The sequence below is a fragment of the Equus caballus genome, chromosome 15, assembly GCF_041296265.1.
Source record: "Equus caballus isolate H_3958 breed thoroughbred chromosome 15, TB-T2T, whole genome shotgun sequence".
NCBI lineage: Eukaryota > Metazoa > Chordata > Mammalia > Perissodactyla > Equidae > Equus > Equus caballus.
The window spans coordinates 18,841,643-18,902,207 of NC_091698.1; the positions used below are offsets into that span (position 1 = coordinate 18,841,643).

Sequence of the window (60,565 nt, forward strand, 5' to 3'; positions counted from 1 at the left end):
TTTTTCCCTTAGCTCTCTGTGTCTCTTTCCCTCTCTTTCCTATTTCTGCTTATCTCTCTGTGCTGTGTTCTGTGTCCGTATTCCATTTTACCACTTTTCTCCTTAGCTGTGCTCAATCTGTGGTTTAACCTCTCCATTGAGTTTTTAATTTTAAAACATTTTTTTATTTCTGGAATTCTCTTTCAAAACTACTTGGTGTTTTTAAAAACAAAAGTCTGTTCTTACTCCCTGTTTTCACTTACACCTTTAGTCGTGTTAACACAGCTGTTTTAGCCTGTGGGTCAGGTGATTCCACTGTCTGAAGGGCTGGTGAATGGGGCTGCTGCTTCTCACAGGGGCTCGTGGTGGCGCTCTCGTGTGCTCTGTGATTTTTCGTCGTGCGTTGTGCTCAGGGCGGCTTTGCCTGTGGGTTCCTGTGGGAAAGATGACCCTCTGGAGCTGTCTTTGTTGTTTCTGCCAGGATTCGAGGGAAACCAACAGCGAGGGGTCCTTCATGCTGACTTTGACCTGGAGAATCGCTGGACCTTTCAGGAGAGACACATCCTGAGGCCCAGGCCCGTGTGCAAGCAGGCTTGGAGCTCCGCGTCCTCATGGGGGGCTTGTCCCTCCACCTCCCCAGGCCCAGGCTGTCTCCACGCTCCTGAGCCGGTTCTCGTCTAGCTCGCCCTCACTGAAGCTGTGGGCCTGTAAAGGCTCCGACTCTCTGCAGGGGTCTCGATTCCAACCCTGGCCCTACTGAGGTCCAAGGCTCTGTCTCCTGCCTCCACGTGGCCACCAGAACCTAAGCACCTCACTAGGGAAATGACCAAGCCACCGTGGCACAGCCTCAGAGCTGCTGAACTCCACGTCCGCTAAATGCTCTGGTGTGGACCCCTAGGAGTTTCTTCAGTTACTCGCAAACTCAGCTGTACATTTAACAGGCTGATGGTTTTTAATCCTTATTTCTAAGTGTGTCGCCCTGTGGGAGGGCCTGCAGGTGATTTTGGCCCCCATATTACTGGAAATGGACCCCAAAGATTATTTTTAAGGGAAAATAGTCTTAGGTGTCAGACAACATTGACCTAGATGTTGTTTTCTTTTAGAAGGCCATCCTGTTTCTTTCACAGGAGCATGTCAGTGGATTTTTTTCTGCTCTATTTCTTCATCTTTAAATAGTTTTTCTTGCCTAAAAATGAAAACAAAACTGTTATCCTTCCAGTTACCTGTGCTCCGCTGTGTGCTGTGTTTTATTTTTATCGTTTTCACGCACATTTGGCAGGAAACCAGGTTTCTTGCCAGCTTCTTGCAAAGAACTCTAGTGAGGGTGAGGACAGGGATCCATCTCATATATGTGCTTGTAGATACACTATGAATGGGTCTTTTTTTTCTTTCCTGTTTGCCAAGGAAGAGTCACCCTAATCTAACATCTGTTGCCAATCTTCCTCTTTTTGCTTGAGGAATATTAGCCCTGAGCTAACATCTGTGCCAGTCTTCCTCTATTTCGTGTGTGGGTCGCCACCACAGCATGGCTGACGAGTGGTGTGGGTCTACACCCAGCATCCAAACCCCTGAACCTGGGCTGCTGAAGCAGAGCACGTGGAACTTCAACCACTCGGCCATGGGTGTGGCCCCTGTGAGTCATTTATAAAATGAGGAAAATGACCAGAGTAATGATTCCGAACTTTTTTTTTATTAAGATTATGATAGTTGACAACCTTGTGAAATTTCAGTTGTGCATTATTGTTAGTCATGTTGTAGGTACACCACTTCACCCTCAGTGCCCTCCCACACCCCCCTTTCCCCTGGTAACCACCGATCAGTTCTCTTTGTCTTTATGTTAACTACCACCTCTGAGTGGAGTCATACAGAGTTCGTCCTTCTCTGTCTGGCTTATTTCACTCCACATAATACCCTCAAGGTCTATCCATGTTGTTGTGAATGGGACGACTTTGTTCTTTTTTATGGCTGAGTAGCATTCCATTGTATATATATCTATCATATCTTCTTTATCCAACCATCAGTTGCTTGGCACTTAGGTTGGTTCCATGACTTGGCTATTGTGAATAATGCTGCGGTGAACATAGGGGTGAATGGGACTTTTGGAATTGCTGATTTCAGGTTCTTAGGCTAGATACCCAGTAGTGGGGTGGCTGGGTCATAAGGTATTTCTGTTCTTAACTTTTTGAGAAATCTCCATACTGTTTTCCATAGTGGCTGCACCAGTTTGCATTCCCACCAAAAGTATATGAGGGTTCCTTTTTCTCCACAGTCTCTCCAACATTTGTCACTCTTGGTTTTGGATATTCTAACAGGTGTAAGGTGATATCTTAGTGTAGTTTTGATTTTCATTTCCCTGATCTTCCTGCCTTTACAACAGAAGTAAATATTTAAAGGATGGTTATTTCTTGCTATTAACCCGTGACCTATGCTAATTACCCATGCTTTACAAATGCTCCTTGTTTATAGATTGTTTCATTAGGTTAGTTAAAAAGTAACTAGGGAGAAAATAATGAAAGGTGAACTGAAGTCAAATGCAGACTTTCAACTTTAGGATATCACCTCCACTAAAACGCCTTGCTCATCCCAGCAGGGGTACCTCAGAATCCCATTAACTCTGAATCTTTCTGAAAAGATTGTAGCTTCTATTTAACTGTCTTTTAATATCAGACAGGTTTTAAAAAATTAAAACCAGATTAATCTGGTATTCCTGATATTAAATGATTTTTCCAAATTTTTCTTCTCCTCTTTTGCTTATACATTACTTTCACAAAGTACTGGAATAACTTTTGATTTCACTTTATTAATGAGTAGAAACTGTTTAGTGTTGAGAATAAGTAGTAAAAGTTCCCTATCATATACTGAGGGATTATCCAAATTTGGATCTCTACCTTCAGAGAATAGATTTCCTCAATGCAGTACTTATTAGAATTTTTATTTTTTAAAGAGAAATTTTAAGAAAAGAACTCAAATTTCTTGCTAAAAGTAGGTATATTTAATAATGCAAAGAAAATTGGTTAGTATATTCCTCTATAAATGTGTATGCATGCACAAAAATGGAAAGTTATTATATTTTCAAAAATAACTTTTTATCTTTATCAAAAGTAGAAGTTTATTCTAGAAAATATACAAAACAGAGGGAAAAGTAAAGGGGAAAAATCCTACACGTATAGAGCATGTTCATTTCTTAGTTTATGGTTACTTCTATAAACATAAGATATTACAAACTGTTTTAAATCAAGCTTTTCCCCTTCAGCAATATCTGGGGAAGATCTCTAAACATTATCTGGTGTAGAGCTAATTTCTCATTTTCAAATATTTGAAACGCAAAAATTTGTGCTATTCCTTATGGATTAGTAGTCACTTTGATTCTAGTCACTTTGACTCCAATATTTCAAAAATATACTTATCATCTATCTTTATATATACTCGTTTTATTTCCAGCAGACAGTTCTTAAGAAAAGAATTGATGGAATGAAAGATGTATAAATATTTAATTTTCATAGAAGCTGCTCCTCTATTTTTCTTGGAACACTGTGCATTTTCGACTTTTTAATTCAGGCTTCTTAGATTTTTATATCTGGTTATATTTTTGGTTTAATTATTACAGTTCTTTCCTTAAAAGGTGCCAGTAATGTGCATGCTGATATCCCTTTGCCAGTTTACCATTTTCTTTCTACTCATGTTAATATTTTGTTCATTTCAACTTTTTCCTTGGCTCTACTATTCAAGCACTTGCCTTATTTTCATTAGTGATTATTCTGTTACTTATACTTCTGATTTGACCTTCCTTTCTGTGATGGCCTTATTTTACTCTTCAACATTTGTTCTTGAATTATTCTATTTCATTTTGTTATTCCTTTCCTAGATTTTTTCTGTGAGCCACTCATTCACTTCTGTAAAGATAATTCCTTCATTATGATTTTTTTTTAAATTCACAATAATATGCAGCCATACTTCCTTTGTGGCAAGATCTTTAAGGCAGTGTTCTCTCTTTGACATAGATTAATGGTTTATTCATCCTTTTCGTATCTAATTTATATGTACATATATATAATATATATTAACACACATATATATATTAATTTGATTTATTTTTAGCTATTCTTCTTTCTAAAAGTTTCTGTCTTCCTGGAATATTCAGAAAGTTCATAAGGGAGTAGCAAGATAAATATTCCTAATTCCCATGACACAGATTTGTCTTTATGAATTAGAGTCTATTTAACATTTTATGGACAAACATAACCCAACACGGACAGCAGCTCCATGAGACTCTATTCTACTCCTTGTGGGACAGTCGCCTAAGTCTCTGCCAAATGATTTTAGGAAGCCACCTGGCCTCAGACTACCTATACTGGCCAAGGAAGGAGGGGTCGGGGCCCTCCCATGGTCTACCACCTGCATGTACATCAACAACTGACAAGTTCAAACCTACCTACACCAGAGAGTCCAAGAGGTGAGAATACTGCCGAGTATTACTGAGATCTCTGAACAGATTCCCAGGGCCCCCAAGACCACTGAGCTATTTTCATGGCTGGTCTTTTCAAGGTGGTGACCATGACTATGGACTGGATCTCAGATGGTTGCTTGTGAGATTATAGTACTTGCCTCTCTTTTTACTGTTTACTCTCAGGGCTACACCATGCCTTACCCCTAATAGCTGCATGAATTACCCTAATTTCAAATTTTCACTGAAGAAAATCTGCTCAACATAAAATACACCATTTTAAGTATTTGAAAGTACACAAGTCAGTGAGGTTTAGGACAATGATAATGTTGTGTGGCTATCACTACTATCTAATTCCAGAACATGTTTAATACCTTGAAAAGAAACCCAGCCTTGCTGTCTCTGTGCTTTGCCCTAACCCAAGTCCACGGAAAGACCTTATCTGTTTCCTCTCCCTGCAGATTTGCTATTCTGGGCATTTCATTCAAATGGAATCATAGAATCTGTGGCTTTGTGTACCACTTCAATTAGCACACTTTTTTGAGGATCATCCAGGGCCTAGCACGTGGCAGTGCTTTCTTCCTTTTTAGGGCTGTGTTATATCCCATAGTATCAATATGCCACATTTGCCTTATGTGTTCATAATTTGGTGGGAAATTGGGTTTATTTCATTTTTGTACTACTGTGAAAAATGCTGCTTTGAATGTCCATGGACAGGTTTTCCTGCGAACATATGTTTTCCATGTTCTTTTGGAGATGCCTCACAATGGACTGTCCAACTCAAAGTCAATGATTGCTTGAAGATGTTAAGAAATGCAAAGCTGTTCTCTACAGTGGCTGCATCATTTTACGTTCCCACCAGCAATGTATGAGGGCTCCCCTTGTTCCTCATCTTTACCAACACTTGTGATTTTCCTTTATGTTGAATACAGCCTACACATTGAGTTCGAAACAGTAGCACATTGTGGTTTAAATTTCCCTTTCCCTAATCATGAATGACATCGAGCATCTCTCTTGTGCTTATTGGCCATCTGCATATCTTCTGGAGAAATGTCTATGTCAACCGTTTGCCTATTTTAATTGTATTATTTGTCTTTTATTATTGACTTCTAAGAGATATTTATGTATTCTGATGACTAGATTATAGAAGTTGAAAGTCGGAGAATTCAACACCCCACTTTCAACAATGGATAGAACATCCAGACGGAAAATAAGGACACGGCAGAAATAAATGACATTAAATACTAAGAACATTTTATTGAAGAGCAGCAGAATACACCTTCTTCTCAAGAGCAAACAGAGTATTTTCCAGAAGAGAGCACGTTTGAGGTCACAAAACAAATCTTAGCAAAATTAAGACGATTGAAATCATACCAAGCATCTGTCCTGAACACAATGGCGTGAGACTAGAAATCAACATGGGGAGGAAACCTGGATCATTCCTGAGAGATGCAAATTAAACAGCAGCCTCTTACACAGACATTAGGTCAAAGAGGAAATCAAAAGGGAAATTAAAAAATAGCTCAAGACAAACAAAAAGAATTAAAAACACACCAAAATTATGGGATGCAGCAAAAATAATACTGAGGGAAGTTTACAGTGATCAACTTGTAACGTCTTAAAGAAGAAGGACCTCAAATTGACAACCTAAGTGACAACATACAGAACTAGGAAAAGGGAAAACTGAATCCAAAGCTAACAGAAGGATGGAAGTCACAAAGGTGAGAACAGAAGAAAGCAAATAGAGGAGAAAGACAAAAGATCAAAAGGATGAGTCAATTTTTTGAAAAAATAAAATTGACCAGCCCTCAGAAGACAGAACGCCTGACAGAAGAAAAGAGAGAACAATCAAGTAAAGTAAATCAGAAGTGAAAGAGGAGGCCCCACAATCGATGCTTCAGAAATAAGATCATAGAGACGCTTCTGAGCTCTTGCTCACTAACACACCGGGTGACCCAGCAGACTAAGTTCCTAGCAACAACCTACCCAGTCTCACTCATGAGGAAACAGACAACTGAACAGACCAGTGACAGATACGGAGGCTAAGTCAGTGATCACAAATCTATCATTTAAAGAAAAAGACCTTTCTAATTTCCACTAGACACACTTAAAACCGGTTACACGCCAAGCCAATCTTTATTTGAGTTATTTACTTAATGTTAAAATACAGATGATAAAAATATTCATAATGCTCTTTTATGTAGAGAGTTTGAAGGTAAAGTTTCTTGAGAAAACTACAGGTTCTTGTACTTGGTACACAGGGAATGAAATTCTAAAGCACGGAGAATGCGCATTTCTTCACATGATTAGCGCCCCAGTTTTAGTGAATACCTCTGAGAGATGAGCAAATACAATAAAGTGTATGACTAAAGCATCACACTTAACTCAAGACTCATTCTATATAGCCACCCTATCTGCAAATATTTAGTATGTTATTTCTAATACTTCACAGTATCACTGCCATCGCTGATACTAATACTAAATTTCCCTTTGAAAGCATCCTAACTTGCCAATTTCTTTGACTTTCTAATACTAGAACACTTATACAGGTAAACTGAATATGTTAAAAATGAAATGGAAAACAAGGTAAAATTAAGCTAGCATAACAAAATTATTTGACGTACTTAAATATTTGAAGAAGATAAAGTTAGATAAAATTTATTGGAAAAAGTAAAATGTCAACAATTTTAAAATTAAATAACGTGTTTGAAACATGGTTATATGCATTTAAATATAATGTATTTAATATTTATAATTAATTTTATATTTGTATGATTTATTGATGCTGCAAGTATACATTTTTACCAAATGAAATGGGCGTATATTAAAATTAATTCCCTGTCAAAGCCCAGATCAATGGCAAACATTGCTAAGAAGAATAAGCTTCTGAGATTAAGAATTAAATCTAAAAGCAGAAAATTTTTATTATCAAATATAAATTTAAAAAGTTGTTTTTAGTCAGATTTTTTAAAGGAAAATTATTTCTCAGCATTGGCGCATCTCACAGCATGCACAAGATGGCAACATTCTACATAACACCCACTTTCTCCAGAGGGGTGTGGAGAACCACATTAGATTTTGGTCAGCTCTGAAGTGGTTGCCACCTGGTTGTTTGTCCTAATTCTCTAATAGTAAATGAACTTGACAAAGATTTCTCTTTTTTTCCACACTTGGACTTGAAACATTTCATTGTTTGTGGTCAAGTAGATTGATTCAAATAATCTCACAAAGTAAAAGGGTTCGTAGCTCAGGGAAGATGCTTTCCGAACATTTCCTGAATTGAGTTTGGATTGTTATCCTCATTAGATCTTTTACTTCTGGTGTTTCTCATACGCCTGCTGCCTGATTAAAGCTCATGCTTATAATATGAATCAAGAAATGTGGCCAAAGAAGGAAGTGATTGGTTTCAAAATAGACAGATAATCTCTGAATTTTTAACTACGAAGACATGCCTTTTATTTTACACACATTGAATAATGCACCTTTCCTGATACAAAATGTTAAGGGCTCTTTAGAGCAAGTAGCAAATTAGAATCCCCTTGACTGTCAACGAGTGGTTCCAGCAACATATCGATTATGACTGCTTGTAAAATAAAATTTGTCCCCAGTTTGTGTTATTATTTACAAAGTACAGTATTTGCTTTTTGCGTGTGTGAGTAGAAATTTAAACTTACTTTTTGGATATTGTTGAAATTATGCTGTTGATTTTCCCTCAATTTTTATTATCAAAACACTTAAGTATATAAAATAGTTAAATAAATAATTTTACTCCTTCTGCACAGATTTCACGGTTGACCTCGAGCCTTATTTGCTGACTCTCCCCCTCTCTCTTTTTCTCTGTCTCTCTTTTATTTATTTTAAATCACTTGCAATTCACGTATAGATTCCATGATACTTCATGCCTAGATAGTATATTTATACTCTGAGTTTTTCCAACAATGACTTCATAAATATTTTTAGATATATGATACAATTTAATTTCACTCGTTGAATTTGGTTGTTATATCTCTTAGTCACTTTTCGACTCTCAGCTTGCTTCAACTTTTGTATTTTGTGACATCAATTTCTTATGAACTAATGACAGTTGTCTTATAGATTGTCCTGCTTATGGATTTACTTAATGATTTCTTCTTAATTCCATTTATTTCCTATAATTTAGAAACAAGGTTTAAGGAATTAATTATATTTAGATTAAATATTTTAGCACATATACTTCATGATGTATCATATCAGAAACACCATCAGTAGTTGCTTTTTCATTTTCTTTCAACATCATGTACAAGTTTGTGACAAGGCAAAATTTTTTTTCTGCTTTATTGAGATATAATTGCTAAGGTAGATCTTAAAAGGTCTCATCACCAGAAAAAAAATTGTAACTACATGAAAGTGTGCTTTTAATATCATTTTTAACTAGTGTCTTGTCTTTGTGGAAAGATAATGAAAATGGGCTTCTTTCTTCCCCACATTCAGTAATTCTGTAACATTAGGCTATGTGATAGTCACAAATAAAGGGTTAAAATGTATTAAATTTTTGCAATTCCTACCTCACTCATGGACTTCATCATGCTTGTTTCATGAGCTTTAACATTTGTGTGACTCAAATATTTCACCAATATCTGAAAGTCAATATATAGCTATTAGCATCATTTTATCAACAAGCTTTGCCCATGGTATTGGTGTTTTATTCAAATTTGAAATGAAGGTAACCTAAAAGATTTCACAGTTATTAGTCAAGAATATGCTCGATCAGCAATAGCAGTGTGAAAATCAATAAACAGAAACCTCACTTAAAATAGAGTTGAGAGGCCAGAAAGGAGGGCTCTCACATGTACTAACCATTGCAGAGCCCAACAGGAAGAAGACTTCCTCTTCCTGCCCAGTAATAGCCAATGAGAGACTGTCACAACACAGCCAATGAAAAGCCGCCACGCTTTGATCTCCCAGTCTCCTCCAATGGACTTTTTGCTTACAATAGCTCTCCCAACTTTCTTTGCCCCTCTATAAGAGGGTTTCTCCTCCCCTTGTTGCTCAAGACTTGCATGTGGCTCGCCATAGTTGCAGACTCCAAATTGCAGTTCTTGGCTGATCCCAGGTGAAGCCATTTTTGCTGGAGAAATAATTGGCTGTCTGTTTCTTTAAGGTCAAGACCAGAAACAATGTTGAAGTCACCATGTAACAGAACCTTCTAAATACTGACACTGAAATCAAATTGTAAATTAAAGCTCTTGTTTAGTTTATCCCTAACATGTGAATGCGTATACAAATGCAAAAATGAACAGTTTCTTAGAGAAAAATGAAATCTAAAATAAAAGTCTCTCTGTATCCTGAATCTAACTTACAATTTCCACTGTGTCATTCTATATCAGTCAAATGTTGCCAAAATAATATTGTGAAACAAACTACCCCACAATTCTGGATCATGAAATGGGAATCATTCATTTTCATCTGTGTGTTTGTACGTAAGTTTATTTAGGGTGAGCTCATCTGGGCTTAGCTCCAAGCTGGAGATTGCCAGTTTCTTTCATCTGTCTCCCATCCTCTATGTATCAGCAGGCTAGCAGAGGCATCATCTTCTTCTTCTTCTTCTTCTTCTTCTTCTTCTTCTTCTTCTTCTTCTTCTTCTTCTTCTTCTTCTTCTTCTTTTTTTGAGGAAGATTAGCCCTGAGCTAACATCTACCGCCAAACCTCCTCTTTTTGCTAGGAAGATTGGCCCTGAACGTTATAACACCTTTGCCCATCTTCCTCTACTTTATATGCGGGACGCCTGCCACACTATGATTTGATAAGTGTGTGTAGGTCCACACCCAGGATCGGAACAGGCAAACCGTGGGCCTCTGAAGCGGAGCATGCGAAGTTAACTGCTATGCCACTGGATGGGCCCCAGAGGCATCTTCTTACTGTGGCAATACAAGAACCACATGAAGGAAAGTCCAACTGTGCAAGTCCATTTTAAGCCTCAATTTGCACAATGTCTGCTAGCACCCTTTGAATCAGGGAACCACATGCCCCAGTCCAAAGACAAAGGTTAGAGAAATAACCTCTGCCTCTAAAGGGAGAAAATGCAGGGTTATGTGACCAACTGCCTGGATACAGAAAGGAAAGAAGCATTTGTTCCAATTACTCCATTTAGTACACTTCCGATGTATTGTCCACTATGGACTCATCAAATGTAATAAGTATTTCCTGAACTTTCTATAAGCTTTCATGCTTTGGGCATTTAATTTCATTTGCCAATGACTTTTCCTAAATTTGTACTCTTTCCTTCTGTGTCTCCCTCTGTATCTGCCTCTCCCTCTTTCTTAGACTATGAAAACAAGATGAAGTGTATATTCTCAGTGAGTTATTTTTCAAAACATCTAAATTTTTTTGTCTGTGACAGAGAGCAAAGAGAACAGAAAAAATGCGAAAGTCGTTAAAGTATTTCGGGGCATAACTGAACTAACGAGGAGGAAGAGTACACAAAACAACCTTGGTTACCTGTCCCCCTTAGCGAACAAGTGTGAGGAATGTGCCCGTGCAGGGTTTCCTATTGACCGGGTCCCGGCTTCCTTTGCACGTGTAGCGCTGTACAGATATCTGCGCTCATGCTCTCCATCAGTACTGTGAATACAAAGTACACTGTAATTACAATGCAATCCACTGCTGGGAACTGCTGAGAGGCTAATTAAGTAATTCCTGCAAATTACTTTTAGATGCTTCCAGGAAAGTAGTTTATGGATGTCAATTATAGTATCGAAGTATTTGCTGCTAGTTATTGTCTGAAAAAAATGACTACTCCTATCTTTGTTTAATGTGTTGAATATTGTCCTTAGTTACATAACGTGTTGACAATTTTCCCTATTTTCCTTCCTAGAGAAGTAAATAAAGTTGTGTTCAAATTAACTGTGAACATAGAATTTTTCAAACAAATAAATGGAAAATTACCTTAATAGATATTAATAAAAATAATTAAATAGAAAACAAATCACATGTGATTCTATAACATCAGAATAATTGTAAAATCTCAAAATACTTTATTGAGATGTTAAGGAAACTTCGAGCAGAACTTTGTGTGTCATTAACCATGACAGCCTCTGTTCTTCAAAAGTCGAAGTAATTTTTATTATAATCTTGCTAAGAGAATTTTTTCTGTAAAAACATTTCAACGATGCAATAAATGGACAAAGAATAAATCTATAGAGCTATGCACAGCTAGATACATGGATAATCCACAGCTTCCTGGATGTGGGAGTAGTTCGACAACTTCATCATTCAGCATTAAAAAAGGAGTATTTTTTAAATATATTTTACAAAACAAAGATACGTGTATGCATCATTTAAAGCGATTAGAAATCTACCAATCTTTTTATTATAGTGGGGGATTCTATAAACATTTCATAATGCTGTAATGAAATGGAAAATGAAAATGACTATGAAAAGTAAGCCAGACGAATTATCACAAAAGGAGGAAAGTCCGCACTATTTCTAAAATAACATTACCCCTTTTCATTTAGAAAATAGTAGGGAATGTCTTCATTAAACAATTAGTAACTTTGAATTTGGGCACGTTTAAAGAAAATTTCCAAGTATTTCAGTATTAAGGAATATAATGTATGCAGAATATTCATGTGTGAATTGTGAACAGAAAAAAATCAGCATATATAAAAAGGACATTTTGTCCTAGACTTATAGTCTCTTTTATTATATGATATTTATATATTGCTGCTTGTATTTTTCTATTGACACTTCTACCTAGACTTATCTAGACTTACTTTTAACAGTTTCAAGCTGAATATACTTACACTTATAAGTATGATAAAAATGATGTGATAATGTTTCTCATACACTTTAATGCAAAAGGCTTAATTATATTTCACATTATATCTTAAATATATCGACAGGCCAAAATACAAAAACCTGTGTTTTCATGACATAATTTGCATCTCATATCTTAAAACATTTTAACTTACATGGATGAATATGAATAAACATCAATTGAAATATTAATCTTATGTACCAAATTCAACTAATTATCACTCTCAGAAGAAGGCGATCTTTCTTTTGCTTTCTTTTCATTGAGGAAGAGTCACTCTGAGTTAACATCTGTGCCAACCTTCCTGTATTTTGTGTGTGGGTTGCTGCCACAGCATGGCTGCTGATGAGTGGTGTAGGTCTGTGCCCGGGAATAGAACCCAGGCCACTGAAGCGGAGTGTGCCAAACTCAACCTCCAGGCGGTGGGGCCAGCCCCTAACACTTTTTTAAGATTGTAAAAATTGTAAGGGAAAACAAACTTTAGAATACACATACACACACACACACGTATTCACAAAATAGTTCATTTAATAAACATTTACTAATTATTAATTAATAAATGAATGAAATAGTTAATAGATTAAAAATTCTCGGAATTCTCTAATTATAGCCATTTAAATCAGCATAGCCATAGATGTATTTGGAAAAATTAGCTATACCCTTTTTATGATTATACAAATTTAATTAGCACAACTTTCTCATTAAAAAGGTTATCCATAGCATCAGACTTCAGATGCCCCTAAATTGCTATTGTTATTGGCAAATGAAATTAATAAAATAATATAGGGCAAATAAGAAACCTAGATGTTGTTTCTCTCACTGAATTTGATAGACACTGGCAAGTGACCCTAACCTCCTGGCAAATCCCTTACCCTCTCTGCACCTCAGTTCCCGCCACTGTAAAATGAATGGCTGTGCTAAATGAACACCACATTCACTTCGTTCTCTGAGATTTCCTGCACCTCTGAAAAAGACTTCTGAATAGTAGGATGCAAAGACTCTGATTACCTGCTAAACCTTACATTTCTATTTTGTAATATGTTCATTTCCTAAAAATTTGAAACTTTGTACATTTCCATTATGTTTATTTATGGACTTTTCACTAACGGAATTTTGAGCATATATATCTTCCTAGAGCTTAAAACATTTCTCTCAACTTCACCTTCATCTGACTCACTTTTGCAAATAATTAAATGTCTCAAGGTGTCAAAACTAATTTGTTCACAGTAAGATGTAGCTTGGTTGTTCAGGGTTCTGAAAAGGGAAAGGCTGAAAGGGTTGGCAAATGGATTGCACTGTGAAAAATGAAGAAACTATGGCCTTAAATTGTATATCTTTAAAACTTTCTTGAAAAAAATAGATCACCTCGTTTGTACTTTCCTATGCTGTGTTATAGCTATGAGAATACACAAGTTGTAAGAGCGCTATCCTAGGAAAATAACATGTCCTCTTTTTACGTTTTCTCTTGCAGTTTTGATCCTTTAGCTTATAGTTGATTAAAAACAAAGTAATAGAGAACATTTTAACTAAGAATTTGCCCCATTAAATTTCTTAGTCTTGGAATTACACAATTGTCATTATTCTAAATGCTGAGAAGTAAATAATATATAGTATATGCCAAAACAAAAGCAAACAACACTTATAGACATACCTGAATGTGGATATAGGTCCATAACCATTAAAAAAAAATCACTGGCTTTGGCTTACAAGAGGTGAAGTAAGTAAATCTTGAAAATTGGAAACTAATTCCACTTTACTTTTCTGAAGTTTTCATATCTTAAATCCATGTTTCTAAAATCTATTTCACATGTATTAATTAACTGAAGTTCAGTGTTTATTTTATTTCTTGACTATACATAATATCACTGTCTTATTTTATTTATATACTAAAATAGTACATTTTTGCTTCAGATTATGGAATGAATTGGACTTTATTAAACCAATTTAATTCTAATGTTTCCTTCTAATCATATTAATATGGACATCCTATAGCTTTTCACTAGTCAAAGTAGAATATCATTACTTTGATCCTTAAACTCAATACACCTATATACAATTAATCTTAGGAAGACAGAATTTTTAAGGAGTACTATTTACTTTTTTTTTTCTGCTTTATCTCTCCAAACCCCCCGTACATAGTTGTATATCTTAGTTGTAGGTCCTTCTAGTTGTGGGATGTGGGACTCCGCCTCAAAGTGGCCTGACGAGTGGTGCCATGTCCGCACCCAGGATCCGAACCCTGGGTTGCTGCAGCGGAGCGCGCAAACTTAACCACTCGGTGACGGAGCTGGCCCAGTATGATTTACTTTTGACGGATCTGAGCGTAGAAGTTTGGTACATTAGAGTCAGAGCTTTCTATCCCTTTCAAGTTTCAAAACATAGGATCCCGACACTCAGAGCTACATTAATATTACAAATAGATTGATGATAATAAATTAAGCTACACAATGAGAAGTAGGATTCTAAATATGTCTACTTATTGAGTGTTTTAAGCAAGCCAGGCACTGTGTTAATTATGTTATAGATATAATTTTTAATTCTCACAAGCCTTCAAGTTAGGTATTTTTCTTCTTTTCATTTTTCAGTGAAAGTAATTAATTCACCCAAAGTCACACAACTAAAGGTTGACCCAGTATTAGAAGTCATCATTTCTCCAACTCCAAGGCATTTTTTGACTTCTTGATTCTACACACTAATACGTGACAACTATAAATAAAAGAATCGTGTATCCTGCTTTGCTCAAGTGAGCCCGTCTTTCCTCCTGTTGTCTTAGAAAAATAAATATAGAGCTTTCTTCATTATCAGAAAAATCCTGGCTTGGATGAAAAATTATATGGTGTCCCTAAATATAGAAATTATATAAGGGATTTTTACTTTAATATCTAATCAACAAGGCATTTGTGAAAATCATTAATTAGCTCAGTATGATCTGTATTCCAGTAAAGTCTAGCTCCTTTTCTGTGGTTCCTCAGCTGCTGTTTTCTCATTACAACTGTGCAAAGTGCCAGTCTGTTGTGTCAGGAAACTTATTACTGAAATTGTGATTGTTTATTACGTTGTTCAGTGCATAGTTCTTTAAGCGCCAAATTGTCCGTTGATTTCTGAAGAAGGTTTTGCCAATTCCAGTCTGCCTGTTCTTGGAATTGAAGAGTGGCGGTAAAATTTAGTTCTGTTTAATCAAGCAACCAGTTCTATGGTTGAGCCTATATGGGTTTTTGTTTGTTTGGATTCTCTATGTAGATACACGTGGGTCAAAGTTCAACATGTTGGCAGGGTAGGAGGTGTATTTTAAATTTTTCCTGGCAATGTCAGTTGAAAAATGCATCTCTCCTCTCGTAGTGCCATAAGATCCTGAAAAACGCCGCTAACCCTCACCTGGCCACAGCAGTTAGGGAGCAATTCTGATTAATGACGTGGTCACCTGCTTAGAGCAGGTTATTACACATAAACATCCATTTCTCGAAGAAGCATCGTGGACCTCTGGCCTTGAATAAAACCTGTAACTCCACATTTCTTTTTAAACTACTTAAGATTTACAATTTCTCTAACTAATGGAAAAAGCAGAAGGTAGAGTATGAAGAATAGGTTGTGAGTCATATAGATGCAATTGTTAATCCATGTCCTGCCACTTATCAGGATGTGACCTCAGATAAATCTCTTAAACACCTTCAGCCTCCAAGTTCTTATCATCATATAAAGATCTGAGTGCCTAATACACTATGCTGTCCAAGGAAGATGTGATTTACAGCTCAGACAAAGCATTTATCTCAGGGCCTGGAGCCTAGTACTTGCTCAGTAAAATATAGCTAGTATGGTATGATTGTTACATTGCACACTCAGTTTTAAACATCAAGTTTTCAACTACCCAGAGACACAAAATTGTGAAAATCACAACATAACTTCCACAGTCTAGATAGATGGACTGTAATGCAGAGTGAAAATACAAACTCAACTACTTTAATTGTAGATGTGAGAACACTTTATAACATTGGAATTCATCATTAGTATTTATTATCTTCTACTGGTTTCCATACAAAACTATTTTCCTCATTTTCTTAAAAATAGACTCAAATAAATTTTAGGTAAATTAATGCCTTAAACAAAAATCAAGGTATCTGCCTTCTAGTTCCTAGACTGACAATGTGTTCTTTGGGGAAAAAATATCGAATTGGTTAATCCTTATTCATAAGGAGGAAATGTGTAAAATAATCTGTCCACAACGATAAAGATAAGATTTCTGTTAACTCTTGTAGGAGATGGATTTGTGGCTGCTAAGTTTAATACCTAATGGGGAAAATATCTGTTAATATTCAGCAACTCTTAGGAATATGTGTTTGTTCTCTAAAATGAAATAAATATGATGGAATATTTACAACAGATAAAAATCAATAACATTTCACCCATGTTATTTCAGAACTAATATGACTCTATGGGAGATCTTCCTTCCATAATTTCTTATGTTATAGAAACTTTTTAAAGACTCCTTAACTATATTTTTTTCTCAATGGTATATTATTTTATGGTGAATACCATTCTAATAATAGTAGTTAAAATTTATGATCCCCATATCAATAATATGATTATGTTTCCAAAGACACAGAGTTTCTTACATGTTTGACAAATAATTTTTAAAATTTTACTTAATAATTTTGATCTGAGTAAATCATTTTGAAACTTAATACTCATTTTGTAATCTTCACCGTGTCCATGGTGACTTCACAACAGCCCACGCCCTTTTTATAAATACAGTTAAGCTTGTATCCTCAGCAGATCAAGTACAAATGCTTCCACTCTGTTCTAACTTTTAACCCACTATTTTTCAACTCCAACTTAAAATTCTCATTTTTCCCTCCTATTTTTTTCAGATAAAAGTGGCCTTCCATATCTAATAGAACAAAGGTTTATCTCAGTTCAGGGAAGATAGTTATTCTAATTGCAAGTGCCATAGAATATGTTTTCTGTAAAAGATGAGATTTTGCTAAATACACTCACAAATTAGTTCATCATACTTTTTTGATCTCTCTAATGTATACCAGGTAGTTCAGCTTCTGATTGTTTGCTAATATTCAGGGACACTGAGCATTAATAAGAAACCATACCCTTTAATTTGCGTGAAAACATAGATTCCTATAGAAAGAACAGGAACCTGAGTTACATTGCTATTCAGGAAGTTTTGGAAATTATCACGTGTGAAGATGTGTTGAAGAGTTAGGCGTGCACTAAAAGAGAAACCTAAATATTACTGTGGGACTTTGCCTTTCCAGCCTCAAACCTTGAACTTCATATCATTGTTTGTGTTCTCTGATGAAGCAAGAATGTGGTTGAAATCAAGAACCACTTTCCTGAGGGCAGCAGAGCTACTTCAGGACCCATGACCGCCTGTGCAAGTAGATTATTAGAAGAGGAAGAAATTCAGACAGACAAAGAGAAATATCAGACAGCATTGGTTAAGAGACAGCAGCAGCATCGGCAGCAATCCATGAAGAGAAAAATAATAATAATGTAAAAGAGTAGTATGAGTCCCCTCCACGTTCCTCCATAAAGATCCTTGTTTGCTGAGATTAATAGAAACGATACTACGGTGGAAGATATTGGATTTGCATGGTAAAGAAACAAGACTACTTCTTTGGGAAAATGTCTGTGCGTACCCTCTGCCCATTTTTTGATCAGCTTGTTAGTTTTTTTGTCATTGAGTGGTATGAGTTCTTTGTATATTTTGGAAATCAACCCCTTGATTTGCAAATATATTCTCCTGGTTGGTGGGCTGTCTTTTCATTTTGTTCATGGTTTCTTTTGCTTGCAGAAGGTTTTTAGTCTGACATTGTCCCATTTGCTTATTTTCTCTTTTATTTCCCAGGCCTGAGTAGACACGGTATTCAAAAAGATGCTGCTAAGACTGATGTCAGTGTACTGCCTATATTTTCTTCTAGGAGTTTTATGGTTTCAGATCTTACATTTAAGTCTTTAATCCATTTTGAGTTAATTTTTGTGTATGGTGTCAGATAATGGTCTACTTTCATTCTTTTGCATGTGGCTGTCCAGTTTTCCCAACACCATTTATTGAAGAGACTTTCCTTTCTCTATTGTATGTTCTCGGCTCCTTTGTCAAAGATTAGCTGCCCATAGATGTGTGGTTTTATTTCTGGGCTTTCAAATCTATTCTATTGATCTGTGTGTCTGTTTTTGTGCCAGTACCATGCTGTTTTGATTACTATAGCTTTGTAGTATTCTTTGAAGTCAGGGATTGTGATGCCTCCACTTTTGTTCTTTTTTCTCAGTATTGCTTTGGCTATTTGGGGTCTTTTACTGTTCCATATAAATTTTAGGATTCTTTGTTCTATTTCTGTGAAGAATGTCATTGGGATTCTGACTGTGATTGCCTTGAATCTGTAGATTGCTTTCACTAATATGGACTTTTTTTTTTTTTTGGAGTAAGATTAGCTCTGAGCTAAGGTCTGCTGCCAATCCTCCTCTTTTTGCCGAGTAAGACCAGCCCTGAGCTAAGATCCATGCCCATCTTCCTCGACGTTATATGTGAGATGCCTAACACATTATGGCTCACCAAGCAGTGCCATGTCCATACCCGGGATCCCAACCGGCAAACCCTGGGCCGCCAAAGCAGAACATGTGCACTTAACCACTGCACCCCCCGGCCAGCCCCTGAGCATTTTAACTATGTATATTCTTCCAATCCATAACATTGAATATCTTTCCATTCCTTTATTTCTGCTCCAAAGGATATGAACAGACATTTTTCCAAAGCAGGGAACCAGATGGCCAACAGACACATGAAAAAATTTTGAACATCACTAATTATTGGGGAAATGAAAATCAAAACTATGAGATATCACCTTACGCTGATCAGAACAGCTATAATTACCAAGACAAAATGTAAAAAATGTTGGAGAGGATGCAGAGCAAAAGGAAGACTCATACACTCCTGGTCGGAATGCAAACTGGTGTAGCCACTATGGAAAACAGTATGAGGAATTCTCAAAAAGTTAAAAATAGAATACCAAACAACCTACCTATCCCACTACAGGATGTTTATCCAAAGAACCTGAAGTCAACAATTCAAAGAGCTTTATAAATCCCTATGTTCACTGCAGCATTATTCACAATAGCCAAGATATGGAAGCAAGCCAAGTGCCCATCAACTGATGAATGGATAAAGAAAATATGGTAAATATACACAATGGAATACTGCTTAGCCATAAAAAAGACAAAATTGTCCCATTTGCAACAACATGGATGGGCCTTGAGGGTATGATGTTAAGCGAACTAATTCAGACAGAGAAAAACCAATACTGCATGATTTCACTCGCATGTGGAAGACAAACAAACACGTGGACAAAGAGAACAGATCAGTGGTTACCAGAGGAGAAGAGTTGGAGGGCTGGACAAAACGGGTAAACAGGCACATATGTATAGTGACAGATGAAAACTAGACTATTAGTGGTGAGCATGATGCCGTCTATACACAAACTGATAAGCAATAATGCACCATGAAATTACACAGTGTTATAACCCCCATTATGACCTCAATAAAATCATTGAAAAGAAAAACAAGAGTGCCGATGTTCAGAGAAGTGTCTTTATGTGTATCCACTCACCAGCAAGTGAAGTATTCCTTCACTTCCAAGTTTTAATTCTAACTTAATTTAAAGTATTAACAATTTCTATTAGCAAACAAAGGGTTCTTCCATTTATTAAATTCTGAATATGTGCTATGAATTCTTTGGTGAATTTATGGCTAAATTTTTATTTTTATCATTTTATCAATCTAAAGGCAATTAAAATTGCTATCACTCCCTCAGAGGAGGAACTAACTCTTTTCTTGTGTCACACAATTCTTGAGATGTAGAGCCAGGATTAATTGTTGCGGATGAGATACTAAAGCACAGGTTTCCACGATCCCATGGAAGAAATATTCCCATGGTATTCCTTTTGTTGTTAAAAAAACTATATCAAATGTAAAAATGTAAATAGGCTTACATAATTTAAATATCATATTAAAATGCACAATTTGTCCCTAAATATAAAATATTTTTCTGGGGCACTTTAAACCATAAAAGGAGAACAGGAGGAAATAAAGGCAATGATGAAAGATAGCTCCCGCTGGCTTTTAACATTTGTTTTTATTAATTTAATCCTGAATGTGTACATAGGGTATTCTAGATAAGAGACAGATTTCTCATGAAATGCCTCCCAGTAAGTAATATGTCTGTTGGTGCCCGTTGCCCTAGTCCTTACCCCTAGAGCAACCTGATGAGAGCCAGGTCAGTTGTCCTAATGAGTAGCTGGACACTTCGTAGGCAAGATATGGGGGAAAATGACTAACTTCTGCTTATAAAGGGGAAGGGGGCAGTTGTTCCCTCCTGAAATACAATGGGCCTGAATCCTAACTGAACCCTTTGGCATGTAAATATTCTCTCCAGGAGTCAGACAGCCTCATGGTTTTGGCTTTTACCAACTAGAGGTGTCTCCAACCCTTGGGTCTTATTTCTCCTTGAAACAACAGTCCCTAGGGAGATGTCTTAGTGGTCCACCCTGACTAACTTAGGTGCCCATCTTAGGGTGTAACCATTTGGCTTTGGGACATAAGAGAACTTTTAAACAAATGGATATGGATTTAATCCTTATAGTACATGGATGTTTCTTAGAGAAGTGAAAGCAAATGTTCTTCCATTTTACAGCGTGTGTTTCTGTGGCTCAGGAGACTAGGCCTTTTACAGGAGCACAGAGAATTTGCCAGCAGCAGCAGAACTGTTTTTGGAAAGGAGCAAGTGGCAAAGCATTGAGAAGGGAAAAAATCTTTTGAAACCCTGTAGTAAAGCATTGTTGGCTATATGATTTGGGGAAACTTTATAACTGGCACAACATTCTCCTCTACTCTTAACAATTTTTGGAAAATTTTCTCTTGTAAACTAAGCAAGCTCAGGCTTAGATTAATTTACTCAGGTGGAGAAGCATGCTTTCTCCTGTTCACTGTACAATGTGTAAGAAAGTAGAGCGGCCCTCTCCTCTTTTCCCCTTAGTGGGCCAATGAAAATGCCCCAGTGCATCCCCAGTTTACGAGGACTCAAGGCTACTAATGCTCAGTCTGCCAAACATTCATCACATATCTAAAATGCATGAAGTGTGTGAGGTTCCAATTTTTGAAGGCATCTGAATAATTAAAGTTTCATTATTCCAAAGATCATATAGTGAAATGTGTTGATAGGTTAACAGATTACTTAGGAATAAAGTGCCAAAGGCACTGTCACGATTTTCTCTTCTGCAGGCCATGCCCACAGCCAGCTCTGTGCCACAACACCATCTAAATCGCTATACTGGGATGGGTTTAGGTACCTACCACATCATAGGTCAAGAGTGCTAACCACTGACTCGTGGATCTGAAGCTTCTTATTACAAAGCTGATGCATTGTACAGATTGCATCATGCCACATGGGTATAAGAAAAATCACAGTGCTTATTGTTTTGTTCAAGATTTTGTGGAAAATCGTAATGCTGGATTTTGTCCAAACTTTCTTTGTGAATCTTCTTTCCGTAAAATTGTCCACTTTGTAAAATGAATCTAGAATCTGAAATACAGGGCCTTAATATCATTGTCTTTGAACTTCCTTTTCTCAGCATTATCCTTGGAATTAGAGAAAAAAATGATTATTTTATTGACAACCTCTAATAAAGCTTCTTTTATTGCCCCTTTTTTTCTGAGCAAAAAACTGCCTGCATTTTATCTGCCCCAGCACTATAAAGTATTCTGCAGGATCATTTCTCATTCTTCATAAACTGGAGGCATGCCCCAAATCAACAGTGACTTGCTTGTCTCTAGGTCAGTTTGCTCAAACGGTTAGAACTTATTTGTCATAAATCAGTTGAGTCCACCTGCAGAGATTGAAATTAATGCTTTGTTAAGAGATTTCCAGTATGGTTATTTTATACATTGCTGGTTTTGTTTGCAAAATTTAACCTGTTAAAATTGCTTCTCAAGACTCAGAAGCAGGCAACGCCACAAAGTTTGCTGTCCTAAGTGGAAGTAATTGCACTCAAATTGACCCAACCTGGAATAGGAAAACATTTAGTTACAGTAATGTTCCTTTCCCTTCTCCTCCCACATGATGATCAAGGCCTTGATGCTTACCACATCAGAAATATTAAGGAAGGGCCTCTGATCTTTTCTATTGGCATCACCCATTTTCCTTGTGCCAAGCTCAGAGCTTAGTCATGAGGATATTTATCATATCTTCCAAGGTCAACTCACATTGTGTTCTGTCTCCAGGTCTCATGCAGCCTGTAAGAGATTTTCCATTTCTCATGGTCCTTATTTGAACTACAGTCACATCCCATAACTGGCATCTCTACATTGGTTTGTTGCGAGGGCTTACATGTTCATTTTGTAGAGAAATGTCCCCACTGCTTGAGCACAATATTAAGAAAATATTGGGAAAGTTTCTCACAATATTTTCTTAAGATTTCAACAGGAATAATAGTAAAAATACAACATTCAAAATGGTTGAAATCCAGATACAGTAGTCTTTACAAGGTAAAATAAAGCCATATATGATAATATTGGAGAAGACAAATGTTATAAAATCAATGGTCTGAGGTTCCTGGTTAAAATACTTTAAAAAGAGGGGGAAATTATACAGTAGGTAAACAAATAAAAGAAGCTAATAAAGAACAGGAATCAATGGAATAGAAAATAGAAAAACAATGAAGAAAATTAATAAAATGAAAAATTGATTATTTAATAATATCAATAAGAGGGAGGAGGGGATCCAACATGGCGCCATGAGTAGTCCTCTTTGTCTCTCCCCCTTCGAGTCTACAATTATTTGGACACTTATCGCTTAACAAAGGATATCCAGACAGCATCTCAGGACGTCTGAGATACCCACGCGACTATACATCAGAAGGTGGACGGACTTTCCTCCAGGAGGATGTGGAAATAGGTGAAAACTCTCCGACCCCGACCAAACAGCCTAGTACCCGCAAGCGGCTTTCTTCCAATGGACGCCCCCAGAAGATCAACACACATCTAGGGCAGGAGCGAGCACACAACAGAGGAGAGACGGTGGAAACAGGTGACCAGAACCCTACCTAAACCCCCCGCAATTACTCCTAAACGCAGAGGGAAACTTTGGAGTTGCACACCTGGGCCCAACGGGGAGAGTCTCTCTCTGCCATTGGCGGCGAGATCCCGCCTGGTGTTCACGGTGCCCGGAGGGTCCCAGAGAGAGTCGCTGAGGGTACGGAGGTCTCCCGGCTGCCACTGCCAGCCTGGTGGGGCTAGGGATTGCTGGAGATCTCCGAGCAGACTGGGGCTGGGTGAAGCTCCAGAGGCCGACTCCACGCCCCGGAGGGGAAGCTCCGGAGTTCCGCCCGGGCAGCAGACAAAACTCTCTGTCTGCCATTAGCAGAGGGGCCACATCCAGCATTCACGGCTCTGGGAAAGTCCTGGAGAGAATACCAGAGGGTGGGGTGACCCCCAGCTGCCATTGCCCGCCTCGTGGGACTAGGGATTGCCGGAGATCTCGGAGAGGACTGGGTCTGGGTGAAGCTCCAGAGGCCCGCTCTGCGCCCCAGAGGGGAAGATCCAGAGTTCTGCCCAGGCAGCAGACAAAACTCTCTGTCTGCTATTAGCGGAGGGGCCACGCCCAGCATCCACAATACCGGGAGGGTCCCGGAGAGGAGAATATTAGGCAGGGTAGCAGCTGACCAGCTACCAATGAAATCAGGATCTCCGGCTATCCCCCCAAGACAGGGCAAAGGGCTCCCCGAGTTCCTGGGGAACAGGACTGGGGCTGGGGGGAGTTCCAGTGACCCAGCTCTGTAGCCTGGGGGAAACCCTACAGGCTCACAGCAGCCTTAGGGAAAGCCTCTGCACAGCACCAGTAGAAAGCACCCAGCCGCCAGCCACAAGGCTGGAAGACCCCGGGACAAAAGCAGCATAGCTAGGTGAACTAACCACAGACTGTAGAAGATGCCAATAGCTCTCCTGCGACCCATAGTGGACACGTGAGATTTTGTGGGTGCCGACAGCAATGGAGCGACAAATATAAGTGATCCCACCCCTGACCGCTGGAAAAGCCCATAACACCATTGCAGACCCCAAGGAGGGAGCATGTCTAGGTGGGCTGCAACAGTAGGCACCAGCAGCCTGAAGCCCCCCTGTGACGGCCCCACAGCAGAGAAGGGAATCCAAAGGACCACTGTGACTACGAGGAGGGGCCCAGGCCCAGTTAGCAACTGCGGACAGGGTTCCTGGTTGGTGCAGTATAAACAGCTGCTCCCCCCACCACAGCAGCTGAAACAAGTGAAAGGAGCAACTAAACTCTATCTCCATGCGGAGGCACAAATCAACAACATCAAGCAATATGAAAAAATACATTAAATCTCCAGAACAGAAAGAAAATAACAAATACACAGAAAACAATCCCAAAGAAAATGAGATATATAACCTAAATGATGATGACTTCAAAACAGCCATCATTAAAATACTCAATGAGTTAAGAGAGAATTCTGACCGACAACTCAACAAGTTCAGGAGCTATGTCACAAAAGAGTTTGATACAATAAAGAAGAACCAAACAGAAATATTGGAAATGAAGAACACAATAGAGGAGATTAAGAAAAATCTAGATGCTCTGAACAGTAGGGCCGATAATATGGAGGAAAGAATTAGCAATTTGGAAGATGGCAATATAGAATTGCTGCAGGCAGAGGAGGAGAGAGAAGCAAGACTTAAAAGAAATGAAGAAACTCTCCGAGAATTATCAGACACAATTAGGAGATGCAACGTAAGGATTATAGGTATACCAAAGGGAGAAGAGAAGGAGAAAGGGGCAGAAGGCCTATTCAAAGAAATAATGGCTGAGAACTTCCCAAATCTGGTGAGAGAAATGGATCTTCAGGTGACGGAAGCCAATAGATCTCCAAACTTTATCAATGCAAGAAGACCAACTCCACGGCATATAGTAGTGAAGCTAGCAAAAGTCAATGACAAGGAGAAAATACTAAGGACAGCCAGGCAAAAGAAACTAACCTACAAAGGAACCCCCATCAGGCTATCAGCAGATTTCTCAGCAGAAACTTTACAGGCTAGAAGAGAGTGGAATGATATATTCAAAAATCTGAAGGACAAAAATCTACAGCCGAGAATTCTCTACCCAGCGAAAATATCCTTCAAATATTATGGAGAAATAAAAACTTTCCCAGATAAACAAAAATTAAGGGAGTTCATTGCCACAAAACCTCCTCTTCAGGAAATCCTCAGGAAAACCCTCATTCCTGAAAAACCCAAAAAAGGAAAGGGGCTACAAAACCAAGAGCAGAGGAGATAAGTAGAAGGACAACAACAGAGAGTAGCAGCTCTTCATCAGAACAGATTAAACCATGGGACGAGAAACAAAGGACATTGAAGAAAACCGGAAAACACAAAATGGTAGTGGTAGGCCCCCACGTCTCAATAATCACTCTAAATGTAAATGGATTGAACTCCCCAATCAAAAGACACAGAGTGGCAGGATGGATCAAAGAACAAGATCCAACAATATGCTGCCACCAGGAAACACACCTCAGCCCCAAAGACAAACACAGACTCAGAGTGAAGGGATGGAGAACAATACTCCAAGCTAATAATGAACAAAAGAAAGCAGGTGTCGCTATACTAATATCAGACAAGGTAGATTTCAAAGCAAAACAGATAAAGAAAGACAAAGAGGGACAGTATATAATGATAAAAGGGACTCTCCACCAAGAAGACATAACACTTATAAATATATACGCACCCAACACAGGAGCACCAAAATTTGTAAAGCAACTCTTAATAGAACTAAAAGAAGACATCAACAACGATACAATAATAGTAGGGGACCTCAACACATCATTAACACCAGTGGACAGACCATCCAGACAGAAAACCAACAAGGAAATAATAGAATTAAATGAAAAATTAGACCAGATGGACCTAATAGATATATATAGAACACTTCATCCAAAAACAGCAGGTTACACATTCTTCTCAAGTGCATATGGAACATTCTCAAGGATTGACCATATTTTGGGAAACAAAGCAAACATCAATAAATACAAGAGAGTTGAAATAATATCAAGCATCTTTTCTGATCATAATGCTATTAAACTAGAAATCAACTACAAGAAAAAAGCAGAGAAAGGTGCAAAAATGTGGAGACTAAACAACACGCTTCTCAACAAACAATGGATCATTGAAGAAATTAAAGAAGAAATCAAATTTTATCTGGAGACAAATGAAAATGAGAACACGACATACCAAATCATTTGGGATGCAGCAAAAGCGGTCCTAAGAGGGAAATTCATCGCAATACAGGCTCACCTCACTAAACAAGAAAAAGCTCACGTAAGCAACCTCAAACGACACCTAACAGAACTAGAAAAAGAAGAACAAACAAAGCCCAGAGTCAGTAGAAGGAGGGAAATAATAAAAATAAGAGCAGAAATAAACGATATTGAAACAAAAAAGACAATAGAAAGGATCAATGAAACAAAGAGTTGGTTCTTCGAAAGAATTAACAAAATTGACAAACCCCTAGCCAGACTCACCAAGAAAAGAAGAGAGAAATCGCAAATTAATAAAATCAGGAATGACAGAGGAGAAATCACAACAGATACCAATGAAATACAAGAGATCATAAGAGAATACTATGAAAAACTATATGCCAACAAATTGAACAACCTGGAAGAAATGGACAAATTCCTAGACTCCTACAATCTCCCCAAACTGAATCAGGAAGAAATGGAGAATCTGAATAGACCAATCACAAGTAAGGAAATAGAAACGGTAATCAAAAACCTCCCCAAAAACAAGAGTCCAGGACCAGACGGCTTCTCTGGAGAATTCTACCAAACATTCAAAGAAGACTTAATACCTATTCTCCTCAAACTGTTCCAGAAAATTGAGAAAGATGGAGAACTCCCTAACACATTCTATGAAGCCAACATCACTCTGATCCCCAAACCTGACAAGGACAAGACAAAGAAGGAGAACTACAGGCCGATATCACTGATGAACATAGATGCAAAAATCCTCAACAAAATTTTGGCAAACCGATTACAGCAATACATCAAAAAGATTATACACCATGATCAAGTGGGATTTATACCAGGGACACAGGGATGGTTCAACATCCGCAAGTCAATCAACGTGATACACTACATCAACAAAATGAAAAACAAAAACCACATGATCATCTCAATAGATGCAGAGAAAGCATTCGACAAGATCCAACACCCATTTATGATAAAAACCCTCAGTAAAATGGGTATAGAAGGAAAGTACCTCAACATAATAAAGGCCATATATGATAGACCCACAGCCAACATCATACTCAATGGACAAAAGCTGAAAGACATCCCTCTGAGGACAGGAACAAGACAAGGGTGCCCACTTTCACCACTCCTATTCAACATAGTACTGGAGGTGCTGGCCAGAGCAATTCGGCAGGAAAAAGAAATAAAAGGAATCCAAATAGGTAACGAAGAAGTAAAACTCTCGTTGTTTGCAGACGACATGATCTCATACATAGAAAACCCCAAAGAATCCACAGAAAAACTATTAGAAATAATCAACAACTACAGCAAAGTAGCAGGGTATAAAATTAACGTGCATAAATCAGTAGCATTTCTATACACTAACAATAAACTAACAGAAAAAGAACTCAAGAACTCTATCCCATTCACAATCGCAACAAAAAGAATAAAATACCTTGGGATAAACTTAACCAAGGAAGTGAAGGATGTATACAATGAAAACTACAAGACTTTCTTGAAAGAAATAGGCGATGACATAAAGAGATGGAAAAACATTCCTTGCACATGGATTGGAAGAATAAACATAGTTAAAATGTCCATACTACCCAAAGCAATATACAGATTCAATGCTATCCCAATCAGAATCCCAAGAACATTCTTCACAGAAATTGAGCAAACAATCCTAAAATTCATATGGGGCAACAAAAGACCGCGAATTGCTAAAGCAATCCTGAGCAAGAAAAACAAAGCCGGCAGAATCACAATCCCCGATTTCAAAACATACTACAAAGCTACAGTGATCAAAACAGCATGGTACTGGTACAAAACCAGGTCAACAGATCAATGGAACAGAATTGAAAGACCAGAGATAAAACCACACATCTATGGACAGCTAATCTTCAACAAAGGAGCAGAGGGCCTACAATGGAGAAAAGAAAGTCTCTTCAACAAATGGTGCTGGGAAAACTGGACAGCCACATGCAAAGGATTGAAAATTGACCATTCTTTTTCACCACACACCAAAATAAACTCAAAATGGATCAAAGACCTAAAGATTAGGCCTGAGACAATAAGTCTTTTGGAAGAGAATATAGGCAGTACACTCTTTGACATCAGTTTCAAAAGAATCTGTTCGGACACTGTAGCTCTTCAGTTGAGGGAAACAATAGAAAGAATAAACAAATGGGACTTCATCAGACTAAAGAGCTTCTTCAAGGCAAGGGAAAACAGGATTGAAACAAAAAAACAGCTCACTAATTGGGAAAAAATATTTACAAGCCACTTATCCGGCAAAGGGTTAATCTCCATAATATACAAAGAACTCACACTGCTTAACAACAAAGAAACAAACAACCCGATCAAAAAATGGGCAGAGGACATGAACAGACATTTCTCAAAAGAAGATATGAATATGACCAATAAACACAAGAAAAGAAGTTCATCATCGCTAATCATCAGGGAAATGCAAATCAAAACTACACTAAGATATCACCTTACCCCCGTTAGATTGGCTTAAACATCCAAAACCAAGAACGACAAATGTTGGAGAGGTTGTGGAGAAAGAGGAACCCTCATACACTGTTGGTGGGAAGGCAAACTGGTACAGCCACTATGGAAAACAGTATGGAGATTTCTCAAAAAGTTAAAAATAGAAATACCCTATGACCCAGCCATCCCATTACTGGGTATCTATCCTAAGAACCTGATATCAGATATCTCAAGAGTCCGTTGCACCCCTATGTTCATCGCAGCATTATTTACAATAGCCAAGACGTGGAACCAGCCTACATGCCCAGAAACTGATGATTGGATAAAGAAGATGTGGTATATATACACAATGGAATACTACTCAGCCATAAAAAAAGACGAAATTGGCCCATTCACAACAACGTGGATGGACCTCGAGGGCATTATGTTAAGCGAAATAAGTCAGAGAAAGACGAACTCTATATGACTCCACTCATAGGTGGAAATTAGTATATTGAGAAGGAGATCTGATCGGTGGTTACCAGGGAAAAGGGGGGGTGGGGGGAGGGTACGGAGGGGGAAGTGGTGTACCCACAACATGACTAACAAAAATGTACAACTGAAATCTCACAAGCTTGTAATCTATCATAACATTAATAAAAAAAAAAATTCTGTCTTCCTAAGATTAATTGTATATAGGTGTATTGAGTTTAAGGATCAAAGTAATGATATTCTACTTTGACTAGTGAAAAGCAATAGGATGTCCATATTAATATGATTAGAAGGAAACATTAGAATTAAATTGGTTTAATAAACTCTAATTCATTCCATAATCTGAAGCAAAAATGTACTATTTTAGTATATAAATAAAATAAGACAGTGTTATTATGTATAGTCAAGAAATAAAATAAACACTGAACTTCAGTTAATTAATACATGTGAAATAGATTTTAGAAACATGGATTTAAGATATGAAAACTTCAGAAAAGTAAAGTGGAATTAGTTTCCAATTTTCAAGATTTACTTACTTCACCTCTTGTAAGCCAAAGCCAGTGATTTTTTTTTAATGGTTATGGACCTATATCCACATTCAGGTATGTCTATAAGTGTTGTTTGCTTTTGTTTTGGCATATACTATATATTATTTACTTCTCAGCATTTAGAATAATGACAATTGTGTAATTCCAAGACTAAGAAATTTAATGGGGCAAATTCTTAGTTAAAATGTTCTCTATTACTTTGTTTTTAATCAACTATAAGCTAAAGGATCAAAACTGCAAGAGAAAACGTAAAAAGAGGACATGTTATTTTCCTAGGATAGCGCTCTTACAACTTGTGTATTCTCATAGCTATAACACAGCATAGGAAAGTACAAACGAGGTGATCTATTTTTTTCAAGAAAGTTTTAAAGATATACAATTTAAGGCCATAGTTTCTTCATTTTTCACAGTGCAATCCATTTGCCAACCCTTTTAGCCTTTCCCTTTTCAGAACCCTGAACAACCAAGCTACATCTTACTGTGAACAAATTAGTTTTGACACCTTGAGACATTTAACTATTTGCAAAAGTGAGTCAGATGAAGGTGAAGTTGAGAGAAATGTTTTAAGCTCTAGGAAGATATATATGCTCAAAATTCCGTTAGTGAAAAGTCCATAAATAAACATAATGGAAATGTACAAAGTTTCAAATTTTTAGGAAATGAACATATTACAAAATAGAAATGTAAGGTTTAGCAGGTAATCAGAGTCTTTGCATCCTACTATTCAGAAGTCTTTTTCAGAGGTGCAGGAAATCTCAGAGAACGAAGTGAATGTGGTGTTCATTTAGCACAGCCATTCATTTTACAGTGGCAGGAACTGAGGTGCAGAGAGGGTAAGGGATTTGCCAGGAGGTTAGGGTCACTTGCCAGTGTCTATCAAATTCAGTGAGAGAAACAACATCTAGGTTTCTTATTTGCCCTATATTATTTTATTAATTTCATTTGCCAATAACAATAGCAATTTAGGGGCATCTGAAGTCTGATGCTATGGGTAACCTTTTTAATGAGAAAGTTGTGCTAATTAAATTTGTATAATCATAAAAAGGGTATAGCTAATTTTTCCAAATACATCTATGGCTATGCTGATTTAAATGGCTATAATTAGAGAATTCTGAGAATTTTTAATCTATTAACTATTTCATTCATTTATTAATTAATAATTAGTAAATGTTTATTAAATGAACTATTTTGTGAATACGTGTGTGTGTGTGTATGTGTATTCTAAAGTTTGTTTTCCCTTACAATTTTTACAATCTTAAAAAAGTGTTAGGGGCTGGCCCCACCGCCTGGAGGTTGAGTTTGGCACACTCCGCTTCAGTGGCCTGGGTTCTATTCCCGGGCACAGACCTACACCACTCATCAGCAGCCATGCTGTGGCAGCAACCCACACACAAAATACAGGAAGATTGGCACAGATGTTAACTCAGAGTGACTCTTCCTCAATAAAAAGAAAGCAAAAGAAAGATCGCCTTCTTCTGAGAGTGATAATTAGTTGAATTTGGTACATAAGATTAATATTTCAATTGATGCTTATTCATATTCATCCATGTCAGTTAAAATGTTTTAAGGTATGAGATGCAAAATATGTCATGAAAACACAGTTTTTCGTATTTTGGCCTGTCGATATATTTAAGATATAATGTGAAATATAATTAAGCCTTTTGCATTAAAGTGTATGAGAAACATTATCACATCATTTTTATCATACTTATAAGTGTAAGTATATTCAGCTTGAAACTGTTAAAAGTAAGTCTAGATAAGTCTAGGTAGAAGTGTCAATAGAAAAATACAAGCAGCAATATATAAATATCATATAATAAAAGAGACTATAAGTCTAGGACAAAATGTCCTTTTTATATATGCTGATTTTTTTCTGTTCACAATTCACACATGAATATTCTGCATACATTATATTCCTTAATACTGAAATACTTGGAAATTTTCTTTAAACGTGCCCAAATTCAAAGTTACTAATTGTTTAATGAAGACATTCCCTACTATTTTCTACATGAAAAGGGGTAATGTTATTTTAGAAATAGTGCGGACTTTACTCCTTTTGTGATCATTCGTCTGGCTTACTTTTCATAGTCATTTTCATTTTCCATTGCATTACAGTATTGTGAAATGTTTATAGAATCCCCCACTATAATAAAAAGATTGGTGGATTTCTAATCGCTTTAAATGATGCATACACGTATCTTTGTTTTGTAAAATATATTTAAAAAATACTCCTTTTTTAATGCTGAATGATGAAGTTGTAGAACTACTCCCACATCCAGGAAGCTGTGGATTATCCATGTATCTAGCTGTGCATAGCTCTATAGATTTATCCTTTGCCCATTTATTGCATCGTTGAAATGTTTTTACAGAAAAAATTCTCTTAGCAAGATTATAATAAAAATTACTTCGACTTTTGAAGAACAGAGGCTGTCATGGTTAATGACACACAAAGTTCTGCTCGAAGTTTCCTTAACATCTCAATAAAGTATTTTGAGATTTTACAATTATTCTGATGTTATAGAATCACATGTGATTTGTTTTCTATTTAATTATTTTTATTAATATCTATTAAGGTAATTTTCCATTTATTTGTTTGAAAAATTCTATGTTCACAGTTAATTTGAACACAACTTCATTTACTTCTCTAGGAAGGAAAATAGGGAAAATTGTCAACACGTTATGTAACTAAGGACAATATTCAACACATTGAACAAAGATGGGAGTAGTCATTTTTTTCAGACAATAACTAGCAGCAAATACTTCGATACTATAATTGACATCCATAAACTACTTTCCTTGAAGCATCTAAAAGTAATTTGCAGGAATTACTTAATTAGCCTCTCAGCAGTTCCCAGCAGTGGATTGCATTGTAATTACAGTGTACTTTGTATTCACAGTATTGATGGAGAGCATGAGCGCAGATATCTGTACAGCGCTACACGTGCAAAGGAAGCCGGGACCCGGTCCATAGGAAACCCTGCACGGGCACATTCCTCACACTTGTTCGCTAAGGGGGACAGGTAACCAAGGTTGTTTTGTGTACTCTTCCTCCTCGTTAGTTCAGTTATCCCCCGAAATATCTTAACGACTTTTGCATTTTTTCTGTTCTCTTTGCTCTCTGTCACAGACAAAAAAATTTAGATGTTTTGAAAAATAGCTCACTGAGAATATACACTTCATCTTGTTTTCATAGGCTAAGAAAGAGGGAGAGACAGATACAGAGGGAGACACAGAGGGAAAGAGTACAAATTTAGGAAAAGTCATTGGCAAATGAAATTAAATGCCCAAAGCATGAAAGCTTATAGAAAGTTCAGGAAATACTTATTACATTTGATGAGTCCATAGTGGACAATACATCGGAAGTGTACTAAATGGAGTAATTGGAACAAATGCTTCTTTCCTTTCTGTATCCAGGCAGTTGGTCACATAACCCTGCATTTTCTCCCTTTAGAGGCAGAGGTAATTTCTCTAACCTTTGTCTTTGGACTGGGGCATGTGGTTCCCTGATTCAAAGGGTGCTAGCAGACATTGTGCAAATTGAGGCTTAAAATGGACTTGCACAGTTGGACTTTCCTTCATGTGGTTCTTGTATTGCCACAGTAAGAAGATGTCTCTGGGGCCCATCCAGTGGCATAGCAGTTAACTTCGCATGCTCCGCTTCAGAGGCCCACGGTTTGCCTGTTCCGATCCTGGGTGTGGACCTATACACACTTATCAAATCATAGTGTGGCAGGCGTCCCGCATATAAAGCAGAGGAAGATGGGCAAAGGTGTTATAACGTTCAGGGCCAATCTTCCTAGCAAAAAGAGGAGGTTTGGCGGTGGATGTTAGCTCAGGGCTAATCTTCCTCAAAAGAAGAAGAAGAAGAAGAAGAAGAAGAAGAAGAAGAAGAAGAAGAAGAAGAAGAAGAAGAAGATGCCTCTGCTAGCCTGCTGATACATAGAGGATGGGAGACAGATGAAAGAAACTGGCAATCTCCAGCTTGGAGCTAAGCCCAGATGAGCTCACCCTAAATAAACTTACGTACAAACGCACAGATGAAAATGAATGATTCCCATTTGAGGATCCAGAATTCTGGGGTAGTTTGTTTCACAATATTATTTTGGCAACATTTGACCGATATAGAATGACACAGTGGAAATTGTAAGTTAGATTCAGGATACAGAGAGACTTCTATTTTAGATTTCATTTTTCTATAAGAAACTGTTCATTTTTGCATTTGTATACGCATTCACATGTTAGAGATGAACTAAACAAGAGCTTTAATTTACAACTTGATTTCAGTGTCAGTAGTTAGAAGGCTCTATTACATGGTGACTTCAACTTGTTTCTGGTCTTGACCTTAAAGAAACAGACAGCCAATTATTTCTCCAGCAAAAATGGCTTCACCTGGGATCAGCCAAGAACTGCAATTTGGAGTCTGCAACTATGGCGAGCCACATGCAAGTCCTAAGCAACAAGGGGAGGAGAAACCCTCTTATAGAGGGGCAAAGAAAGTTGGGAGAGCTATTGTAAGCCAAAAGTCCATTAGAGGAGACTGGGAGATCAAAGAGTGGTGGCTTTTCATTGGCTGTGTTGTGACAGTCTCTCGTTGGCTATTACTGGGCAGGAAGAGGAAGTCTTCTTCCTGTTGGGCTCTGCAATGGTTAATACATGTGAGAGCTCTCCTTTCTGGCCTCTCAACTCTATTTTCAGTGAGGTTTCTGTTTATTGACTTTCACACTGCTATTGCTGATCGAGCATATTCTTGACTAATAACTGTGAAATCTTTTAGGTTATCTTCATTTCAAATTAGAATAAAACACCAATACCATGAGCAAAGCTTGTTGGTAAAATGATGCTAATAGCTATATATTGACTTTCAGATATTGGTGAAATATTTGAGTCACACAAATGTTAAAGCTCATGAAACAAGCATGATGAAGTCCATGAGTGAGGTAGGAATTGCAAAATTTTAATACTTTTTTAACCCTTTATTTGTGACTATCACATACCCTAATCTTACAGAATTACTGAATGTGGGGAAGAAAGAAGCCCGTTTTCATTATCTTTCCTCAAAGACAAGACACTAGTTAAAAATGATATTAAAAGCACATTTTCATGTAGTTACAATTTCTTTTCTGGTGATGAGACCTTTTAAGATCTACCTTAGCGATTGTATCTCAATAAAGCGGAAAAAATTTTTTGCCTTGTCACAAACTTGTACATGATGTTGAAAGAAAATGAAAAAGCAACTACTGATGGTGTTTCTGATATGATACATCATGAAGTATATTTGCTAAAATATTTAATCTAAATATAATTAATTCCTTAAACCTTGTTTCTAAATTATAGGAAATAAATGGAATTAAGAAGAAATCATTAAGTAAATCCAGAAGCAGGACAATCTATAAGACAACTGTCACTAGTTCATAAGAAATTGATGTCACAAAATACAAAAGTTGAAGCAAGCTGAGAGTCGAAAAGTGACTAAGAAGATATAACAACCAAATTCAACGAGTGAAATTAAATTGTATCATATATCTAAAAATATTTATGAAGTCATTGTTGGAAAAACTCAAAGTATAAATATACTATCTAGGCATGAAGTATCATGGAATCTATACGTGAATTGCAAGTGATTTAAAATAAATAAAAGAGAGACAGAGAAAAAGAGAGAGGGGGAGAGTCAGCAAATAAGGCTCGAGGTCAACCGTGAAATCTGTGCAGAAGGAGTAAAATTATTTATTTAACTATTTTATATACTTAAGTGTTTTGATAATAAAAATTGAGGGAAAATCAACAGCATAATTTCAACAATATCCAAAAAGTAAGTTTAAATTTCTACTCACTCACGCAAAAAGCAAATACTGTACTTTGTAAATAATAACACAAACTGGGGACAAATTTTATTTTACAAGCAGTCATAATCGATATGTTGCTGGAACCACTCGTTGACAGTCAAGGGGATTCTAATTTGCTACTTGCTCTAAAGAGCCCTTAACATTTTGTATCAGGAAAGGTGCATTATTCAATGTGTGTAAAATAAAAGGCATGTCTTCGTAGTTAAAAATTCAGAGATCATCTGTCTATTTTGAAAACCAATCACTTCCTTCTTTGGCCACATTTCTTGATTCATATTGTAAGGATGAGTTTTAATCAGGCAGCAGGCGTATGAGAAACACCAGAAGTAAAAGATCTAATGAGGATAACAATCCAAACTCAATTCAGGAAATGTTCGGAAAGCATCTTCCCTGAGCTACGAACCCTTTTACTTTGTGAGATTATTTGAATCACTCTACTTGACCACAAACAATGAAATCTTTCAAGTCCAAGTGTGGAAAAAAAGAGAAATCTTTGTCAAGTTCATTTACTATTAGAGAATTAGGACAAACAACCTGGTGGCAGCCACATCAGAGCTGACCAAAACCTAATGTGGTGCTCCACACCCCTCTGGAGAATGTGGGTATTATTTAGAATGTTGCCATCTTGTGCATGCTGTGAGATCCGGCAATACTGAGAAATAATTTTCCTTTAAAAAATCTGACTAAAAACAAGTTTTGTAATTTACATTTGATAATAAAAATTTTCTGCTTTTAGATTTAATTCTTAATCTCAGAAGCTTATTCTTTTTAGCAATGTTTGCCATTGATCTGGGCTTTGACAGGGAATTAATTTTAATATACACCCATTTCATTTGGTAAAAATGTATACTTGCAGCATCAATAAATCATACAAATATAAAATTAATTATAAATATTAAATACATTATATTTAAATGCATATAACCATTTTTCAAACACCTTATTTAATTTTAAAATTGTTGACATTTTACTTTTTCCAATAAATTTTATCTAACTTTATCTTCTTCAAATATTTAAGTACGTCAAATAGTTTTGTTATGCTAGCTTAATTTTACCTTGTTTTCCATTTCGTTTTTAACATATTCAGTTTACCTGTATAAGTGTTCTAGTATTAGAAAGTCAAAGAAATTGGCAAGTTAGGATGCTTTCAAAGGGAAATTTAGTATTAGTATCAGCGATGGCAGTGATACTGTGAAGTATTAGAAATAACATACTAAATATTTGCAGATAGGGTGGCTATATAGAATGAGTCGAGTTAAGTGTGATGCTTTAGTCATACACTTTATTGTATTTGCTCATCTCTCAGAGGTATTCACTAAACCTGGGGCGCTAATCATGTGAAGAAATGCGCCTTCTCCGTGCTTTAGAATTTCATTCCCTGTGTACCAATTACAAGAACCTGTAGTTTTCTCAAGAAACTTTACCTTCAAACTCTCTACATAAAAGAGCATTATGAATATTTTTATCAGCTGTATTTTAACATTAAGTAAATAACTCAAATAAAGATTGGCTTGGCGTGTAACCGGTTTTAAGTGTGTCTAGTGGAAATTAGAAAGGTCTTTTTCTTTAAATGATAGATTTGTGATCACTGACTTAGCCTCTGTATCGGTCACTGGTCTGTTCAGTTATCTGTTTCCTCATGAGTGAGACTGGGTAGGTTGTTGCTAGGAACATACTCAGTCTGCTGGGTCACCCGGTGTGTTAGTGAGCAAGAGCTCAGAAGCGTCTCTATGATCTTATTTCTGAAGCATCGATTGTGGGGCCTCCTCTTTCTCTTCTCATTTACTTTACTTGATTGTTCTCTCTTTTCTTCTGTCAGGCGTTCTGTCTTCTAAGGGCTGGTCAATTTTATTTTTTCAAAAAATTGACTCATCCTTTTGATCTGTTGTCTTTCTCCTCTATTTGCTTTCTTCTGTTCTCACCTTTGTGACTTCCATCCTTCTGTTAGCTTTGGATTCAGTTTTCCCTTTTCCTAGTTCTGTGTGTTGTCACTTAGGTTGTCAATTTGAGGTCCTTCTTCTTTAAGACGTTACAAGTTGATCACTGTAAACTTCCCTCAGTATTATTTTTGCTGCATCCCATAATTTTGGTGTGTTTTTAATTCTTTTTGTTTGTCTTGAGCTATTTTTTAATTTCCCTCTTGATTTCCTCTTTGACCTAATGTCTGTGTAAGAGGCTGCTGTTTAATTTGCATCTCTCATTAACGATCCAGGTTTCCTCCCCATGTTGATTTCTAGTCTCACGCCATTGTGTTCAGGACAGATGCTTGGTATGATTTCAATCGTCTTAATTTGGCTAAGATTTGTTTTGTGACCTCAAACGTGCTCTCTTCTGGAAAATACTCTGTTTGCTCTTGAGAAGAAGGTGTATTCTGCTGCTCTTCAATAAAATGTTCTTAGTATTTAATGTCATTTATTTCTGCCGTGTCCTTATTTTCCGTCTGGATGTTCTATCCATTGTTGAAAGTGGGGTGTTGAATTCTCCGACTTTCAACTTGTATAATCTAGTCGTCAGAATACATAATTATCTCTTGGAAGTCAATAATAAAAGACAAATAATACAATTAAAATAGGCAAATGGTTGAAATAGACATTTCTCCAGAAGATATGCAGATGGCCAATAAGCACAAGAGAGATGCTCGATGTCATTCATGATTAGGGAAAGGGAAATTCAAACCACAATGTGCTACTGTTTCGAACTCAATGTGTAGGCTGTATTCAACATAAAGGAAAATCACAAGTGTTGGTAAAGATGAGGAACAAGGGGAGCCCTCATACATTGCTGGTGGGAACGTAAAATGATGCAGCCACTGTAGAGAACAGCTTTGCATTTCTTAACATCTTCAAGCAATCATTGACTTTGAGTTGGACAGTCCATTGTGAGGCATCTCCAAAAGAACATGGAAAACATATCTTCGCAGGAAAACCTGTCCATGGACATTCAAAGCAGCATTTTTCACAGTAGTACAAAAATGAAATAAACCCAATTTCCCACCAAATTATGAACACATAAGGCAAATGTGGCATATTGATACTATGGGATATAACACAGCCCTAAAAAGGAAGAAAGCACTGCCACGTGCTAGGCCCTGGATGATCCTCAAAAAAGTGTGCTAATTGAAGTGGTACACAAAGCCACAGATTCTATGATTCCATTTGAATGAAATGCCCAGAATAGCAAATCTGCAGGGAGAGGAAACAGATAAGGTCTTTCCGTGGACTTGGGTTAGGGCAAAGCACAGAGACAGCGAGGCTGGGTTTCTTTTCAAGGTATTAAACATGTTCTGGAATTAGATAGTAGTGATAGCCACACAACATTATCATTGTCCTAAACCTCACTGACTTGTGTACTTTCAAATACTTAAAATGGTGTATTTTATGTTGAGCAGATTTTCTTCAGTGAAAATGTGAAATTAGGGTAATTCATGCAGCTATTAGGGGTAAGGCATGGTGTAGCCCTGAGATTAAACAGTGAAAAGAGAGGCAAGTACTATAATCTCACAAGCAACCATCTGAGATTCAGTCCATAGTCATGGTCACCACCTTGAAAAGACCAGCCATGAAAATAGCTCAGTGGTCTTGGGGGCCCTGGGAATCTGTTCTGAGATCTCAGTAATACTCGGCAGTATTCTCACCTCTTGGACTCTCTGGTGTAGGTAGGTTTGAACTTGTCAGTTGTTGATGTACATGCAGGTGGTAGACCATGGGAGGGCCCCGACCCCTCCTTCCTTGGCCAGTATAGGTAGTCTGAGGCCAGGTGGCTTCCTAAAATCATTTGGCAGAGACTTAGGCGACTGTCCCACAAGGAGTAGAATAGGGTCTCATGGAGCTGCTGTCCGTGTTGGGTTATGTTTGTCCATAAAATGTTAAATAGACTCTAATTCATAAAGACAAAACTGTGTCACGGGAATTAGGAATATTTATCTTGCTACTCCCTTATGAACTTTCTGAATATTCCAGGAAGACAGAAACTTTTAGAAAGAAGAATGACAACTAAAAATAAATCAAATTAATATATATATGTGTGTTAATATATATTATATATATATGTACACATAAATTAGATAAGAAAAGGATGAATAAACCATTAATCTATGTCAAAGAGAGAACACTGCCTTAAAGATCTTGCCACAAAGGAAGTATGGCTGCATATTATTGTGAATTTAAAAAAAAATCATAATGAAGGAATTATCTTTACAGAAGTGAATGAGTGGCTCACAGAAAAAATCTAGGAAAGGAATAACAAAATGAAATAGAATAATTCAAGAACAAATGTTGAAGAGTAAAATAAGGCCATCACAGAAAGGAAGGTCAAATCAGAAGTATAAGTAACAGAATAATCACTAATGAAAATAAGGCAAGTGCTTGAATAGTAGAGCCAAGGAAAAAGTTGAAATGAACAAAATATTAACATGAGTAGAAAGAAAATGGTAAACTGGCAAAGGGATATCAGCATGCACATTACTGGCACCTTTTAAGGAAAGAACTGTAATAATTAAACCAAAAATATAACCAGATATAAAAATCTAAGAAGCCTGAATTAAAAAGTCGAAAATGCACAGTGTTCCAAGAAAAATAGAGGAGCAGCTTCTATGAAAATTAAATATTTATACATCTTTCATTCCATCAATTCTTTTCTTAAGAACTGTCTGCTGGAAATAAAACGAGTATATATAAAGATAGATGATAAGTATATTTTTGAAATATTGGAGTCAAAGTGACTAGAATCAAAGTGACTACTAATCCATAAGGAATAGCACAAATTTTTGCGTTTCAAATATTTGAAAATGAGAAATTAGCTCTACACCAGATAATGTTTAGAGATCTTCCCCAGATATTGCTGAAGGGGAAAAGCTTGATTTAAAACAGTTTGTAATATCTCATGTTTATAGAAGTAACCATAAACTAAGAAATGAACATGCTCTATACGTGTAGGATTTTTCCCCTTTACTTTTCCCTCTGTTTTGTATATTTTCTAGAATGAACTTCTACTTTTGATAAAGATAAAAAGTTATTTTTGAAAATATAATAACTTTCCATTTTTGTGCATGCATACACATTTATAGAGGAATATACTAACCAATTTTCTTTGCATTATTAAATATACCTACTTTTAGCAAGAAGTTCGAGTTCTTTTCTTAAAATTTCTCTTTAAAAAATAAAGATTCTAATAAGTACTGCATTGAAGAAATCTATTCTCTGAAGGGAGAGATCCAAATTTGGATAATCCCTCAGTATATGATAGGGAACTTTTACTACTTATTCTCAACACTAAACAGTTTCTACTCATTAATAAAGTGAAATTAAAAGTTATTCCAGTACTTTGTGAAGGTAATGTATAAGCAAAAGAGGAGAAGAAAAATTTGGAAAAATCATTTAATATCAGGAATACCAGATTAATCTGGTTTTAATTTTTTAAAACCTTTCTGATATTAAAAGACAGTTAAATAGAAGCTACAATCTTTTCAGAAAGACTCAGAGTTAATGGGATTCTGAGGTACCCCTGCTGGGATGAGCAAGGCGTTTTAGTGGAGGTGATATCCTAAAGTTGAAAGTCTGCATTTGACTTCAGTTCACCTTTCATTATTTTCTCCCTAGTTACTTTTTCACTAACCTAATGAAACAATCTATAAACAAGGAGCATTTGTAAAGCATGGGTAATTAGCATAGGTCATGGGTTAATAGCAAGAAATAACCATCCTTTAAATATTTACTTCTGTTGTAAAGGCAGGAAGATCAGGGAAATGAAAGTCAAAACTACACTAAGATATCACCTTAAACCTGTTAGAATATCCAAAACCAAGAGTGACAAATGTTGGAGAGACTGTGGAGAAAAAGGAACCCTCATATACTTTTGGTGGGAATGCAACTGGTGCAGCCACTATGGAAAACAGTATGGAGATTTCTCAAAAAGTTAAGAACAGAAATACCTTATGACCCAGCCATCCCACTACTGGGTATCTATCCAATGAACTTGAAATCAGCAATTCCAAAAGTCCCATTCACCCCTATGTTCACTGCAGCATTATTCACAATAGCCAAGTCATGGAACCAACCTAAGTGCCAAGCAACTGATGGTTGGATAAAGAAGATATGATAGATATATATACAATGGAATGCTACTCAGCCATAAAAAAGAACAAAGTCGTCCCATTCACAACAACATGGATAGACCTTGAGGGTATTATGTGGAGTGAAATAAGCCAGACAGAGAAGGACGAACTCTGTATGACTCCACTCAGAGGTGGTAGTTAACATAAAGACAAAGAGAACTGATCAGTGGTTACCAGGGGAAAGGGGGGTGTGGGAGGGCACTGAGGGTGAAGTGGTGTACCTACAACATGACTAACAATAATGCACAACTGAAATTTCACAAGGTTGTCAACTATCATAATCTTAATTAAAAATAGTTAGGAATCATTACTCTGGTCATTTTCCTCATTTTATAAATGACTCACAGGGGCCACACCCATGGCCGAGTGGTTGAAGTTCCACGTGCTCTGCTTCAGCAGCCCAGGTTCAGGGGTTTGGATGCTGGGTGTAGACCCACACCACTCGTCAGCCATGCTGTGGTGGCGACCCACACACGAAATAGAGGAAGACTGGCACAGATGTTAGCTCAGGGCTAATATTCCTCAAGCAAAAAGAGGAAGATTGGCAACAGATGTTAGATTAGGGTGACTCTTCCTTGGCAAAAAAGAAAGAAAAATAGACCCATTCATAGTGTATCTACAAGCACATATATGAGATGGATCCCTGTCCTCACCCTCACTAGAGTCCTTTGCAAGAAGCTGGCAAGAAACCTGGTTTCCTGCCAAATGTCCGTGATTAGGATAAAAATAAAACACAGCACACAGCACAGCACAGGGAACTGGAAGGCTGACAGTTTTGTTTTTATTTTTAGGCAAGAAAAACTATTTAAAGATGAAGAAATAGAGCAGAAAAAAATCCACTGACATGCTCCTGTGAAAGAAACAGGATGGCCTTCTAAAAGAAAACAACGTCTGGGTCAATGTTGTCTGACACCTAAGACTATTTTCCCTTAAAAATAATCTTTGGGGTCCATTTCCAGTAACATGGGGGCCAAAATCACCTGCAGGTCCTCCCACAGGGCGACACACTTAGAAATAAGGATTAAAAACCATCAGCCTGTTAAATGTACAGCTGAGTTTGCGAGTAACTGAAGAAACTCCTAGGGGTCCACACCAGAGCATTTAGCGGACGTGGAGTTCAGCAGCTCTGAGGCTGTGCCACGGTGGCTTGGTCATTTCCCTAGTGAGGTGCTTAGGTTCTGGTGGCCACGTGGAGGCAGGAGACAGAGCCTTGGACCTCAGTAGGGCCAGGGTTGGAATCGAGACCCCTGCAGAGAGTCGGAGCCTTTACAGGCCCGCACCTTCAGTGAGGGCGAGCTAGACGAGAACAGGCTCAGGAGCGTGGAGACAGTCTGGGCCTGGGGAGGTGGAGGGAAAGGTCCCCTTGAGGATGGGGAGCCCCAAGCCTTCTTGCACACGGGCCTGGGCCTCAGGATGTGTCTCTCCTGAAAGGTCCAGTGATCCTCCAGGTCAAAGTCAGCATGAAGGACCCCTCGCTGTTGGTTTCCCTCGAATCCAGGCAGAAGCTACAAAGACGGCTCTAGAGGGTCATCTTTCCCGCAGGATCCCCACAGGCAAAGCCGCCCTGAGCACGATGCACAACAAAAACTCACAGAGCACACGAGAGCAGCACCATGAGCCCCTGTGAGAAGCAGCAGCCCCATTCACCAGCCCTTCAGACAGTGGAATCACCTGACCCACAGGCTAAAACGGCCGTGTTAACACGACTAAAGGTGTAAGTGAAAACAGGGAGTAAGAACAGACTTTTGTTTTTAAAAACACCAAGTAGTTTTGAAAGAGAATTCCAGAAATAAAAAAATGTTTTAAAATTAAAAACTCAATGGAGAGGTTAAACCACAGATTGAGCACAGCTAAGGAGAAAAGTGGTAAAATGGAATACGGACACAGAAGACAGCACAGAGAGATAAGCAGAAATAGGAAAGAGAGGGAAAGAGACACAGAGAGCTAAGGGAAAAAAGTCACCTTCACAGAAGCAATGGGCAGAGTGTTCCCGGACAGGTGGAGTGCGATGCAAATGCTCAGCTCAGGAAGTGAGTCCTGAGCAGGAAGAACACAGCTGCCTTCACACCCAAGGCATTTAGGTGAGTCACCAGAACACCAGCACAAGTGATCACAGCGAGAACACAACATCTCCTGTGTGCTCAACGCTTTACTCAAAGCTCATCCTTTTAATATGTTGGCCTATTTCCCTCCAGTCTTTCATCTATGCATGTTTAGTACACATACAAAAATTTCAGGGGAAAATCAGATTGATACAGTACATACAATGTTGTATGTACTTTTTTTACTCAGCGTTTCCCATGAGCATTTTCGCAGGTCATTACACAGCAGCAGCAGACTGCATCAATAAGAGCAAAGACTTGAGTTGTGGTTACGAACGTGGGATGTGAAGTCAAGCGTTCTGTGTCTGAGTCCCAGCTCACGACTCACCAGCTGTGTGACCTTGGGCAAGTGACCTGTCCTCTCTCTGCTCCCATTTTCTCATCTGTAAGTTAGTGTGAGTTGCTATTTACTAAGCTATCTGCCAGGCATTGTGCTAAAAACTTGAATAATCCCATTTGATTTTCACAAAACCCCTATGGATTACATGTGTTATTGGCCTTATTTTACAGACGAGAGACTGGGCCTTAGAAAGAATGTGAAGTGATTTGCCCCAAATCACATGGCCGCTGATGGTCCTTCGACTTGAATTCAGATGTGTCTGCAAAACCTGCACCCTTGATGCCACACTCTTCTTCCATAAGTTTGAACGGGCTCAGAGTACGCACAGACCGTGAAGGGGACCACGAGAGGCCCCGAGTGCTGCCCATCTCCACTTATTTCCTATCACACACAGCCCAGGAAGAATGTCTTTGACCATCAAAATCCGTGTGTGCCTCAGGTCGTGCCTGCAGGGTGGTTACTCTGACGTGGACTCACTAAGTCAAAAAGTATGAACATTTTAAGGCTCTTAATCCATGTTGGCCAACTGCTTTCCAGAAGCGACGAAACCATTTACAAACCCAGTGGCAGTTTAGGAGAGTAAAACTGATTTATTCTGTTATTCACCTATTTAAATGCTTTGCCCAAGTTGCTTTAGATGTTCATTTGTCTAATTTGTATGTTACATAGTTATATATTATGTTATGTTATACATTATGCTATATGTATTATATGTGTGCATGTATGCATATATGTTATATATAATATATTAAGTTGTCTATTATGTTTTATATAGTTATATAGTATAGATATTAGCCAGTTTTATCAGGAATATGTTTAATAAACTTTGATTTTAGAACAGCTCTGGAGTTGCAGAAAAGTTGGGAGATAGTAGAGAGAGCTGTCACATGCCCCACACCCAGTTTCCCCGCTGTGAACACCTTCCGTGGGATGGTACGTTTGCCGATATTAATGAACCAGTACTGATGCCCTATTTCAAGCTACAGTCCGCATGTCACTCTATTTCCTTGTTCCCACCTATGGCCCTCACTGTCCCAGGGTCCCATCCCAGATGCCACCCCACGGTTAGCCGCCAGGACTCTCTGGGCTCCTCTGGCTCAGGCGGGTTTTGCCTAGCATTCATTTTTGCAAATCATCCTTCCAATTTATTATTTCCCTTTCTCATTTATGTGTGCTGTTTCCTGATGTATATGAAAAATAAACTCTATATTCGAATGGATCAGTGTATTGTTCTGTGGTATCTTCTGCTGTATTTATTCTTAGAACGTTCTTCCCTACATCAGAATGGCAGAAATGTTTACCTATTGAAATTCTCACTTTCACGTTTTCGCTTTTTATGTATATCTAATTCACCAAACCATATGGGATTTCTTTTGGAATATGGTATGAGGGGGGTCTGCTTTGCTCTTTTCCAAATAGTTACCATTCCTCTGAGCACCACCTCTTACAGAGTCCTTCCTTTGCCCCTGGATGTGCTATCCTCGGTTCCCTGTGAAGGTTGGCTTCTGGGCTGCCCGCTCTTTCCCACGGCTACGCCGACCAGGCACCCCAGTGTGCTCAGGACTGTGTCAGTTTTAGCGATGGCAGCCCCGGTCCTGGGCACCCTCAGTCCCGGGCAAACTGGGACAGTTGGTCACCCACCCACGACCCAGCCTTGCACCACTGCCATGCTGTCCTGCTTACTGTTGTGCGCCTGTTGTGCTCCCCCAAAATGGGCTGTTTCTCTTCCATGAAATACAGAATATTTCACCAAATTGCAGCATAAGAATCCTATGGGAGCTGCAATCCAGGGAAAAATAATTTGAGAGCAGACAGTGTTGCAGTATCGAGTCTCCTCCTGGGAACAAGTTACGCCTCTGTCCAGCCTTCTTTATGTTTCTCAGTAAGACGCAAAGTTCTCTACACACAGGCCTCTACATCCACCTCATTCCCGGGCAACCTAAAAGTTTACACTGCTATATTAAATGGCAACTTTTCCCCCATTATATTTGATAAATAATTTTTAAAATATTCCATGGATATTCACACAGTTTTTCCTAGATGCACCAGTGTGAATATGCGCGTGCTTTATTGATCAACCACAGCCTTTTTTTCTTTTTCTTTTTGCTGGGTTACCCTAAGGCTTCTCCACTTCTACCCCAGCCCCGCATCTCAACAAACTAGTACGTATCTTTTTATTTTCCCCATACGTAGATACGCCTAGATAGACAGATGGATAGATAGGTAGATACACAAAGTAGGTATGTTTTTTGGATCATTGGCTGTTTGGAAAAATGAGATGATATTATATGCATCGTTCAAATCATTAATACATCTCGCCAGATTGCTTACCATGGCTGTAATGCTAAAGATTTCTCCCATCAATGTGATAGTGCCTGTACGGGAAAAACACTCTTCCTCCCGGGTGCCTCCTGACTCTCACACCGCTGCCACACAGCAGTCCTGATGCCAGATGTGAGGGTGCTCCACACACCAAGCCATCCTCCGACCCCAGCTGGGTGTCCCACAATTCAACTCTGTTGTAACGCTGACTACTCAGAGTGGGCACCACAGCTCACAAGTTAAGGGCTCAGTCCCATGAGACCGTCCCCACTGCAGACACTAGTTGAAAAGGCCCAGGTTGTCACCTGCACTTCTGACTGACCAGCTATGAACTGGGGTAACCATGACCCCCTCCCTGAGTGTGACAATTAGCTAGAATGGCTCACAGAACTCAGGGAACACTTACATTTATGGGTTTATTAAAGGACATTATAAAGGATGTGAATACAGAGCCAAATGAAGACATGTATAGGGCTAGGTCAGGAAGGGCCCTGAGCATAGGAGCTTCTGTCCCTCTGGGTTTGGGATGTGCCACCCTCCTGGAATGTGAATGTGTTCGCCAACTCAGAAGCTCTCCAAACCCTGCACTACTGGGATTTTTATGGAGGCTTCATCACATAGGCCTGATGGACACCAATTCCATTTCCTGACCCTCTGCCCTTCCTGGAGGATGGGGTTGGAGTGAAAGTGGCTAACTTCTAATCACCCCTTGGTCTTTCTGGTGATGAGCTCAGATCCTGTAGTTATTCAGGAGCCCACGAAGAGTCACCTCGTTAGAACAAGTGATACTGTTACCACTCAGGACATTACAAAGGATTCAGGATCTCCGTGTCGGGAACCAGCCTCAAAGAGCAAACACTAGAACAGACAATGCTACTGGTGCTTCTACCGCTTAGGAGAGCACAAGGGTTTGAGGAGCCCTGTGCCAGGAACTGGGAGCAGAGGCCAAAATAGATATTTCCTATTATTTCGGAGTACTTTTTCCCCACACACCCAGCAGCAATAAATTTTGCCAGCAAGAGTCCATCATAAAAGATTTCCTGGATAAAATATGGTGCATTGGAGCAATGGAACCCCATGCAGCTGTCAAAGGAAATGAGGAAGGTTTCCATGTATTGCTACAGACTGATCTCCAGGACATACCAGGACAGGAACGAGCAAGGTTCAGGACAGTGTTACAGGAGGTACTTTTCACGAAAGAAAAGGGGAAAATAAGACCAGATAGAACTGCTTGTTTATGTTTTCAAACTAAACAATGGCAGTAGGAACTAAGAGCTAATAAAAATGGTTACCTCTAAGAAGAAGGAACAGGACGTTGGGGGTCAGGAGGGGAAGCTAGACTTCTCCGAATGTGTTTCATCATTTTCACTTTGGAATTATGTCATTTTTTCACAATTATAAAAATTACACCAAAAAATTCCTAAGACATGAAAAAAAATAAATACAACAAATGACTCCTAAACATACATCAGCTGTTGACAGGAGCAACACAGAGAATTATTCCATGCTTCTTTAAGGCACAGTAATTGCACAAAACTGGTAGGAGACACCCCAAAGACAAAAGGAATCCAAAAGAAATTGTAAGTGACATTCAATAATCATGTTTGTTAATAATAATAATGGAATTGTTATTTTTAAACTGTAAGATATATATTGTAGAATAAAGTAAAATAATGATTATATCAATCTTATTAGCAATTGAGATTTCAGCATAAAAGAAATACAAATATAAAATTAAGGAAGTTCAGGGGCCGGCTCCGTGGCCGAGTGGTTAAGTTTGCGCACTCTGCCGCAGCGGCCCAGGGTTCGGATCCTGGGCACGGACATGGCACTGCTCATCAGGCCACGTTGAGGTGGTGCCTCAAGTTCCTCAACTAGAAGGACCTGCAACTAAGATATCCAGCTATGTACAGGGGGAGTTTGGGGAGATAAAGCAGAAAAAAGAAAAAAAAAAAGATTGGAAACAGTTGTTAGCCCAGGTGCCAATCCTTAAAAAAAAAAAAAAAAATTAAGGCAGTTGAGTACAAACCCTATAATCTTAATGTTGAACTGGAAATATCAGAATAAACTGATTTATATTTCTCTTTCTAAAAATACAGTTCTAATGTTTATAGTTGAATAAGTCTCTCCTCTTTTCTGGAGCTTCTGGGTACTCGGTCTTCCCTAGAAAGACTTCCTCTAGCCCTGCGCTGTACCCACTCAACCAGACTTGCCATGTTGACCATTTCACTTTGATATTCAGGATTAAGCAGGCTGAACTAAATTTTCAAAATTGTGTGAGATAAGAATCCACTTTTCTTTTCTTCCAAACGGACAGTCCATTGTGCCAGTACCAACGATGACACATCTACGCTTTTCCCGCTGAACCGATCCATTGCCTTGCTCCCACGCGAACTTTCACACATCCTAGGAACTCACTCTGGATGCTGTTCTGTTACACTGATCGAGTTGTCTAACCTTATATTCATATTCTGCCACCTTGATCACACTGGCTTCAGAGCATCCCCTGAAACCTAGCGAGGCAAGGTATTCCTCAGAGTTCTTATTTTTCAGACTTTTCCTGACTACTCATTTGACCCGCTTCCCACTCAAAAAATTTCACCAGGATTCTAACCAGAATTACATTACATTTATTTGTTAATTCTGGGAGAATTGGTATTTTTATGATTTTAAGACTGCTCATTAAAGAACACTGCATGATCTTTTTCATGAGTTCACGAGGTTGTCTTATATTTACAAAATTTTTATAATCATGGTTTATAGTTTTCTTCATATAGGTCCTGTGTCTTTCTGGTTAAATTGATTCAAAGTATTTTATGTTATTTTTAAATATTTTTCCAGCTTTCCTAGGGTACACTTGACTAAACAAATTGTATATATATCAATATGGCGTACGATGCAATGTTTGATATAGGTATACTTTGTGAAATTATTACCACAATCAAGGTAATTAACATATCCACACCTCCCACAGTTATGATTTTTTTGTGCTGAGAACACTGAAGATGAACTCTCAGCAAATTTCAAGAACGCAATTCAGTATCGGGAGCTGCAGTCACCATGCTGGGCATTAGATCTCCAGCACGTGTTCATCCTACAGCCCTGGAGCTTTGTACCCTTTGACCCACGTCTCCCCATTTCCCGCCAACCCCCCAGACCCAGGGAACCACTACTCCACTCTGCTTCTATGAGTATGACTATTTTAGATTCCACACATAAGTGAAATCAGGCAGTATATCTATTTCTGTGTCTGGCTTATGAGTTGTTTTTTCAGCTATTGTAAATGTAATGTTTGTCTCATTTCCCTTTCTAGGTGTATACAGCTATAACACAGATAATTAGTCATTGTTGTGTGTTTATCTTGGATCCAAATTTTCTCATTCGTTAGAGATTTTTGTTACTAAAATCTCCTGGGTTGTTACGTATATAAACACATGTTAACTAAAAGAGATGGATCATTCAATCTAATCTTTCATACTATATATACAGATATTCTTCTCTGACTTCATTCTCTAGAACAGCATGGCCCATGGAGTTTTCTCTGATGATGGAAACGTTCTACAGCTGTGCTAACACAGTAGCCACTAGGCACACGTAGCTGTAGAGCACTTTCAATGTGCCTAGTGAGACTGAGAAACATTTTCAATTTTATTGAAGTTCAATTCCTTTACATGTAAACAGCCACATGTGACTACTAGCTCCCCTAATGCACAGCACAGATCTAGAATATCTGAAACAATGTCAAATAATAATGAAATCATAGGAACGTCTGTATAGTCCCGACTTTTAATCAAAATAGTTTGAGTCTTTTGCTACTTAGCGTACTCTTTGCTGTCAGTTTTTGGTAAACAGACTATCATATGTAGGTTTTTTTTTCTATTTCTGTGTTACTTAGACTTTCTATTAAAAATTCTGGCTGAAGTTTAGCAAATTGCTTTTCACTATTTATTTATGCGATTGTCGGACTTTCTCCTTCATTTTGGTGATGTAATGGACTATGATGACAGATTTTCGAATATCTGACTAGCGTCCGTGCTGAAATAAGCCATATTTGGTCATAGTCTAACTTGTTTGTATGTGATTTTTAAAGTAAAAACTAAAAGGTGACTTTTCACTGGAAATTATGTTCCAGCTTCTTCAGCAGCACCTGGCTCTTTCCGTTTCTTCCCCATCGGTGACAAGGGAGGACTCTGCCCTCCCTGTTGGGCAGAGACCACCCTCACTGCAGAGTCAAGAACATCACGATGCGGCCGCCTTCCCGGCATAGCCAGTTCCTCATTCCGAAAGGAGGAAGGTATTTTCTCCCACTTAGCGGGATGTCTTTTCATTTTGTGCGTGGTTTCCTTTGCCTCCTGGAAGTTTTTTAGTCTAACGTAGTCCCATTTGTTTCTCCTTTCTTTTGTCTCCCTTCCCTGAGTAGACATGGTATTCAAAAAGATACTGTTAAGACCGATGTCGAAGAGTGTACTGCTTATGTTTTCTTCTAGCGTTTTTATGGTTTCATGCCTTACATTCAAGTCTTTAATCCATTTTGAGTTGAGTTTTGTGTTTGGTGTAAGATAATGGTCTACTTTCACTCTTTGGTACGTGGCTGTCCAGTTTTCCCAACACCATTTTCAGAAGAGACTTTCCTTTCTCCGTTGAATGTTCTCGGCTCCACTGTTGAACACTGTCTATCCAAAGATGTGTGGTTTTATTTCCGGGCTTTCAGTTCTGCTCCATTGACCTGTGTGTCTGACCCTGTACCACTGCCATGTTGTTTTGATTATGGTAGCTTTGTAGTATATTTCCAAGTCAGGGACTGTGATGCCTCCAGCTTTGCTCTTTTTCCTCAGGATTACTTTGACTATTTGGGGTCTTTTGTTGTTCCATATAAATTCTAGGATTCTTTGTTCTACATCTGGAAGAATGTCATTGGGATTCTGATTGGGATTGCACTCAATGTGAAGATTGCTTTTAGGTCATATGGACATTTTAACTGTCTTTAGTCTTCCAATTGAGGAGCATAGAATGTCTTTCTATTTCTTTAAGTCTTCTTTGATTTCTTTTAATAATTCCTTACTTTTTCAGTGTATAGGTCTTTCACCTCCTTGGTTAAATTAATTCCTAGGTATGTTATTCCTTTTGCTGAGACTGTAAATGGGATTCTATTCTTCATTTCTCTTTCTGCTAGTTCATTACTAATGCACAGAAATGCAACTGATTTCTGTATCTTGCTTTTGTATTTTGACTGTTCAACTTTGCTGTACTTTTCGATTATTTCTAATAGTTCTTCTTGGATTCTTTACGGTTTTCTATATACACAATCATGTGAACAGACATTTTTTTCAGAGAAGATATACAGGTGCCCGAGAGCCACATGAAAACAGTTCAACATCACTAATTATTAGGGAAGTGCAAATCAACACTGCAATGAGATATCAATTCACACACATCAGAATGGCTATAATTAACAAGACAAGAAATAACAAATCTTGTTATTTGTTGAGAGGATGTGGAGGAAAGGGAACCCTCATACACTGCTAGTGGGAATGCAAACTCATGAAGCTACTATGGAAAAAAGTATGAAGATTTCTCAAAAGATTAGAAGTAGAAATACCATATGATCCAGCTATCCTGCTACTGGGTAGCAAACCAAAGAACAAGAAACCAACAACCGAAAGAAATGTATGCACCCCTGTATTCATCGCAGCATTATTCCCAACAGCCAAGATATGGAAGTAACCCAAATACCCATCAGCGGATGAATGAATAAAGAAGATGTGGTACGTATATACAATAGAACACTACCGTCCCATAAAAACAGACAAGTTGTGCCGTTTATAACAGCATGGATGGACATTGAGGGTATTATGCTAAGCAAAATAAGCCAGACAGAGAAAGACAAACATTATGTGATTCACTCATATGTGGAAGATGAACAGAACACATGGAGAAGGAGAAGAGATTAGTGGTTACCAGAGGGGAAGGGGGTGTGGGAAGGGCCAAAGAGATAAAGTGACACAAATGTACAGTGATGGATATAAAGTAGACTATTGCTGGTGAAGAAGACTCAGTCTGTACAGAAACTAATTCCTGATGATAAACACCTGAAATTTACACAATGTTATAAGCCAATATGGCTCATTAAAATAATTAAACTTTTTTTAAAAAGTAAGAAGATTAATGGGTGGAACGAACAAAAGGTAAATAAACCTACAGCCCCTTCTCTAGACTTAGGCCAGGCAGTTCTTGTAAAAATGCTTAGGAGGATCAAGTTAACTACAATTTCCATGAGCCACAAACATTTTTTTCTAGTGTTCCAATACAAATAAAAATGGCTAATTAGTTCAATTCTACTGGGTAACTCCTAGGAATAAAGTAAGGAGCAGCAAAGCGCACGTAGAACATATACATTAAAGTAAAGAAAAATTGATTTTCTCTTTACTGCAGAGATGCCAATTTAAGCAATGTTAGATGGCAGGCATTATATATAGGCAAATATTCACTGAAATATATAGCATTTTCCAAACACTCTAAAAAGTAAAATATCTCCTAAATAAAGAAAGAGGTCAGGGATATAAAAGATCATCCTCAGCAGAAGTAAAACACTATCACCTAGAACTAGTTTGGGAGTATCCACATTTGAAACAGGAATGAGGAAGATAAAAGAAAACTTATGACGATACTAACAGGGGTCCCAGATAAAGCATCTTTAATCTGTGTACCTGACTCACACTCAGTCTACCCAGGGCTTGTGAGGACAAAGCCACAGGCTAAAAAATCGGCAGCATCTCCACTTCCTATGGCAAAGAAGACATGAAGTCCATGGATAAGTGAGGGAGGCGACTATAGACAAAACCTGGTGTGTCTGTAATATTCTTTACATAGACTTCACTTCTGAAAGTTCAGCCCAGCCCATGTAAAGAACCAGAGCTCTTAAATAGAAACACGTGCTGCATAAACCCTGAACTCTTACCAAACCCCAGTTTAGTGCTACCTGTTTTCCTGATGGAATAAATCCCACAGCAGCTATAAAACAAAGTTCATACTGATGCCCTGGTGGTTTTTATTGTCATCCAGTGAGCCCAGAGTGAGGTTTTTTACAGATTGATAGTTTCTAATATGTTATGACCCACTAATAAAAGCAGAAAAGCCACAAGGTACAGACCATACGAAAAAGTTCATAAGGAGGCTCAAAGGCAAGAGAGGAGACAAAAAATAAGGACATTAGAGGAATCTGATGTCCTGTCATGTACAGTGGCCACTACAGTAGAGATTAGACACAGCCAGAATGCTAGCCAGGTTAACATGATATCTCAAGCTAAAGACCTAGTTCCATCAGTTTCTATTATCTGATACAGCATGTCCACCTTTCAAACAAAAAATACGAGACATGCTAAAGGCGAGACAGAACATAGTCAGAAGAGACAGAGCAAGTATCAGAACTGTGCTCCGATATGGCAGAGATTTTGGAATTATCAGACTTTGACTGTAAAATTACTGTGATTAATATGCTAAGGACAATAATGGAAGCAATGGACAACATGCAACAACCGATGAGTAATGCAACAAGAGAGAGGAAGTGGTAAGAAAGAAGCAAAAGAAAATGCTGTACACCAGAAACACTGTGAGAGAATGAAGAATGCCTTTGATGGACAAGGCTGAGGAAAAAATCAGGGAATCTGAACATACGCCAATAGAAACTTCCCCAACTGAAATCCAAAAAGAAAAAGAACGGGGGAGGGAGGAAACAGGATATTGAAAATTTTTGAACAATTACAAAAGTGATACCTATCCACAATGGAAATAACAGGAGGAAAAGAAAGAGAGAGGACAAGATAAATAGGTGAAGTATTAATAGCTGAGAACTTTCCCAAATGGGTGACAGATGCCAAAACACAGATCCAGGAAGCTCAGAGATCACCACAAACAACCAATTCCAAAAAATCTACATGTAGACATATATTCAAACTGCACAAACCCAAAGACAAAGAGACTCTTGAAAGAACCCAGAGGAACTAAAGCCTTACTTTAGCTCAAAAAGGATAAGAATTACAGTGCCCTTCTCATTAGAAGACACGCAAGAGAAGAGGAGAATTCTACATCCAGTGAAACCATCCTTCAAAAGGAAAAGAGGAAATGAAGAGTTTCTCCAACTCAAACTGAGGGAATTGCTTGCCAGCAGACATGCCATACACAAAATATTAAAAGAAGTGCTTCAGGAAGAAGGAAAATGATATAGGTCAGAAACTTGAATCTATATAAAGTAAAGAAGAGCATTGGTGAAGGAATCAATGAAGGTAAATAAATCTTTCCTTTTTCTTAATTGACCTAAGAGATAAAAGTTTGTTCAAATTAATAGTAATGATGTGCTTACAGCATAGGCATGAGTGAAATGAATGACAATTCTATAAGGAATGTGGGAGAGGAACTGGGAATATCCTGTTACATGGGAATTGCATGACCCAAGAAGTAGTATTGTGTTATTTGAAAGTGGACCTAGATTACTTGTAAATGTATAGTGCAAACTCTAAGACAAACACTTAAAGGATTTTAGAAAGAACTATAATTGATATTCTAAGAGAGAAGACAAAATGAAATAAAATTAAGTGCTCAGTTTAAAGCAGAGAAGGAGAAAAGAAGAAAAGAAGGAAGTAGAAAGCCATTACAAACGTGACAGATATTAACTCAAATGCAGCAATAATTAGACTAAATGTGAATAGTCTGAGTACACTATTACAAGATGGAGACTGTCAGAGAACAGAAAAAAACACTATATGTTGCCTATGAGAAACCCACTTTAAATATAAACACAGATTAAAAGTAAAGGGATAGAGAAAGATATGTCCTGCTAACACAAATTACAATAAACCTGGAATAGCTATATTATTTCAGACAAAGCAGACATTAGGACAAAAAAAGTGATCAGGGATAAGGAACTACGTAATAACAAAGGTGTCAATACTTCAACATGTAATAATCCTTACTATCTATGTACCTAAGAACAGAGCATCCAAGTGTGTGAGACAAAAACTGATAGAACTGCAAGGGTAAACAGATAAATCCACCATCATATTTGGAGACTTCAGCATCAGCCTATTAGCAATGGACAGATCTGGCAGGCAGAAAATCAGCAACATAGTTGACCTCAATAGCACCATCAATCAACCAGATTTGAGTGATATCCATAGACGACTCTCATGGTGCGTATTCTGTGTCAACTTGACTGGGGTAAGAGGATGAGCAGACAGCTGGTAAAAGATTATTTGTGGGTGTGTCTGTGACGGGGTTTCCAGTAGAGACCAGCACGTGATTGCTGAACTGAGTAAAGCCGATGACCTCCCCTACATGGGTGGGTACTGAAGGACTGAATAGAACAGAGTGCTGAAGGAGGGCACATGTGCTCTCCCTGTTTCAGCTGGGACCTCTGTCTTCTGCCCTGGGAAATCAATGCTCCTCGTCCTTTGGCCTTCAGATACAGACTAAAGCTTACACGATCGCCCCCACTCCCTGACCCTCATACCCTCTGCCAATTGTCAGGCCTTTGGACAGGGACCGAAGTACTCGACCGGCTTTCCTGGTTTTCCAGCTTGCAATGCATAAATTTGGGGGCCAATACCTATAATAGTGTCCTTTACATATGTATATGTGTACATCTGATTGGTTCTGTTTCTCTGAAGAACCTTCACTAACAACCGCTTCATCCAAGAACAGCAGAACACACATTCTTCTCAAGCTCACGTGGAACATTCCCCAAGATAGACCACATTCAGAGCCATAAAACATATCTTTACAAATTTAACAAAATAGCGATTATTCAACACATGTTCACAATGCAATAGAATTATACTAGAAATCAGTAACAACAAGATAATTCAAAGTTCTCAAGTATTTGCAGACTAAACAAGACACATTCTAAATATCAAGTGAGAAAATGAGGAAGCCTCAAGAGGAATAAAAGTATATTTAAACTAAGAGGTAATGAAAAATGCAACTCATCAAAATTTATGGGATGCAGGAAAAGCAACATTCAGAGGGAAATTTATAGCATTGAATGCATATGTCAGGGAAGAAGAAATACCTAAAATTAAAAATCTAAGTTTTCATGTTAGGAAAGTAGAAAAAGAAGAGTGAGTATGTTGAAGGTAAGCAGAAGAAATTAAAAAGTAAAAATTAGGGCAGAAACCAATGAAATTGAAAACAGGAAATGAAAAAAATCAACAAAGTCAAAGGGTTCTTTGTTTTTAATTTGGGAAAGATCAATAACACTGACTATCCTAGCCCAATTAAGTGAGAAATAAAAAAAGAGAAGACACAAAATACCAATATCATCTATAAAAGAGAGATATAACTACTAATCCTATGAAGAGTAAAATGTTAATAAAGGGATAATATGAATGACTCTATTCCCACAAAGTGGATAATGGGGGTAAAATGGACAAATTCATTAAAAGTCAAGTGTACTATGAAAGTTCACACAAGGAGAAACAGATAATCTGAATAGGCTTACATCTATTAAACAAATTGCATCAATAATTAATAACCTTCCAAAACAGAAAGTACCAGGCCTAGGTGTGTTTATCAGTGAATTCTACCAAAAATTTAAGGAGGAAAGTATACCTATTCTCTACAATCTCTTCTACAAGGTCGATGCCGGGGAATATCTCCTAATTCATTCTATGAGGGCAGCCAGACATAATACCAAAGCCAGACAGGGTACAAGAAAGGAAAACTAAAAACAAATATCTCTCATGAAGATAGATGCAAAAATCCTTAAGAAGCATTAGCAAATTGAATCCAACAATGTAAAAAAGGAGTTATATACCATGACGTAGTGGGCTTATTCCAGGAACGCAGGGCTGGTTCAGTGGTCCAAAATCAATTCATGTAATCCATCAATCAACACACTAAAGAAGAAAAATCACATGATCATATCGATAGATACAGAAAACGTATTTGACAAAATTCAACACCCATTCATGATAAAAGCTTTCAAACACTAAGAAGAAAGGGTAACATTCTCAAAGTGATAAAGAGCCTCTGTTGCAAAAACCCTACAGCTCACATCATACTTAACGGGGAGAAACTCACAGCTTTCCCCCGAGATCAGGAAGCAGGCGAGGATGCCCCTCTCACCGCTCATACTCAACACAGTACTGGAAGTCCTTGTTGATGCAATAAGACAACAAAAGGAAAAAAAGATATAAGATGGGGACCGAAAAAACAAGACCGTCTTTATTTGCAGATGACATGACTTTCTATACAGAAAATCCCAGAGAATCCACAAAAAAAAAGGAATGAAATTAATTAGCATTTATAAGAAAATTGCAGGATACAAGGTTAACCTATAAAAATCTATTGTTTTCCAATAAACCGGCAATAAACAATTGGAATTTGACATTAAAAACACAGTAACATTCATACTTGCACCTAAAAAAGAGAAATATTTAAGTATAAGTCTAACAAAATACGTGTAAGATTTAGATGATGAAAACTATGAAACTCTGATAAAAGAAATAAAAGTTCTAAATAAATGGACAGACATGTCCCATGTTCATGGGTTGGAAGATTTCACATTGTTAAGACATCAATTCTTTCCAACTTGATCTATAGCTTCAACACAATCCCAACCAAAATCACAGTAAGCCATTTTGTGGATATCCACAAACTGATTCTAAAGTTTGTGTGGAGAGAAAAAGACCCAGAACAGCCAACACAATATTGATGGAACAGAATAAAGTTGGAGAACTCGCAGTACCCTAGTTCAAGACTTACTAGAAAGCTATAATAATCAATACAGCATGGTACTGACAGAAGAGTAAATACATAGAGGAATGGAAAACAACAGAGAGTCCAGAAATAGACTCACGCAAATACAGGCAACTGATTTTTGACAAAGGAGCAAAGGCAATACAGTAGGGAAAGAACAGCCTTTTCAACAAATGGTGCTGGAACAACTGGATGACCATACCAAAAAAAAACAAAAGAAAGAAAAAGGAATCTTGACACAGACCTTACAGCTTTCACAAAAATTGACTCAAAATGGGTCATAGACCTAATGTGAAATGCAAAAGTACAAACACCTTGTAAAAACACAGGAAAAACATCTATATGACCTTGGCTTTGGCAGTGAGATTTTAGGTATAACACCAAAGGATAATCTATGTAAAAAAAAAATTGGTAAATTGGACTTCATTGAAATTTAAAATTTGTTCTGCTAAAGACACTCTTAGGAGAATAAAATAAAAAGAGAAGAAAAAGACAAGCCAGAGAGAAAGACTGGGAGAAAATATTTGCAAAAAAAAAAAGAAAACATGCCATACCTGTCACCCTCCCCATCGCCTCCTTGGGCTTGCAGGCAAAACATCTTCCTTTGGCCCCTAGTTTTGGAAAAACTCATGTTCTTGACCCAGGTTTAGTTTTTCACTACCATTTCTATTCCATACATTATCATACATTTAACTTGTAAAATAGACTGTGATATTATGTAGTGAATTAAGGCAAAAAAGGACTTGTATCCAAAAAACGTAAAGAAATCATGACACTCAAGAAGAAAATCCACACCCAATTAAAAGATAGGCCAGGGGTCAGCCAGGTGCTGTAGTGGATAAGTTTGCATGCTCTGCTTTGGCAGCCCAGGGTTCCTGGGTTCAGATCCCAAGCAGGGACCTGGGAGCACTCAACAAGCCAGGCTGTGGCAGCATGCCACACAAAATAGAGAAAGATTGGCACCGCTGTTAGCTCAGGCCCAATCTTCCTCGCACAGAATAAATAAATAAGTGGGCCAAATATCTGGATACAGCCACACCCTACTCTCCACCTTCATCCCCTCTGATCCCACACACGCCAGCCCGGCCACACCGTCGGCTGGGATCATTATCAGTCCTGGTTAACTCCATTCTGTGTCGACTGGTGCTGCGGCAGGCAGAATGGTTCCCATGCCCTAATCCTCAGAACCTGTGAATATATTATGCCAGAAAAGTGATTTTGCAGGTGAAATTCTGGTTATATATGCTAAGCGAGATAGGTCAGATGCGGAAAGACAAATATTGTATGATTTCAGTCATATGCGGAAGATAAAAAAACCATTACAAAAACATGGATATGGAGAATACATCGGTGGTTACCAGAGGGCAGGGGGGGTGGGGAGGGCAAAAGAGGTGAAGGAGGACATTTGTACAGTGACATTTGTAAGGTGAAATTTTTGCGGAAACTAGACTTTTGGTGGTGAACATGATGTAGTCAATACAGAAGTTGAAATATGGTGATGTACACATGGAATTCATATAATGCTATAAACTAATGTTACCTCAATTAAAAAAAGGTGAAAACATTTTCAAAAAAGAAATGCAGGTTACAGCTTTTAAAGTGGGGAGATTATCCTCGATTGTCTCTGTGGCCCAATCTAATCACATAAACCCTTAAAAGTCGAGAACTTTCTCCAACTGGAGCAGAGAGATGCTGCCGAAGGGCAAGTCAGAGAGACACGAAGCGTGAGCAGCACTCCAGGCTTCTGCTGGTTAGAAGATGGGGGAGCCGGGCCACGAGGAAGCCAGGTGGCCTGGTGCTGAGAGCCTCACGGCCTGAGGCCAGCGAGGAAAGGGACCTCAGCTCCACAACTGCAAGGAACCGCACTCTGCCAAGCCTCAGAGTGAGCTTGGAAAAGGATTCTCCCCCGAACCTCTAAATAGGATCGCAGCCGGCTCACTCCTGACTCTGGCCCTCTGAGCCGTGCAGCAGAGGAGGCAGCCAAGCCCGCCTGGGCCCGTGATCCCCAGAACTGTGAGGCAGTGAATGTGTGTTGTTTGAAGCCTCCAGGTCCGTGATAATCTCTTACAGCAGCAACAG

The 60,565-nt window shown here is 38.0% G+C and overlaps 2 long non-coding RNA genes across 2 annotated transcripts; one reads left to right on the plus strand and one right to left on the minus strand.

Moving 5' to 3' along the window:
* Positions 1 to 8,166: 8,166 nt before the first annotated feature.
* LOC138917737 (uncharacterized) lies at positions 8,167 to 10,978 on the minus strand. The gene is made up of 3 exons (XR_011426179.1): positions 10,901 to 10,978; positions 8,968 to 9,039; positions 8,167 to 8,571 (listed from the first exon to the last, which is right to left on the minus strand). It is a non-coding gene; the product is annotated as an uncharacterized lncRNA (long non-coding RNA).
* Positions 10,979 to 32,985: 22,007 nt separating this feature from the next.
* Positions 32,986 to 35,400, plus strand: LOC138917738 (uncharacterized). Its single transcript, XR_011426180.1, has 3 exons — positions 32,986 to 33,036; positions 34,882 to 34,953; positions 35,351 to 35,400. It is a non-coding gene; the product is annotated as an uncharacterized lncRNA (long non-coding RNA).
* The last annotated feature ends 25,165 nt before the right edge of the window (positions 35,401 to 60,565 follow it).